Below are 72,089 nucleotides of genomic sequence, written 5' to 3'. Positions count from 1 at the left end.
TGTCTTCTGACTTCTATACACTCCCCCATGCCTTTGCCCAACACATGCTGACATTAAATTTCATGTACACAGAAATAAGCCGTCCAAAATGAGCTAACAATGATCCGATACTACACAGGGGTTTTCTAGACATCAGTGGTTCTCAAAGCATGGATGCTGCGTTAGCATCACCTGGGAACCTTTTGGAAATGTCCATCCTCAGGCCCATCCCAGACTTCAGAAAGTCAGGAGGTGGCTACCAGACTTCACAAGCCTTCCAGATGCTTCTGATGCATGCTCAAGTTTGAGAACCCACTGCTTTAGGCTACAGAAAGATGACAGAGAATGCTGAGCTGTGAGCACGACAAAAAGACCGGCCAGGTCATGCGCAGGGTGATTTGCTGCCATGTACTGAGCTTGCTTCTGGATGTGGCACTGATCCATTCTGAGAGTTTCTTTCTCCGGTCTGTAAAAGAGTGGTTCACAATAATACACACCTCTCATGGGTTAGCGAGAATGAGATGCCATCGTGTATATGGAATATACATAATTGTTAAAACGCCATGGAAACGCTAGGCAAGCAGGCAGGCAGCTTTTAAAAAGCCAGCAGCAGGAGCAGGAGAACAGCTTGACTGGAGGTTCAGGCGGATCCTGAACAGCCCTCTAAGGGCCTGAACAGCTGCTGGGATCAGCCCCACATCTCAACAAATGCACCTGCCATTTGTCTGCCCCGCACACGCGAGAGCCCCTCTTCTCCCCTGCCTGCAGCCTCCTGGGACCGGGCTCTGAGAGCAGGCGGCCACTTCCGTCTGATGTCCTCCCTGCGTCGCGACTACAGATGGTGATGGTTTACAAAGTGCATCTTTTAAAGATGCCTGGCTCCCGCATTTTCTCCCTGCACTGCCTTTCCAAATGCATGGGTGGAAGAGAAGAGACGGAGGAGGGGGAGAGGGGCGAGGGTAGGGCTGGATCAACTCTCCAGGACCCACAGGCTGCGCCTGCCTGTCTCAGCCTGGCTTCCTCCATGGCTGGCCGCTGTGGGTCAGAAATGAAGGGGTAATTGGGTCACTGGCGGAGCAGGGTCTAGGACCTGAGGAGGAGGCTTGATTCAGATCTGGGCAAGCAGTTTGCTCATGCTTCCCCTGTTTACAGAACAAAGACAGGTAGCATCCAGACAACCCTGAGCCCTGCTGGGAATGGCTGTCAGTGAGTCCTGTCGGGGAGAAGGGCCACAGCACATGAATATCAAAGAGTCCGCCCTCCTCTGTAGGTGGACTGTCATGGTTCAGTCTCACCTCCTGGAATCCCTGTTGGCCTCTGAGGCTGAGCGCTGCAGAAAAACTTATGAGCAAAAAAGAAAACAGAATCCAATGGGGCCATGAAGGAGCCAGCAGATTTTCCCTGGCATCTTTCTGCATCCTGGAGAGAAGGCAGATTTCCTCCACCATACGCTTCTATCACAGTACTAAGGTTTTCTGGAAAAGGAAGAGAGCCAATCAGGAAGTCTTGCCTTACTGTGGATCTTGGTTTTTTTCACGTTTAGCACCCAAGAAGGGATGCCAGTCTGCAAACGGAGGGAAAGTTCCACAACGGATGTATTTTCTTCTACAAATCACTACCAATTCTGAGAGCCAAGCATCCCAGCAACTCTCTTTGCTAGCAAATCTGGAAAACTATAGTCCTCGAGCACACAGATTTACAACTCTAAGCGTAAAATTCTGGAAACTATTTTTCACCTAATGTCTAAGATTATTCTCAGGTGTTTAAGCCTTTCAGCTAAACAGCCGAGCCTGGTCCAAGTTCCAGAAGCACAAATGGAAACGGTATCACACTTTCAGCTCCCGGGTTCTGACAAGACGCCAAGGGGAAGAGAGAGCAGACCCCACTGTCACCCAGAGGAGAAAGGATGAATGATTTCCTTTCTCACGACTCTAGACAAATTTTACAGATTGATTTAGAGCGTGTAACAATAGCGAGAAAGGAGAGCAGGAGAGGGTGTGCTCCTGGCCTCCGGGCTCTCAGACATCACTGGCCCTGGCGGTCCAGCCAAGAAAGACCAAGAAACAAACGGAAGAACAATCCTAAAAGGGAAGAATCACTCAGCCCTGTGGTTTTAGAAACACAATTTCTCTGTCTTTCTTCCTGGCATTCTCCTAAGCCTGCAGCGACGGTTTTTCACATTTTTCATTTGTATGGATGCCAATTTAGCTCAGGGAACAGAATAAAGCACAGCTCTCCATTAAATACACTCTGAAAACTGGACGTTCCTGTTTGGCCAGAGTCTTAGCCACATGAAGCCGAGGTCTGCAACCAGGAAATCCTATTTAGCTTTTCTTTGTGTTTCACTTCCAGCGTAAGAGGATCAGGGCTGACACATTCTCTCCAATTGGAAGGATTTTTGAAACCTATGTGCACAACAGCACAACGGGAAACTGTAGAAATTCAGTCCCCACCATCTGACGGCAATGGGACTGCAAATGAAGAGACTACCTTAGGCTTCCTGAAGATCTCAAAACAGATCACTGATGGGTATTAAAACAGTCATTAATCTCTGATGAGTCCTCTCCTTGGGCAGCCCTGCGTTAGATCCTCTTATAAGAGAGGCAGGAATTGCCCATAAAGTGCCTGGTTTAGGTTCAGCAAGGCCCACCCCACCTCCACATCCAGAATTCAGGGTTTGCTGTGAAGACAGGAGGTAAATATGTCCGGGAAGCACGAAGCCTCCTAGGAGCAAGAAAGGCCAGGGACTAGAATCTATTCCTTTTTGAGGTTGAATGTTTTTATTATAAACCTATTATCATGCCCTTAACGTCCATCAAGAGGATGGGAGAGGAGAGGCTGTATCCAGAAAATGTTTAGCATCACCAGGGGTCGTAACTGCTGGATCCAGGATAGGAAGGAGGCAGGGTAACTACAGAGCATGCACTCTTTTTCTTTTTAAATTGAAGTATAGTTACAATGTGTCAATTTCTGGTGTACAGCACAGTGTCCCAGTCACGCGTATACATATATTCATCTTCATATTTTTTTCATTAAAGATTATTACAAGATATTGAATATAGTTCCCTGTGCTACATTGATCGCCGCGTTGACCACGGTATTACGCTAAAAGGACACTTTGAGAAGAGGCACCACGTTGATCCTCACGACTGTGTCCCCCCACACACCAGCACCTGCTCCCAGGTCAGTGTCGACCCTGAGGAGGAGCCTCCCCGACCTGCCTACCTTCCTACTCATGCCCAACCTTCCTTCCCCCTCACCACCCTCCCTCTCAGATACGCCCCGTCGAGCTGTTTCAATTTACGTAATTGCTCTGTGTTTCTCTGCACAGACCCGACTGACACTGTCCAGAAGCTTGCATGAAAGAATGGATTCTTCGTGGATGCTTGGAACCTTTTCCTTTCTGCTGCCAGTTCTACGCTGTTAAACTGCCCACCCATCTGCTGATAAAACACAATAATGTGATTTATCGCCAGGCACGCAGAAACCTCAACAAATTGGATTTACTTTATCTTTTAAAAAATGTTGTTTTGGCTTTTCCAAAATGTCCTTTACACAGGCTTGTCCTCCTGATAAGTTGAGATGACTTTGAGGGAAAAAAAGAAAAAGAAAAAGAAAAAGAAGAACTTCATTTATACTCACTCTCCCATCTGATTCTAAGAAAGATTTGTCTACCCTGTGTTGTCACTGGAACTTTTGCTAAGAGGCTCCAGAGAACAACTCTCTTTCTCCCCTTCCCTATCTGTCCTAACCATGGTTCTGCTTCCTGGGAGAGGGACTCAGGAAGTGAGGAAGCCTTCTCTTCCCTCTTTGCATCCACAATCCTTAGGGCTATAAACACAATAATAACCTAGGGTCTTCTGTCATTTATTCCCAGCCTCTCTCACTCCAACCTCACTCACTCCCTGCAGCTCCGAATCTCACCACTTGCCCAGATCCTTTCTTGAGAGCCCTTTGGAGTTTTTGTCATTTTAGCCAATGGCGACTTTACCTTCATTCTTTCTCCTGAATGGTCCCCAAACCACCTTCATCTGGCTATTCCTGACCAACACAGCTTTCTCAGGGGTCCTGGCCCCAGGGACGGATGCTCTCCTGGTAGCTCTGCTTCTTATTTCAGGGCATATTTTGCAGTTCGTTTGCAGGACTATAGACAGATCATTGTAGATGTAGGTAGAGAGAATTATTGTTCTCTTCACGCTGTTTTGTCTACTCTCAGACTGTTCCTCTCCCATTTCAATCAAATCCTCCTCCTCCTGGGCCCCCGGATCCAATCAGTCCTGCCCTTTATCCAACCTGCTGCTGTTGGAGCCTGATTATCCTGCACACCCAGAATCATCTGCCTATCCTCCCAGACAACTTCACCATCCATATGGATGGTTCAAACTCTTCAACCCACACCACCCACATGGAGAACTCAACCCAGATCAAGATTTCTTGACCTCCTCTAAGAAAATATTTCACTTTTTTTCCACTTTGGGGATCCCCTCCCATGGCCACATCTTGAATTTTCTTTAGCTAGACTTGTGATTGCCCTAACTTCTAAATTATAAGATCATATCCTTCTTGCTAGCTTAGTCCTTCTCTCTCACTAAACAAGACCTCTTCCAGGTCTTCCTCCTTGTCACAACTTTGCTTCTCTGTGGACAATGACCTTTCCTACCTTCACTTTCTATGTCTATGGCCCTGGATCATGGGGTCAATAATTTCTGTGAAATTCTTCCCCATCTCCTCATTTTTACTCTCTCCTGTCCTTCCATTGTACCCTCCAAGCTAACATGCATGGTCCCACAGATGACAGATACAGGATATTTGGCGAGGGGAGGATAAATTGAGCTTTACTAACCGTAACTGTAATCAAAAGGGCTACTGAATTCTTGGCCCTTCTAAAGGAAATTGCCCCACTCATAGCTTCTACAAATGAAGCCACTGGCCCTCTTCCTGAACCCCCAGGCATTGTCTATGACACTAAGCTGGGCTCCAGACCCAATATCCATACCCAGCAGATGACCTATGAGGTAACCTAGTACCAACCACACTGCTAAAACCAGGACAAACTAAGCTAATCAGATTTGTGTTCTCAGGAATTTGAGTTGTGAAATACAGAGAAATCGAGCAGCTCATATGGGAAATAAAATAGGCATTAATAAAGAGAATAAAATAAATTCTGAGAAGTCCTAATGTAGATCAAGGGCTATGAGGAGCCACGAGGGGCCAAGAGCAAGCCGAAACTGCATGAAACAGAAGTTATGACAAAGCACAAACTCTAATTAAATGTACTGTTAATTCTTTACACCAGAAAATTCAAACTCATTTTTAACTGTTCTCTCTTCTTTATGCCTCTTATCCAATGGATCGCCATATCCAGTCATCTCTGCCTGTGAATGCAACCCCTCCTTCTCTTCCATCTGCCATTGTTCAACCAAGGCTGCTTTTCTTTCAGATGAACTTCAGTTAAGTCTTCCAGCTGGTCTCCCAGTCATTAATCTCTCTTCCATACCCTCCGCACTACCACTAGAGTTGCTTTTTAGAAAATAAATCTAAACATTTCCTTCCATCCTTAAACCCCTCAGTTGGTTCTCCATTGCCTTCCTGACAATGTCCAACCTCCTTAATATAAAATTCATGTTGAAAGTCAGGGGAGGGGTATAGCTCAGTGGTAGAGCGTCTGCCTAGCAAGCACGAGATCCTGGGTTCAATCCCCAGTACCTCCATCAAAAATAAGCAAATAAATAAAACCCCAATTACCTCCCCCCAAAATGAAAATAATAAAATAATAATAAATAACAAAATTCATGTTGAAAGTCTGAGACATAGCAAATGCACAAGGTCTAGGCAATTCTATTTACATCATCATCACCTTCACCATATCACCGCTACATCAACGCCAGAGTCGTCATCATCTCCCTCCCCTTCCCATGCTCCTTCCACTCTAATACACCTCATTTCTTATTCCCAAACATGGCAGACTCTTCGCAGCACTATGGCTTACTGCTTCACCCTCTTAAATGTCTGACAAACTCTTACCTCCTTCCTGAATTGACAATCACTCTCAGTAGAGTTGTCTGTACCTTATCTGGACTTCCACAGCACCCTGTCCATATTTGTTTCTATGTTTATTTTACACTTTTCCTGATCATTCTGCGGCAAATTAGAGATGACCACAAGATCTTTGACATTTCTCCCATTCTGAGGTAGAGTCTATGGTAGCTCTCCTTGAGTCAAGATGAGCTTGTGACTGCTTTGGTTGATAGAAAATGACAGAAGTAATTCCAGGCCTTAAGAAACTGGTAGCTTCTGTTTTCTTTCCTCTTAGAACACTCTGTGGAAGTCCTGAGAAGCCACATTAGAAGTCTTGACTACTCTAAGGTGGCCACGCTGGAGAAACCACGTGCAGGTGTTCTAGCTGACAACCCAGCTGAGCCCAGCCTTCCAGGCATCCCCAGCAAGGCACCAGCTGTGTGTATCCAGCCAGGTCAGCGATCCGCCAGCCAGTGACCACTGAGTGACCTCTGTGGGCACCACATGCAGCAGAACAATTGTCCTGAAAGCCCTGTGTAAATTCCTGACACACAAAATCAGGATATATGATCAAATGACTGTTGTTTTAAGTTGCTAAATTTAGAAGGACTACTGCATAGCAATGGACACCTGGAACAATCTCACACACTAGAGTGGAAGCTTCTAGACTAATTGCCTGAACTAACACAGCATTGTAAACAGACTATACTTCAATAAAAAAAAAAAAGAACTAATTATCTGAATCTGCAGAATTGTGTAAACCACCTATGAACAATTCATGTATATTCAATGCAAAGATGATCAAAACCACTCTATCTAATACTCTGTGATCTGCTTTTTGTAGCCAACAAGGCTTTAAGACACGTGCTTGGATACTGCAGACCCTACTTCTGATTCACGTGGTCAACAGCATGAATCAAATGAGTCAAAAGGAACACTACATTTATGGACCCCTACTTTCATATATATAGGTCCACACATGTTTAGATGGCTCTTAATAAGAATATCTAAGGCATGGTACCTACAGTCAGAAGACTTGGTTTCAAGTCCTGACTTGCATGGATCATTTCACCAAATCTCTGTATTCCAGATGCTCAGACCTCAACAAACTTTTCCATAAAAAGATAAATAATAAATACTCTAGGTTTTGCAGGTCATAGCAAATACACAACTCTGCTATTATAGCCCCAAAGAAGCTATAGGCAATAGGCAATATATAAATGAGTGTGTGTGTGCTGTGGACTGAATGCTTGTGTCCCCCCCAAATTCTTATGCTGGAGCTCTAATCTCGAATATGATGGTATTTAGAGGTGGGGCCTTTAGGAGGTAATGAGGTTTAAATGAGGTCATGAGGGTAGAGCCCTCTGGGATTAATGTCCTTGTTTATAAGATGAGGAAGAGATTAAAGTGATACCTCTCTCTCTCTGTGTCTCTCTCTCTCTCTCTTTTTCTCTCTCCCCCTCTCTCTCTGCCATGTGAGGAGCAAATAAGATAACCATGTGCAATCCAGGATGAGAGCTTTCTCACCAGACACCAAAACTGCTGGTGCCTTGATCTTGGACGTCCCAGTTTCCAGAATTTCCAGTGAGAAATAAATGTTTGTCACTTCACAAATGAACTTAGCTACAAAACAGAAACAGACTCACAGACATAGAGAACAAACTTATGGTGACCAGCGGGTAGAGGGGGTGGGAGGGGATAAATTGGGAACTTGAAAATTACACCTCTTGGGGAGTGACGGAAATGTTAGCTGTCTTGATCGTGGTAGCGGTTTCATAGGTGTGTACATCTCTCGAAGTTCATCACATTGTACATTTGAAATATGTATAGTTTGCTGTACAGGAACCATACCACAATAAAATTGTAAAAATAAATATATAAATAAACAAACAAATAAATAAATAAATGTCATTTAAGTTACCCAGTCTAGGGTATTTTGTTCTAGCAGCCCAAATTCACTAAGACAATGTGGCAGCATCCCAAATAAAACTTCATTTACAAACACAGGCCGAAACTGATTTTGGCCCCGAGGCTGTAAATGGCCAACCTCTGGCCTTGACTTTCACATGGAGACAATAAAACCACACAGGGTGGCTGTGGTCATTAAATAGATAAAGGTGTGAACGTCCTTGGAGGACAATAAAGTATGATACAGTAGAGAAAAAGAGAGGAGGGCTGAGCGGGGAGGCAAAGTACAGTAAAGATAACTTCTTTTTACTCCATCATTTGCTAAAGGACCCACTTTGCATATGATGGCATGTGATACATGAAGTGGCACTGAGTATGAGCACTCTGGAAGAATCTCCAGTCTTCCTTCTAGAGACCAAATTTGAAATAGTATGTAAAGTCCTATTGCCTGAAGCTTGACTTATTTAAGATTTAGTTTATTGCGTTTAGTTTATTGCGTTTATTGCACATGCCAGGCACTGTGCCAGAGGGTTGTGGATACAGAAATAAGTAAGACATCATCTTAACTCGAGTTCACAGTCGATCTAGCAAGGGGAGCACACATGTATAAAGATGATGATAGTGAAATGCAAGAATTGTTTATAAAAGAGAGAGGTAGAGACTCAGTGGAACTCTGTCTTTCATGCTGCCCCATATCCCTTAAATATTTTTACAACATTTTTCTAGCTCTCCACATTTTGAATTCTGCCTTCTCAGTGTAGAATCAAAACTGAAAACCTTCCGAGTCTCCTTTGCTGCTAGAATGTAGTCATGTGGCTCCATTTCTACCAGTCAGACACATCTACACAAGACCTGGGTTAGTAAGTGAGTTATATAAGGAAATAGGAAGGGTGCTGGACACCCATTCAGTGGGTATGGGTGGCAGTGTGGTCTGGAACCAGAGGCAGAAGCATCTTCTTTACCAGGGCCACAGTGTGTTTCTGGGAACCACTTCTAGAAAGTGAGTCTGGAGCGTGTATCTCCAGCCCTTCCAACAACTCAGGAAGCTTTCTAATGTCCTCGATTAATCCACTCCTGCTTAAGAGTGGATTCTGTTGTCTGCCTCTAAGAACCTGACTGATACATGAGAATGTTCAGGGTTACCTAGGATTAAATGATGCAAGAAGGCATTTCAGAGGCAGTGATGCTAGAGACGAGTCATTCTAGTCTAGCCATTTAGATCAAATGAACTCCATCTGCAAGGACCCTGAAACACAGCAGTGCATTGTTCAGTCATGATGGCCAGTACGGTTGAAATATTTGAAGCATGAGGAAAAAGTGACTAGTGACGGTGCTGAAAATGTAGGCAGGGATCATGAAAGTTTTTCTATGCCTTGATAGGGCTTTTACATACTGAATAAATGGAGCACCATTGAATGAATTTGAGCAAGAGACTGTCAATATCATATTTGCATTTTACGAAGGTCCCTTGGTGGCAATGAGGAGAATTGAATGCAGAGAGAGAGAGAGAGAGAGAGAGAGACCAGGGCAGGGAGAAATATTAGGGGGCTGTTGCAAGTCATCCAGGTGAGAGGTAATAAGATCGAAGTTGAAGCAGTGGTGGTTTAAATGGGGGAGGAAAGCAGATTGATTTGTTCTGCTGAAATTTTGATTTAATCAGGAGTGAAGGCACACAACAGATTCACCAATATGTGGCCTCTCTGCCAGAGAAGATAATATTCCTTTAAAAACAACGAAATTGCAACCTTGGATCTCTATTTCCCCAGGGCAACACTGCACAGAGCCCGCGCGTGCAAATCCCTGTGGCTCCTGTCGTGAATGTTTATGTGTCTCTAGAAGTGGACTGGAAGCAGTGAGATCAAAAGCTTTATTTTATGACCATTGCCCAGAGCATTTCTTTCAAGAGGAGAGATACCTCAGGGACAAGCTGTGAGATAAATCTTAGAAAGGTGACATGGTTATTCATTTCCACCGAGTCTCATTTTTCATGGGGTTTCTACATCCACCTTCTATCTCCTATCTCCTCATCAAGAAATGGCCCTACCTAAGGAAGTTGGAGTTACTAACTATATACACCTTTTTGCATAAGGGCTCCAGATTTCTGAACAACTCTCTTATCCAAAGTAGAGGAGGAAAGAACAGGGGCCTAGGATTCCAGGTGACAGAGAAAGGAAGCAGGCAAAAGAATCAACAAAGACACCCTTCAGTGGTCCTCCCTCCCGCACATTCATGTGATGCCTTTTTTCCCTCTCTCTCCCTGCATTTCTTTCCTTATTTTCACTTGTAAACATAATTGAATATTCCTCCACTTACCAAGTTCTTAACCTTGGGCAAGGAACGTGTCTTAGCCTGAGTTCCTTTAACTTTAAGATGAGGAAAAAACTAACGTCTGACACCGCAGTTTGGGAAAGATTAAATAACACATGGAGGGTATATAGCACATAGTAAGTTTAACTAAATCAACCTCATTATGGTTATTAGCATTCAGTCTATCTTTTGTCTGTTGACACATTATGCCCAGCTATCATCTTTAATGGCTGCATAATATTCCATTACATACATAGTTGCATTATTTTACTTAACCATCTTCTCCAACATAAGTTGTTGCCAGTTAGTCACTATTAAACATGTTAAAATGAGCATCTTTTCTCACATAACTTTTTTTGATAGAGTTGTTTCCTTAATTTCCTTTAAAAAATCCAAGAAATTGTATTCTTATGGCAAGGGATTTTGACATCTTCATGGCTCCTGTACAACTCTAATTTCCCAAGTCGTTCCTCTGCAAGACTATTATGAGCCTCTTCTCTCAATGCAGTGCTATCAACCAAAACTTCTAACAGAATTTCAGCTGCTTTTTACATCTCAGGCAAAATGACTGCAGAATCTTTCACTTATAATATAAATTTATGAAATAGCAAACAAGCTGAAGTTGTGTTTTGTCTTGGGCCAATTGTGCACACACACGCAGGCTCAGAAGTCTGATTCAGTCAATTCAGAATTTTGATTCACAATTAGCTTTGTTTCACAGTTTTCCCCGTTGTACAAAAAACAATTTATGGTTCTATTCTCCATGTCTTAAAAATAAGCATAAATTTTAATAATATTAAATGGAAAAGGAAAATGTTTTAAACACATTAACACCAAAGAAAACCTAATATATAACCAAAAATAATTGTATTAATAGCAATTAATTCTTAATGATAGGATAATAGGGGAGTACATCTTCTTCATACTTTTCAGTGTTTTGTGTATTTTCACACAACAAGCATTCTTTAAAATACATGTTCACATCCATCCTGGAGAGAGTGCAGGGGAATGGAAAAAAATTTGACATGGATACAAGACCTGGTTGGCCACCTACTGGCTAAATGACCCCTCTGAATCTGACTTATAACCTCACAGGATTTCTGTGAAGACTAAAAGATATGAAAGCACATATAACTGTAGCAGGAACTCAGGGAATAGTCCCCTCCCCATCCAAGACGGAAGTGGGGAGAGGGCCACCCAGGGGCGTCTCCAGCTGTCAGCCTGGCCGGGTTATGCTCCACTCCACTGGGGCCACTTCTTTTAAGGCTGTGCCTCAGAAGGATGAAGAATAAAGAGCAATTAGAGAACAGATCCTGGGCGATCAGTTAATTAGCATTTCAGAGATCAGGAAACAGAAAACGCAAATCCCACTGTATAATTGAACAGCAGGCTGTGTTAAAAGCATGTGGCTCCTAAAAGTCTCCACTCAGAGCCTGAGGAAGCTGCCCCACCCCTGCCTGTCTGTTCTGCTTTCTTCTCTGTCTTGCTAAAACCATTAACATCCTCCCCCTCCCCTTCACCTTCTCTACACTGTCTCTTTTCTCTCTTGCCCAAATTCCCACTTCCCAATTTTTTTCCCCATGTTCCCCCATTTTTCTCTCCCCTTGATTAACTGAGCAGTTCAAGAGTGATATTCTTTGTTTTACTATCAAGGGAACGGAGTCTTTGATTTTTATACTCAAAAGTATTTCACTGAGGCTTTTATTTTAACGGTTGTATGTAACAAGAAAGAAGCATTTTATTCGAGTCAGTGGAAAGTCACAGGAAGGAGAGACTCCCCAGTGCAGCTGTGTTAATCCTGGATATTTTGAGCCTGCCAATTTGCTCTGCGAGCCCATTTCCAAGATAGGTGAGCAAGAAAGTCCAGACAGGCCTAATCTGAGACTAATCTTAGGATTCCCCCAAAGGATTCACCCAGAAGACGCAGAAAGGATTGCAGCCCTCCACTTCTGGAAGATGCTGTCACGACTATTGTCACAGGTTAAGAGGCTTCAGTCAGAGTAACTGATATCTCCTGAGACCCAGCCTGCCCGGCTGGAGGCCAGCGGGGTGGGAGTGATAGAAGTCAAGGAAGGTGGGTCACAACAGCCCCAGCAACCAAATGCACCGCCCTCTCTGGGTTGAGCCCCCAGTGGGCAGTGAAGGGAGTGGCACAGCTAATAGTCATTTCTGTTCTCAAGTGGGCTGTGGTCTTCTGATTGGGTCTAAATCAAAACCATGTAATTAGTGGTGGAGTCCCTGTATACCTGGACGTTAGACACCATGGGTTGGTGGCCACCATCTTCAGTAGAAGATACAGTCATGGGTAAAGAGTTAAGATCGTCACATAAAATACATTTTTAGGAGGACAAGAACTCTCTTGACCTTTATCTTCTGCTGAGACATCTGTCCAAATTCTCTTTGGACTGAGTTTTGCTTCTTGACTACAAAGGTCAACAGACAGGCCATCCTGGAATTTAGAATAAGGGATGCAAACTTTTGTACGTGTGTATGTGAATATTTGTACACCAGGCATTCAGAACAGCCTATCAGAACCCCTGGTCTTTCAAAGGAAACCAGCTGCAAAGAGCTGCCCTTCACGAGAACAGCTCTGCCTTGCTGAGCAGCTCCAACTTCTGCTGCCTGGTCTTGACCTTGCTCCTTCCAGCTCTGATGACAGACTTGCTCCCCTCAGATCTAGTACCACTAATGACAATCCCCCAGAATGCACACTGGACTGACCTTGACCCTACTCAAGCCACACCACCAAGCTCTGGTACACTATACCCACTCACTACCTTCCGATGACCAAGGGACCACGGTCTGGCTGGGTCCTCCTTCACCAGCACTGACTATTAACATGGGTCTTGTCTTGACACAAGATTGAGAAAGAACAGTATGAGACGCACCGTCCCTTCTCCAGAAGAAAGAGGTCATTGACAGTCAGCCCACACAGCCCAGCCAACTGACTGCAGATGCTAATGGTCCTTCAGCCTGGAAATCAGAGTAAAAGGAAAGGGGAAAGACGCTGAGTGGACAGTAGATTAGGGCTATGGTATGGTGCACCAGCCAGAAAGACAGGGAGAAGAGGCCATGTGTCTAACGTGGCAGACACAGCACAGAGACGGACATGGAGCAGAGCAGGCAGAAGGCAGGGGAGGTGTCTGTGAAGCTGTACCTACCTGCACTAGAGTGCAGTTACTGAAAGCAGCTGTTCAGTGTGGGACAGAGCCTGGGAGCCTTGTAACTCAGTTAACCCTGGGGGGACCAGAAACATATCATTTCAATTATCTGCATTAAAAAAAAAAAACACTACCCCAAACTTAGTGAATTAAAGAAAAAGGCTTTCTTTTTCCTTTGATTTCATATAATCTGTGGTTGTCCGGGGCTCAGCTGGGTGGTTCTCTCACTGTTTCCACCTGGGATGTCTCACGAGGCTGCAGTCAGATGGTGTCTGGGGCTGGGCCTTCCAAGATGCTTTTCCTAAACATCCAGCTGGAAGACTGGGATGTCTCTCTCTCCATGTGGTCCTTCCATGTGGGCTTCTTTACATGGCAGCTGGATCCTAAAAGTGACTGTCCCAGGAGGACAAGTCCCAGTGTCTACTTACATCACCCGTGTTACTGCTCCACCGGCCAAAGCAAATGGAATGGCCACGCCCAGAAAGCAGGAACCATGACTCCTGGGAGGCAGGGTTCACACTGGGAGCCACAAAATTAATAGTCTGGTCATCTGCACTCAGGAACTGTTTTTGTGCTCCCAGGAGGATCTTATTCATTTGGTTCTATTTTATTCTCTGTTAGTATTTCAGATAGTTTTTGTGAAATCCCTTGCTCCCTTCTGCTGAACCAAATGACTTTTAGGGCTATAGTCCCCATTTCTGTTGAAGATTTTAAAGTGAAAGCAGTGCTCATGGCCCTGATCTCCCACCCCAAACACACATGAATACACCCATACACTCACATCCCGATGATGGCGTTGGGAACTCGTTAGACAAACACCCAGTGAGTCCCTGGGAGAGAAGTGAAGACCATGTGTTCACTGTTGATACCTGGGTCTGCCTTCAAAACAGTCTCAGCAAAGACATTGCAGTGCCTTGAGGCTGTTTCTCCTTTTGAGAGAATCCGTTTCCTCGAATGATGGGCGCTATGTCACTGGTTACAACAAAACTAACGCGGCTCAAAAACGTTCAAGACAGTAGTCCAGTTACCATCTGATGCTGTTTCCACCTTAATGTCATCAGGCCGCTAAAGAAATATTCACAGGAGAATTGAACAAAGCCTCTCTCTCGGCATGGCACCAGCTCTTCCGGGTACCCACAGCACAGTAAGGGACCTACTGCAGCTTCTGAGAACTTGGCCACTTAGGTCAGTCTCTGCGTTAATGGAAAACTCAGTTGAAATGGAAATTCTCTGGACCTCTCCGCTTACCTAATCGTCCAGCAATGCTAGGGGAGTTCTGCAGGAACCTCTGCTGCCTTTTCCACCTTTACTTCCCTTGTGTGTAGAGAAAATTCACACACACACACACACACGCACACTTAAATGAAAATCAGTACTGAGGTAGGCAAACCGAAAGGCAAGCAGGACATTTACAATCCAAATAGCAAAGGATTCCAGGACCTTCATCTGGCAGCAGTCTCAACAGCTCCCCTTTCAAATATGTAAGAAATATGGACCCTTTTGCATGCTCTTAATTTTGAGTTTGGTACGTTACTAAGACTTTCATTCCTGCTTCTCGCTGGGGTAAGGATAACAGGAGTGACACTAACCCAAGCTGTCGGTCAGCACATGCGAAAGATCTTTTATAATCAAAGTCGCTCTTACTAATTCCCTAGACAGGCACTGTGTTGGAGACCTACAGACCACCCCTCGGTAATTCTGACCTGGTCGGTTTTTCCTCCAGCTATGGAAGAGGTGGCCGTTTCTGCCATTGGACTTGAGTTGAAGCACTTGGCTTGCAGGTAAGGGCATGTTGTGCAAAGATGTGTGTTTAGACACTGGACTCACGCTCCGCGCAGTGAGAGGCCTCCTCCGAAAGGAGCAAGCAGAAACTGAGCCCTGCGGAAGGAACGGCTTATTTCTATGATCCATCTGCTTCTTACTTCTTACTCTTACTTCGTTGAATCGAGTGTCGGGCTGAACTGCCTGCTCCAGTCCTGTGACTCTCTGTCTCACCTTCTCCCTCCTCCTGACCTCTCACTGCCAAGGTTGTCAAATTCCTACAATGTAAGGAATGCTGCAGCTCCACTCTATTTGACCTCTGTCTCTCTGGATGGCCGACAGCTTTGTCCCAAGTTTTAGGAGACAGTATGTTAACTAGTTAAGAGCAGGGCTCTGATAGAAAACTAATTTATGTTTACCAAAGGGGTAAAGGTGGGGTTAAATATAAATTAGGAGTTTGAGATTAGCAGATACAAACTACTATATGTAAAATAGATAAGCAACAAGGTCCTACTGCATAGCACAGGGACCTACATTCAATGTCCTGTAATAAACCATAATGGAAAAGAATACGAAAAAGAATGTATATTCTGGAAATTGACACAACATTTTAAACTGACTATAACTCAATAAAAAAAAAGAATATATATAAATATGTACGTATAACTGAATCACTATGCTGTACACCAGAAACTAACACAACATTGTAAATTAACTCTACTTCAATTTTTAAAAATTAAAAACAAAATAAATAAAGCAGGGGTCTGACCATTCTAGGTTCAAACCTGGCCCCTCCACTTGTTAATCTGCAGTCTTTATAAAACACTGAATGTCTCTGAGTTTAGTGCTCTTATTTGAAGAATGGGGATAATAAGGTTCCCTCATAAGGTCCTTGGGAATGAAGCACCTGCTGGAGTCCCCGGCTCACAGTACACAGTCAACAAATGCAGTCAAGAGTAACAGTAGTAGCACTGCTGCCCTTGTTAATGTTATCACCACAAATCAGATTTACAGCCCAGTCTCAGCTCCACCAGGCCAGTGTCCCCTCCTTGGCTCAACACTAAGTCCACATCGCTGCGTATGCCCCCAACCTTAGCACCTTCAGACGCTGAACCACACGGTACAGACACTGTCTTGTTACCCACAACGGAACCGGTGCTCAGTCCCCAATGCCAGGCTTTCTGCCCAGGACCCCAGCTGTCCTTCCTTAGTGGACTTTGGCCTTGACTCCCTCTTCTTAGGCTCCCAAGAGCCTCCTTTCAATCCTGCTCCCTCCCTCTACTAAACTTCTAAAATCACCAACTGAGCTCATCACTGCTCAGGATCACCCAGGATCACCCACACTGGCCCTGCACGGACCTGGCACCCAAATTCCCAGCCCCACAAAATGATAACATAAATAAACAGCACTTACTGAGTATATATCAGGCATTGTTCTAAAGACTCTACATGAAATAACTCATTTCATCCTCATGCCAACCCTGTGAAGTGTTGGGTACCATCATTATTTCATTTTTACTGATAAAGGGACTGCAACCCAGAGATGTCATTTTCCTAAAAAAAACACAGCGACTAAATAGCCGTGCCAGGACCCACCCTGTAGAATTCTGGCTCCAGAATCTACACTACAATATACAGGAAAGCCCTCCTCAAAATAAGTGTGTGTCTATAGTTTATATATGATATATATATACATATATATACACGTATATATATCATAAATGTAGTGTATATGTGATATGCTGTATCATACACATGAATGTGTGATATACATGTATGCTGTGTCACATATATATCATACTATATGTATGATGCAACATAAAATACATATGATACAGCATAAAGAAAAACACTTTGGAAGGTGCTAGTGAAAAATAAACTTTCTCTTTTATCTAAGCATTTAACCCAGAGCCTCGCACACAGGAAGTAAACAAAAAATATTTACGGATTGCACAACCCCAGTAACTGAAAAATCTCTTGCCAGAAGTCAAGGTCCCTGCCTTGGCCTCTTGGCTCCTTCAGGGACTGGATTTTTCTGGTCCTGAACATCATGTCCTCCGGATGCAGACCTAGAAGGCCTGCCGATGGACCTCACAACAGTGACATCACCTCCTACTGGCCTTCCCACCAATCTTTCGCCTCACCTCCCCAGGGAGGGATGTCTGGGACCTGTGGCTTGCTTTCCCCCACCCCCAGCTCTAGTGAGATGTTACTAACATAAGACATGTGTAAGTTTAAGGTACATAGCATGTTGATTTCACAAATGTCTGTATTGCAAAGTGACTACCACACTAAGGTTAGTTAGCATCTCTGTCTCCTCACAGAATTACCACTTAAAATCTACTCTCTTAACAATGTTCTAACATGTAATATAGTATTGTTGACTGTTATCACCATAAAGCCTAACGAATAGCCCTCGTACTGTGTCTCCCTCTCTGCAGACCTTACACAGAATTCATGTGCACATCTTTCCATCTCTCAAATCCTGGCTTTAGGCTTGCTCCATGGTTGAACCCCAAGATTGGTCCAGGGGGGACGTGTCTGCCACATTGCTGTCCAGCTGTCCCTATGACTTTGAAAGAGGTGTATGCACAATCTGCCATGTCTTCTGAGCTCCCTAGAAGATACCAGGTCACTGACAGCCAGAACTTCCTATTGCTGAGCTTCTTTAGAAATCAGTGATGTCCTTTCCACATAGATACACAGACACCATCAAAAATTATCAATTCTTATTAAACACTTGGCCTATGTACAGAGGTTCCAACAGGAGACATATCTCATTCGATCTTTACTTCATCAGGCAGTCTGGAAAGCATTTTCTTATGAATACTGAAAAGGCACATTTAAAGGGTATGTTAACATGTCATGTGATTAGAACTCAGTTTAAATTCTAACTAAAATATGCAAATAGCCAAAGCACGCCTTTAAGATGAGATATAATATTACAGTCATTTTCTCAGTACTGTACTTGTCACTCCTTGCTGGGTAGAATCTAATCCAAAATCGATTCTCATCATCTAGAAATCATCAAGCAAACTGACATAAAAACTGCCATCAGGAGGATAAATAATTTGGAGTACAAATGAAAAACACACTGAAATTATACAGCTTCTCTGGGAGAAAGATGAAAGCATGTTTCCAGTTGACTAGGTCTGCCTGGAACCACCCAGAGTTTGGGCAAAGATGCCAAGCACCATCTCAGCTCAATGAACATTTATAATAACAGTAATAAGACATTACAATTAGAAAACTCTTCACAGAGAGTGCATAATCTCATTTAATCCTACAACAAGGCTGTGACATGAGTATCATTATCCTCATTTTATAGTTCAGAGAAACAGAGGTTAGAAGTCATGAGACTTGCCCAATATTACACAGCAAATTAGCTCATTAATTTAATAAGCATTTATTGAGAAATCACCATGTGCCAGGCATCGAAACACAGGCTGGGGAATCAGAGACAAGTAAGATATTTTCCCTGTCTGAGTATGAGATTTCTTCCTGCGATATTTTCTTCCTTCCTGGCCTCCCCATTGTCCTGCCTGTCATGCCTTGGTTAGTTCTGAGCTCATAGCCTCAGGTGAAACATTTGGTAGGGTGGAAACAGAAGTAGCTCATATGTCTTTCTGGCTCTGAAGTTCCAAAAGCTTAAATTCTTGGAAAAAGCTCGGACATTACAGGGAAAAAATGATGTGTCTTGAAAAAAACTTGAAGGAAGAGTTTGTCCTAGACTAGACCAAGATTCCTCTTGTGCTCAGAAAAAAACCTAGAGAAAAAGAGAGGTCTGGGGGTCCTGGGAGAAGAGGGGCTCCCATCTTCTTTCCAACAGAGCCACCAGGGAACTGGATGACCACAGAGGGGAAATGGTGGCTTATTTGTCCAAGTATCCAGGAACGGAGGTAGCCTCACCTGCCTGATTAGGAACAGCAGAGAGCAAAGGGAGTTGATGGGGCCGCATACACAGGGGCAAAAGACAGCTACACAGTGACCTGTTTGGACCAATGACTTCATTGTATCACATGACCCTGGAACTGGGAATACATCAGGAAGAAGAAAAGGAAAGCCCTGAAAAGTCTGAAATTGGGGGCTCTAAATAGAAATAAAGTTAAATTAGGGGGTGGGGTATAGTTCAGTGGTAGAGAGTGTGCTTAACACATACGAGATCCTGGGTTCAACCCCCAGTACCTCCACTAAAAAAAAAAAAAAGTTAAATTATAGAATTCCAGGTATTCTGTACCCAGGTTGGTGAATTGAGATCCATACCTACTAACCAGGTAACGAAGAGCAGTGGGTAAGGGAGCCCTCCATCTGCTAAGCTGAGGGAATTTCCCAGCAGACTGACCATCTTGAAAACAGCTAATATAAATTCTGAACACACTGAATCCTCCCCAGAGTGAACAAAAGCTGGTAGAATTTACAGGGGAGCTGAAATTTGGAAGAAGGGATTGGCACCACAAGAGTTCCAATCTTTATGGCTTTGCTTCCAAGGGTGAGCTGTGGGCACAACAAGGCATGGAGCTGCTTCTGAGAAAAACCTGTTCTCTCTCTGCCCAGAGGGAAAAGGAGCTGCCGCAGCCACTAGGGGGCGGGCGGGGGCACTGCAGAAAGAAGAGAACCAAAGAAGGGGAGCCCAGTGTTGTGTGTGAGCCCTGCCCCAGTCTCTGGCTGGCTCCTGAATCACAAATGGCAGGGAATGCTGCAGATATTCCAGCTTAAAAAAAAAAAAAAAAAAAAAAAAAAGGGCAAGGGGAAGGAGGGGCGGGAAATTGGACTGAAATTTGAGCTGTAGCCCAGCTATTATAACTACGATCAATGAGGTAAAATACCCTCATAATGGAAGCAAGCGGAATAGAAAACCTAAAAAGAATCAAATGGAAAGTTTAGAAGCAAAGAATGTAACATCTGAAAATTACAAATCTAGTGGATAGGCTTAATATCAGAATGGATGTGACAAAGGAGTAAGTGACCTTGAAGACAAAAAGAAAAGAAAAGAGAAGAAAGGAAAGAAAAAAAAAAAGAAAAGAAAAGAGACGGAGGGAGGGAGGGAGGAAGAAAGAAAGAAAAAAATATCCCAATTGAAGACTAGAAAGATAAATGAGAAAAATAAATGAAAGGAGCCTCGGGATCTTTGGGGGAAATCTCAAACAGTAGACTGTACCTTTGGAAAGAAAGGACAGAAGGAGTGCCGCAGAAAAAGAAATTTAAGAAATTATGGCTGGTGCCACTTCCTACTGCCATCCCCACGATTCTTTGGCTGCATCTCCACATGGAGAGAGGCCTGGCACCCAGGCTTACTTTGCAGCTTGGTTACTGCCCTTGCACATTTGGAGAAAGAAGTCAGTTTACAGACTCAAAAGAAGTTCAGCAACTCCTAATGGCACAAAATTTGGCAAAAGAAGTCAGTTTACAGACTCAAAAGGAGTTCAGCAACTCCTAATGGCACAAATACAAGGAAAACTATGCTTAGCACATTTAATCTTTGAAAACCAAAGATTAAAAATAGAAATCTTGAAAGCAGCTGGAGAAAACCAATATGTCATCTTCAGAGAAATAAATGATTCAAATACCACAAACTCATCAGAAACCACGCAAGACAGAAGACCATGTCAATCCAGAGTTCTATATCCAACAAAAATCTCTCTCAAGAATGACAGCAACATGAAGACATGGAAAGATTACACAAAACTAAGAGAATCTGACACAAACATACCTACACTGTAGGAAGTGCTAAAGAAAGTTATTCAGGCTTATGAGAAATGATACCAGGGGGATATTCAGATCTTTGGGGAAGAATAAAGAGAATGTAAACAGTAAATATCTATTTTATCTATCTGTTAGTAAATGTAAAAGGCTATCATTTTCCTCCCAATTTCTGTTAAGTAGATGTGACATTGCCTTGTTGGGTTTATAAAGTAGGCAGAGGCAATGCATGCGACAATGCTTCTTCCTTTACAGTATATAGGAAGGATGCTGATAAATGGACTTCTGTGGTTGCAGACTTTCTACATTCTATAGTAAATGCTACAACATTAACTCTAAGTAGCTAAGGATGTTGTATCAATCAGGACCCAGTCCGGAGACTGAAACCATACCAGTGATTTGAACAGAGCAAATTCAATAGAAGTTGTTAATTAGTAAAAAAGTGGTCAACGACTGAAAGGTGTAAAAATGGACTTTAAAAAATAGCAAACACAGGAAACAGCTACTACCTTTAGAGCTGAGAAAGACGGTACAAGGAAGGAACTAAGGGTTTGGAAGGGCCCTGCGTTCTCTCAAGACTGAGGTTACAAACTCACTGGAGAAGCTGTGGTCACCACAGGAACATGCAGCCTTCCAGAGGCCAGGAAATTTGCCAGCATATGGAAGACAGGGTTAGTCTTTGGAATAGCCTGTTAAACAGCCCGGTAACTCACAAAAGGTAAAAGCAGGCTGGATTTGGTCTACAGGACATGGCCTGCTGGGGTGCTGGCGGGCCTGAGCTAGTCAGCAGAAGAGGCCACCTGGTGGCAGAAAGTCTATGGAGAGCGAGTACTTCCTGGACCTTCCCAGTGCTAATATGCTGGCAGCCATGTTACAGGAGGGAAAAAACCCCAAGAACCAGGAAAACAGCCTGCTCCTTGGCCATACACTTGCAGCCCTCCACTGCCCTCTATTGGCAAAGCCTAACATTGCACCAGCTTGCATGTTTCAGCTCCAGTACCATAAAGCAGAGGGAAGAAAAAAAAAAAAAAGTAGGGGAATGGATTTGGTTGGAACTGAGAGGCAACAAATTGGCAACTAGCCCAGAGAGCCTAATCCCTAAAGATGCTACTAAAAATAATGCAAAGAGATAGAGCTTAAAAACTAGTAGATAAATTCAAGTAGAATTCTAAAAAAAGTAGTGTATATATACACACACATACATATACATATATACATATATATATATTTGATTCAAAGACAAGAAAGGAAGAACAAAGGAATGAGAAATAGAAGGAATAGAGAAAAATGGAATAAAATAAAAGTGCAGATTTTAATAATCTCAAAATCATTATTTCAAGTGGAAAAACTCAGACACAGAAAAGTACCCATTTATATGAATTTCTAGAAAATGCCACTTAATACAAAACCACAGAAAACAGATCAGTGGTTGTCTGGGACTAGAACTGGAGGAAGGTGACTAGCTACAAAGCAGTGTGGGGAAACTTTTGGGGTGATGAAAATATTCTGTATGTTGACTGTTGGTGGTGGTTTCAGGGGTGTATACATTTGTCAAAGATCACTGAATTGTACACTTTAAATGGAAGCATTTATTGCACATGATCTTTTTACCTCAATAAAGTTGAGTTTTTAAAAGGCAGTAGATAACACATTCCAATAGGGACTAAGAGTATGGGGAGCTAGAAAGTTGGGGGAAGCGTTGAACGGCCATCTGGTGGACCCAGTGCCTGTTCTGTTGTGCAGCCTCCAGCATCATCAGTGGAGCCCAATGTCTTGTGAAGCCCAGTGCCATCTAGAGTGATGCACAGCCTCAAAGATTCAACTTCCCAGACCTAAGCACAGTAGAGCTAAGGGTGAGAGGTATTTCGCTGTCCATGGTACTTGCTGTATTGACACAACCGCCCATTGTAGAACGAGAGCATCGCCATTTGCAGGCTGAGATAGAGACATCTTCTGGACACGCTTGAGCTCAGGCTTAGCCTCCGGGAATTGACTTCTGCTTTGACAGACAGATAACTCCAGGAGCCCAAAGTCTCCCTCGGAGGAGCGCTGAAATGTGAAGGTAGTCAGCAAAGACAGATGCTAAAGTCAGAAACCACATTTAGAGTCAGGACTGTAATAAATAACAAACATTCACTTCCCTTTCCCCCTTGGATGTCTTTAAAATCAAAGCAAATGAATTTGTCCTTTTGTGATTCACCAGCATGGCAAAGACTTCCCCCATGCCTGCCAGCTTCTGAGAGCTTGAAATTGGATGATTTGGGCAGAGAATGAGAAGGGCTTTCTGCATCTAATAAAATAGAGAATTTCTTTAGAGGAAACAAAGAAGGAAAACATTTTATAAAAATACTAATTCTTAAAATAAACTACATTTTATTTTGCACATGTAAACACTGAACCGATTGCTAAGTGGTAATGGAAGTCTTTTGAAAGGACTGACCTTTCAAAACACAATGATCTGCTTACAGTAACATAAATAGAAGTATGTAAACTAATGCCACAAAAATGTTTTTATTTTAGTAGATAAATGTTTAAAAATCCAAATGAACACTATTTGCTTCAAAGTCACTATGTCGAGAAACTATTTATTCCCAAGTCTGTTCAGGAATTCTATTTTGGAATTGAATTATCCAATTATCATCTTGTCTTTTTCTAATATTCACACATTCTGAACACAGCTACTCTGAGCAAACAGAATATATACATATAATGTCATTGGTTGGTATACTGGAAACTGTATGGGTTTTAAATCACAAGCCTCGCCTCTTGTTATCTTTGTGGCATTCTCAATTTCTCAATTTCTCTCAACCTCAATATCCTCTCCTGTAAAAACAGGAATAATAATATCTATAGAGATGTTGAGAAAGGTTTTTGTTACATTTATGAAGTATTGATAATCAATAAATGCTGGAGTCCTCTATCTTTCCTCAGTAATGATAAATTTTCTTTTTCATTTTCAGAAGATTTCATTTTTGGCAATAGACAGAAATGACCTGGAATCAAAACTATGCACTTGTGAACTCTTCAATAACTCCGCTGTGTTCCAGGCACTGGTCTAGGTCTGGGCAGGACAGAATGGCTTGATGCTTTAGAGCGAGTTCCAGAATCTGCCCTGGTACTGTGACCATGAGCAAGTTACTGAATCATTCTGGGTCTCAAGTTCTTCATCTCCAATAGAAAGTGATAATAGTAATGACCTCAAAATAGTCCCCTTAGGATGTTGCGTATTTATTCCCAAATGAAAAGGTATTGGGGGCTGAAAGATGGTCTCCCAAAATTCATTTGCCATTGCGTACTGAAGTCCTGACCCCCAGTACCTCTGCATGTGACCATATTCAAAGATAGGGCCTTTAAAGAGGTAATTAGAATAAAATGAGGGCAGATGGGTAGGCCCTGATCCAATGTGACCGGTGTCCTTACAAGAGATTAGGACACAGACATGCACAGACCGAGGGAAGACTATGTGAAGACATAGCAAGAAGACGGCCATCCACCAGCCAAGGAGAGAGAAAACTCAGAGGGAAAAAAAAACCCTGCTGATACCTTGATCTCAGACTTCAAGCCTCCAGAACAGTGAGAAAATAAATTTCTCTTGTTTAAAGCTACCCAGGCTGCGAAATTTTCTTACAGCAGCCCTCGTAAACTAATTTTTAAAAAGGGGGAAATATTTATTCCAGTCCTGCATTCTCCAGACAAGGCCGCTGCTCATCTTCCCTACTGCCATGGGCAGGAGAGGAGGAAATCGCAGTGTATCCGGCAGCCCGAGCCAGGTCCCACAGCCTTTCTCTCCCTCCCTCACCCTCCAGCACTCACAGCTTCACCAAACAGTCTGCCTTGATTCCAGCAAAGCTGAATCCTTTGCCATTCTTCCAGTCCTTGCAGGAAGCCCAAGACTGTCAGACCCCTCATCATCCAGAATCTCCCCCTAATTCTGTTTATCCCTAATTTTATCCCAACTCCTGAAACTTTTCCTCTGTGACCTATAAAATCACAACGCATTGTCAGCAAAATCCTCATTTCAGCCATCTTTTTTCTGAATGTTCCCTTCACTTTTCTCCTTTATTGATGCTTGGTTCGAACACTGCTTCCCTGGCAACCCTCTCAAGGCTGGTTATTTTCTCAACCACACGCTACGTACCACTAAGCCGGACGATGGGGTAGGTCTGCTGTGTGTTACAGATTCTAAACCGATTTCCCTTTCTCTTACTAAAAACCTCGGTCTTGAAGCCCACACCATTAAACAACACATCATTCTCATCTTGTCAGTCGTCAATAGACCTCACTCCCCCAGGGGGGAGTTTGATCTCCTCATTACTTGTCGCTCTCTCTAATTCTCACCAAAATTCCTAGTGACTTCAAAGATCTGGGGAGCAATCCTCCCTGACCTCTGGAGTTCTTTACCTTTTCCAGTGATTTGTTCTTTACCACCTACCACCAGCTCTCAGTTCATACCCTAGACGTTGCCATACATTTTCCATAACTGCTTTTCCTTCTAAGCCTTACACTGTGTTCATCATCCCCTATATTTTGTTTATTCATTCAACAGGTTACTATGTATCAGACATGGTTCAAGATGTTGATGAGAATGAGACTAAATGAGAATAAATGTCCCACTTAAGTGTTGCCTGTACTTGCCGTTATATGTTGAATTGTGTCCCCTCAAAACTCATACGCTGACATCCTAACCCTCACTATCTCAGAATGAACTTAATTTGGAAATGGGATCTTTGCAGATGCAATTAGTTAAGATGAAGCCATACTGGAGTAGGGTGGTGCCCTACTCCAATATGACTGGTATCCTTATAAAAAGGGGACATTTGGATAATTACACACACAGGGAGAACGCCGTGAAGATGAAGGCAGAGATCAAGATGATGCAACAAAAGCCAAGGGACACCAAAGACTGTCAGCAAGCCCCAGAAGCCAGGAGAGAGGCAAGAAACAGATTTTTCCTCACAGCCTATGAAAGAAACCAACCTTGCTGACATCTTGATCTCAGACTTCTGGCCTCTAGAACCGTGAAACAATTGTTTAAGTCACTGTTTGTGGTACTTTGTTACGGCAGCCTTGGCAAACTAATACCATATTTATCTCCAATCTTTCTCCTCCTATGTCTTCTCAACCTACTCCAGTCGGGTTTTGCCCCTGCTGCTCTACCAAAGCAGTTCATGGCTAAGTCTCTAATGGCATCCACACTGTTGAATCCAGTCGTACATACTCAGTCTTTGTGTTAAGTGACTTACTGACAGCATGGGACACAGTTGTCCATTCATCTTCCTCGACATATGTTCTGTACGAGCCTTCCAAGACACCATTTCTTTAGGTTTCCTTCCTACCACACCACTCATATCTTCTCAACTCCTACATGGGTTGCTCAGCTGATTCTTCATTGGTTTATTTAATATTTTTATAGTGACATATAATATACATGCAGAAAGGTAAGTAAAAGCTATATGTTCAGTTCAATAAGTAATTGTAAAGACTGTGACTGTGCAATCACTACCTAGACCAAGATATAGAACATTCTGGAACTCCAGAAGCCTTTCACAAGCCACTCGTTAATGAAAACCTCTCCTTCTCCCCCAAACATACCAACACTCTTAAATTAATGACAACAATCTTCTTCCTCAAGAGGGACATGTTTAAATCTCCCACCATGATTGTGTATTTTTCTATTCTCCTTGTAGGTTGATCGAGTTTCGCTTTATATATTGTGAGACTATGTTATTAGGACCATAAGAAATTTAAGTTTTCACATCATGTTGGTAAACCAAACCTTCTATTACTTTGCAGTGATTCTCAACATCTCTAGTAACACTTTTAGCATCGAAGCCCATTTTATCTAATAATAATTTAGTTATACTAACTTTCTTTTGGTTATTATTTCTATTTCTTGACTTCCAAATTTTCTGAATCCTTATATATTAGATATATCTCTTGTAAACATCATATGATATTAGATGGAATTTTGAGATCCAGCCTGATAATCCTTGTATTTTAACTTGAACATTCAGTACATTTACTTTTAACGTAATTACTAATGCTATGGAGTTTGGATCTACCATCATATTTTTCACATTGTACATGTCTCACCAATTTTCTGCTTCTTTTTCTCTTTTCTTCCATTCATATGGATGGACAATATTTTTATTTTATTCCTTAACATCTTCTATGAGTTTAGAGATTGAATCCTTTCCATTTCTTTAGTGATCGTCTTAGTCTGCTCAGGCTGCCATAACAAAATACCTAAGACTAGTTGGCTTAAACAACAGAAATTTATTTCTCGCAGTTATGGAAGCTGGGAAGTACAAGATCAAGGTGCTGGCAGGGTTACTGTCTGGTGAGAGCTCTCTCCTGGGGTTGTAGATGGCTGCCTTCTCCCTGTGTCCTCATATGGCCTTTCCCGAGTGCGTGTGTGTGTGCATGTGGAGAGAGAGATCTCTTCTTCTTAAAGGCCACTGATCCCCTCATGAGGTCCCCACCCTCATGACCTAATCTAACTCTAATTACTTCCTATAGGCCCTTCTTTGAATATCATCACATTGAGGGGGTGGTCAGGGCTTCAACACATGAACTTGGTAGGGGAGGAACACAAACATTCAGTCCATAACAGTGATTAGAAATTACAGCATGCACGCTTAAATTCCACCATTTTCCCCTCCTTCTATGTTACATTATGGGTAATTTCTTCTGATATATATGGTAATTCACTAATTGTCTGAAGAGTTTAATCTGGCCAAAGATCTCCACTGAATTTTTAATGTTAATTATTGAACTTTTTATTTTTGAAAGTTCTGTGTTATTCTTTTGCCAATCTTCTGTGTCATTTTTATAGATTCCTACTCTCTGTTAATATTTTTAATTTCGTCATGTATTTCTTCAAACTAGGAGGCATATTTGTTTTAGAATCTGTGCCTGATAATTATCTGAATTATCTGTGGTCTATTTCTTTTGGGTTTTTTTTTTTTTTTGGCTGTTTATCACTTATGTTGCCGTATTTCTTTGTGAGCTTGCTTTGTGTGCTGAACATTGCCTCTGAGAATTGTTTTATAAACAATGTCTGAGGTCTCAGATGAATGTACTCTTCTCCAGAGATGCACTTAGTTTGCTTCTGCCAGGTCCCTCGGGGAGAGGACCACTCTCAGCCAGCCTCACAGCCTGAGGCGGCCTGGCCCGCGCAGGATATGTGTGTACATAGGATGCACATCTGTGCAAAGGCCAATCCGTTGTCGCAAGTTCTCAGGAATAAGTGAGGTTTTTTCCTTTACTTTTTTGTTTTTGTCTCCTGCTCTCTTTAATAGAAAGACAGACTCCTCCACAGTCCCCTGTCACTGGATGACAGGGAGGCAGTTTGGTTTAGTTATACGTTATCCTTCCCTTAGATTCAATCCTTGAGAGTCTCAGCTTAGTATGAGAAAAACTCCTTTAAGACACATCACCTGAGCTGGACCCAGGACGTCTGTGTCCTTTGCTCTTTAGGCCACTTAACTGAAGCCCAAGTGTGCCGTGGCAGCAAGAGCCCTCCAGATTTTGACATTCCAGTAATTCTTTTATCTTTCTAACTTCAGACTTTTTCACAGAAGTTAGACTATCTTTTCAGGGTTTCACTGCTCTTACATTGGTGAGGGTAATTTTTTTCCATATTTTATCCATCATTTTGTATTATTTTCAGTAGAAGGGTTAGTCAGAATAACCAAGTTCACTTACTGGAAATAAGAATCTGTCTTCTTTACCTCTTAAAGTGCACAGCATTCCCATCTTTGAACCTCTCCTTTTCTCTTCCTACACCCAGTCCCTATGTGATTATATCCAGATTCATAGTTTTAAACACCTGTGTGATGATTGCATGTATACCCCTAGAATTCTCCCTAAACTCCAGGTATACATACGTCCCCATACATACACAGGTGTATATCCATAGACACACATCCGTGTGTATGTATGTGTAAGTTATGTATGTGTAAGTTTGAGTTTACTCTACATCTTCATTCAAACCTAACATAGCCCATTTCTAGCACTCCTCCCGTACCCCATAGCCTCGCCACCTTGAATGCTCACTCTACCTATGCAAATGATTTGCTGGTCCCCAAATTGGCCGTGTTACCTCTTACCTTCAGACCTTCAAACACTTCCTCCCTCGTTTACCACTTATACAGTCCCCCAAGAACTGGTAAGAATCTTGGGAGAGATAGGAAGGACCAACCTACTCATCATGATTTCCCAAGATCTTGCGCTGTACTTAACACTTAACAGGAATTCAATATACTTCTTTTTTAAAGGAATGAACGTATGAATTCTATTAATGAAGATTTGAAAAATGAGTTCAAAAATAAAGCAGCAATTCAATTTGGACATGTGGACAGTCTCTCCAGGAGATTCCTCTGAAGGGGACAAATATACAGTTGTTTGCAGATGTCTGTGAGTACTTTGTTTTCTATAGTGTCCCCTTCTTTCACTACAAACCTCCACTAAGGTTTCGTCTTTAGTGCAGAGAAAAAAATAAAAGTCAAACCTGTAAGACAGCAGGGATCGGAAATAGCTCTTTTCTACCTGCGCAGTGGGAAAGGTATTATTTGTGACTTCCACTCTTCATCCTATCATTTTCCAAAGACAGACAATTGGATTGCCAAAGAGAGTAATTGCCATCCTGCCCCTGGCCCGACGGATACCGTGAGGGGGTAAGACTTAGGCCGTGGGGGCTTATTTCCCCATCATCCCTCCAGTAACTTCAGTATTGGCCTCTGCTGTCATTCCAGTGAAAACCTCAATGGACACCACTGGTCATAGGACTTCCACTGAGTGCTCGAAAGCAAACAAGTATATAAAAACATTAGCAAATGGCTTTCTTTACGGGGAAGAATACATCGTTTAATACACGATGTTTATCCTAGTTCAACGCAGTGCCTCCAAATGCAACCAGCATGACTTAGGGAGAAGGGGTAAGAGAGAGCAGTGAGAGAAGGGGGGGTTGAGACCATGCACTTGAAGGGAAACTGGATCCAGCCAGAAAGTGAGCAAGTCATTTCAGCATTGAGGAGCAGCAGTTCAGTGCTCCCCTCTGTTGTTTCCCAACTCCTTCTTTGTCCAGGAATTACACCCACCGGCTCTTTAGAGCCACTGAATCCTAGAAAAAGATCACCGAAAAAAGAGACGATAGGAGAACCCAAAGCAAATTTAGTTCCTGTCAGCAGAAGCTCTGCAGTCAGCCAAAGCGCCCCAGCCAGCAGCTTCTGTCTGTGCCTCAGAAGATTTGAAGATGTGATTCTATCAAATTACTTTGAGGATGGGTTGAAACGTATTCACCCCAGCAAACCTGTTTTTCAGGGACTGCATCAGTCAGACTAAGCTGCCGTGATAACCCCCGAACTCTGGGCTTAACACAGCAAACATTTACTTCTCACTCACAGGACATAGCGAATGCAGGGCAGGGGCAGGGGAGGCTTGCGTCATTTTAGCTCCAGGCTGATAGCAATTCCTCTCCCCAGGTGCTTCACAACCATCATAGCTGGAGGAAGGGAACGTGGCCACCTGAGCTTCTGCAGGAAGTGACACATGTCACTCCTCTTTACATTTCATCGGCCAAAGCAAGTCACATGGCCACACCTACCTCCAAAGCAGGTGACAAAGCGCTATCCTACCATGTGCCTGGCAGGGGAGGGGAGAACTAGGATATCTGTGAACAGCATTATTTTCAACAACTGTGACCCTCCCCTATTTTCACATGCCCTGCCCTACGCCCTTTTAGTGAATGCTATCTTCCACAGGGCCCCCCTCAAAGCTGAAAACAAGCAGTGAGCCCACCGTGGGAGGGAAGTGAGTGATGCCTTGTCTACAGCAGAAGACTACCAAGTAAGGATGCCTCAGAGAAGACTGAAATGCTAGAGTTAATCCCAGATTCTGTGGTTCCAAGATGTACAGGGATACCAACCAAGGTAATTGGTTAATTCAGGCTAAAGACAAAGCAAGTCAAACCAAAGTGGAGATTTGGGAGTACTTTGAGTTATGTGGATAAATTATCTTAATGTTCATTAATTTACTCAACAATGAATGAATGACTTACTATATGCCAGTGAGGGAGGAAGACATGATGGGTACTATTAGGTTAGGGAAAATAATTCTTAGGTGGTTACTTATAATCCTTAATTTCTAAGGACAGTGGATACCGAGAAGAATCTTTGATTTTGTTGAGCTAGGGTGAAAAGTAAGGATATGAACTATAAAAGAGGAGAAGGTTAAATTGAAACATAAGAAAAGTGATAAGCAGATCTGGAAGGGAGGGTGGAGATACAGGGATGAGACTAGAACACCTGTGGCCAAGAGAGGGCTAGATGTGGAGAGAAGAGAGATTAGCAATGGGAAAGGAACAAGGGAGGAAAAGCAGCAAGCAGGGCAGTTTCCCAGGATTGAGATATTGGAAAGAAGCCAAGGCATTAGCTGGGGATAGAGGAATAACTTTCGCTGTGCAAGGTGCAGTATGAGCCTCCCCTCACAAAGCCCTCCTCTGTGAGCCATCAATGTCTTTCAATATATAATAGTATTTAGAAGGAATTGATGATAGAACCAAATTGGCCCCGTGGGTCACCCAAGGAGACCTAAGCCTTGGCAGGTTACCTTGTAATGGCAGCCTGAGTGAAATAAGACAGAAACCCAGGGGCAGGGAAATCCAACTCTGCTGAAGAGGAGGGAGGGAAAAATTCAGGGAGGAGAGGTAACGGGATGACTTTTAGAGCCTCTGGGATGGAATGAATTTGTATATGGGAGGATGTGAATTTTTGGAGGCTGGAGGGTAGACTGTGACAGACACACCTAAGGTTCCCAATGAGTCACACCCAAGTGACTTCCCCGCCCCTTTAGTGTGTGCAGAATCTGTGACTTGCTTCTGTCTAGTAGAATATGGTGAAGGTGATGAGACAGTTACTCCCCTGACTGTGTTTGTGTTACATAAGGCTCCATCTTAGCAGACTGCAATGAGAAAGACTCCTGCTGGCCTTGAACAGGTGAGCCGCCATGTTGTAAGGGGGCCACATGGCCAGGAACTGGGGGGGGGATCCTCTGGGCTCTCAGAGTGGCCCTCAGCTGACCACTAGCAAGAAAGAAGCAACCTCAGTGCTACCACCACAAAGAACTGAATTCTGGCAATAACCTCATGAACTTGGGAAAAAACACTGGGCTCCGGAAAGGATCAGCGCCCAGCCAACACCTAATGAAACCTTTAAGACTGGGATCAGAGGGCTCAGCTAAGCGTGCCCAGACTCCTGACTGATGGAAGATGTGGAACAATAAATAAATGTGTGTTATTTTAAGCACCTAAGTCTGTGACCACTTGTTACGCAGCAACAGTAAACTAATACAAGAGGTGAGCATCAAGAACTGAAGAAGAGTTCACCAAGTGGGAGGGAAAAAATCTCTCCAGGCAGAGAAAAAACAGCACAGGGGTGTGGAAAACCCTGGCTTCTTTTGGGGACTGTGAGTAGTTAGGTGTCTAGAGGAAGGCCAGCAGAAAGAGTTGGGGGAAGCGGGCTATAGAAAGGGGCTTGGACAAGATAGTGGCGAGTCTGCTCTCTTGCCGGAGAAGGAGGTTAGGTTTTATTATTAAAGTATAGGGTGCTCTTAACAGATTTTTTTAACATTTTCTTATTGAGTTATAGTCATTTTACAATGTGTCAAATTCCAGTGTAGAGCACAATTTTCCAGTTATACATGAACATACATCTATTCATTGTCATATTTTTTTTGCTGTGAGCTACCACAAGATCTTGTATATATTTCCCTGTGCTGTACAGTATAATTTTGTTTATCTATTCTGTATATGCCTGTCAGTATCTACAAATGTTGAAATCTCAGTCTGTCCCTTCTCACCCTCCGCCCCCTTGGCAACCACAAGTTTGTATTCTATGTCTGTGAGTCTGTTTCTGTATTGTATTTATGTTCTTTATTTTTTTTTTTCAGATTTCACATATGAGCCACCTCATATGGTATTTTTCTTTCTCTTTCTGGCTTACTTCACTTAGAATGACATTCTCCAGGGACATCCATGTTGCTGCAAATGGTGTTATCTTGTCTGTTTTTATGGCTGAATAGTATTCTATTGTATAAATATACCACCTCTTCTTTATCCAGTCATCTGTGGATGGACATTTAGGCTGTTTCCATGTCTTGGCTATTGTAAATAGTGCTGCTATGAACATTGGCGTGCAGGTGTCTTTTTGAAGTAGGGTTCCTTCTGGATAGATGCCCAGGAGCGGGATTCCTGGGTCATACAGTAAGTTTATTCCTAGTCTTTTGAGGAATCTCCATACTGTTTTCCACAGTGGCTGCACCAAACTGCATTCCTACCAGCAGTGTAGGAGGGTTCCCTCTTCTCCACAGCCTCTCCAGCATTTGTCATTTGTGGACTTTTGAATGATGGCCATTCTGGCTGGTGTGAAGTGATACCTCATCATAGTTTTGATTTGCATTTCTCTGATAATTAGTGATATTGAGCATTTTTTCATGTGCCTGTTGATCATTTGTATCTCTTCCTTGGAGAATTGCTTGTGTAGGTCTTTCTTAAAAGATATTTTTGACTCAGTTTTCAGATTTCTAGGACTAATCTGAAGGAGAAGATAAGATATGGATTCCATCATGGCTGACTCTCAGCCTGCTGCCACTTTCCACGGAACCCCTGTTCAACCGAGCAACAGCACAGGATGAAAAATTGTTCCCAGTTCCTCCAGAGTAGACGGTATTTTCTTATGTCTGAGCCCAACACCCACAAGTGATTTACTATCGATTTATCCATTTATTTAATATGCATATTTATTGAGTAACATTATGTAGATCTAGCACTTTTACAGATTCTACAGACACAAGTCTTAATTCTATTAAGTGATGTTAGCAATCAGTGCCTTGGCTTTCAAGGAGCAATTCTTTACTCTGATATAAGTTTTGGCAGTTCTTTTTTGGCAGTTCTTTTTCAGTGCTTTTGCATAAGAATTCAAGCTTATTACCACACCCATATTCACTTTTAAGCGAAACTGCCTACTCTGTTCTATCTCGTGACCCCTCCACATGATATAATCCCACCATGGCTGACTGGTCCAAGTGTGAGCCAATTCATTGGTAAGCAATGACAAGCAATCTGGTATTACCACAAGCTGGACCAGATTGTCTCAGGAATTTTAGCTGAGAGAGAGAAAGAGAGAGAGAGAGAGAGAGAATGAATGAGCCTATGGACAGAGAGCTAGGACTGAAATGTAAAAAGGACTCACCACATAATTCATCATCCAAACTGAGACACTTTCTTAGAACGAAAGAGAACACTAAAAATTATTTAAATTATGCAATTACAATGACTGCCAATTATAAAAGTGTTACCAAAAACAGAGTTACAGGTGTACACCACACAATAAGTTACAAAACCACCACAGTGAGAACATTCAGAATGTCCCTGAGAGACTCCTCGCCAGGACTACTCAGCCTCTATTTTCTACACTTTGTTCACATATCTCGCCTATAATTTCCTAAATACCTCAATGACCTTGTGATAACTTGGTGCATCTCACAGGCTCGAGCCACAGCACAACCGGCTGATAGAACAAATGTCTGACAGAGGCAGCACTGGAATATTTCTCCTATAGCCAGCCCGGCCAGAGAGTTAGCTCTACCCGGCCCTCGCTAAAGCACATAATTAATTTATTTCATCAGTAAGCACCCTACACACTATCCTTGAAGGAGGAGTGTTAGTTATACTCCATCTAATATAAAAGGTCTGGAAAAGAGAAACAGATTATCGAGGACTTCTTTCAGATTTAACCAGTGTTTAAAATAATCTTCAGTTCACTGCACTGGAATCTCATATTTTATAAGACAAGACCATGGTAAAAGCTGAACATACAGCATAAAGGTCTGCCACATCTAGCCAGGCTTACTTTACTGTTACTTATTAATAATTTTTCATTAAAAATGAAATATTCAGGGAAAATGCTCAACCAGAAAGGATGTCAGGACAAGAGATACAAAAGAGACCTGTCCCATGCACAGTGGACAACTGGTCACCCCAATATAATGGCAGAGTGCAAATCAAAGTTATGAATTACAGAGCAGGTGCCCACACTGAAGCAGAGATAAACGAATATGTGAGACCATGGAAACACTGAGAGGGTAGAGAGAGCAACTGCTTCCTAGAGTTTGTTCCTTGCCAGATTCTACCCCATGCACATCTTTATAATTCATCTCCATTTTCCTGAGGTGGCTTGAATAGGTCTTAATTTAAAAACAAAAGAACCCAGTTGCAGTGGAACACCACATGGAGTAGTTAGAGTTATTCTGGTTACAAGCAACAGACTGGCTGAGGTTAAAAAGGAATGTATTAGGTCACATAACTACACAACCTGGCTTCAAACAGGCTGGCTGCAGACCTCACATGACATCAGCAGGTCTGGCTCTGTATCCTCTGAACAGGCCCCCCATTCAGGCTCCCGACCAGGTCTTTTAACAGTCCAGGCTCCTTCCTTATGGGCATGGCAGTTCTAAAGCTCCCATCAATACCCCAGTGGACAGAGTCTGTGTTCTAGCATTCTCTGCCAAAGTCCTGAGGTTCACTCCAACGGATCAGCTTAGATCACTTCCTCAACTCTGAATTGTGATGTCCAAAGAGATGAGAGAAGCCGGTTGATCTAAACCATAAAGGGCCCCCCTCCGGCACCCCTGGTGGGGTTTAATTCGATCTAAACCTCAGGAGACAGATCCAGGTTCATCTTCCACCAAAGGATTTCCCTTTTCCTCAGGGGCACAATTTTCCTTGTGAAAACACGACTGGGTTCTAGCCAATGGATTGGGAGCAAAAGTGAAGGATGTGCCCGTCAAGCCCAGCCCATAAACCCTCCCACACATTCCTCAAAGTTGTTCTAAACACACTTAAACGTTTTTCAATAACTGAATTAAATATCATTCTTAAATTTTTAATTAAAATAAATAAAAAATTACAGTTAATTAAATTAGAAACTTAGTTCCTTGATTGCACTAGCCTTGTATCAAATGCTCAAAAGCCACATGTGGCTAGTGTTACTCTATTGGACAGTAGAGGTTTCTACTTTACAAATTCACTAGATATTCTCCCCCCAAATCCTTCACTTTGCTTTGACTGTGATGTTGAAAAAAAAAATGGGGCTAGCTTTCTTAATTGTTTCATTCTCCTAGTATTTCTTCGGCAGTGCAGAATTGAACCCAAGTGTCTGGTGCCAAATTTTGATGACTGCCCTAAGTATTCAGATCAGTGAGTGTAATAAAATTTAGAATAAGTTCTAGACTCCTTTTTGTTCATCAATATCCATACCAAGACTCTACCATAACTGCTGTCTCTTGGTGTGCAATTAAATAAGGGAGAAAAAGAAGGATCACTAAGTGTATGTCACATAATGTAGTAAAAGTGTGAGCTCACTAGAAGCTAAGAGAACTAAGTCCCAGTGTCCCCTGTGCTGCCTATTATTCACTGCCTCTCAACTCTAAACCCACCCTTCATCGCCTTATCAGGGATGCTGGAGTATTTCTCCCCCGCCTGCAGAACGATGTTAACCTTTGCCAGTAGAGGGCGCTGTAGGAACACTGGGATAAGAGCTGGTTCCTTCTTGCTCTTGCAGTGCTGGCTTGGTGCGCAGGTCACCAAATGAAGCTCGCCCCTAGCAAATGGAAATGGCCCTTCTGCAGATGGAATCCCAGTGAGTTCCACGGGTGCCCCATCTGGTTTCCTAGTGGTAAGTCCCGCAGCATTGTGCATAGTTTCCCAGGAAATATCGTCAGCATCCCAGCAGGGAGTTTCCTGTCAGCCTAGGACCTCTGGCTCCCCCTAGGGGTTATTTCCAGCTTACTAGCCTCAGCCCATTGCTCCAGAGCCAATTACAGACCAGCTCTGGCCCGGGAAACCTGGTGAACTTCTCTCCCACTCAGTGCACTATAACCACATCTTCTCTGAGGTCTGAGTCCCAGGCACATGGAAGATCTCCCTTCCAAGTCAGTCCTCCCCTGGGTACTCTCTCAGAGCCCTAGAGTATATTTTAGAGTTCTTTTCTAAACACACCCCTTTAATCAATTCCTGTAAATAGTAATCTTTATCAAACTTCCTTGTTCAAATTAACATTTGGTTTCTATCTCCTAACTGGACCCTAACCAAAATACCACGATTTCTTGCCCAGGTGTTACTGGGTGAGATGCCTGACATCTCCAGACTTTGTGAGTCTTTTCTGGAAAACAGGAATAGCAGATTAGCTCAAAGCTAGAAAGACACAGCTACAGTCCTTTGGGAATCCCTGAAATGCCAGTTGATACCTATTAAAGCAACTTTACCATTTTTCATGCAATTATGAAAACCACTGACTTCTCAGAAAGAGAGAGAAAACACAAAAGCTATCACAATTTAGGTTTTGCTGTAACCTGTGGAGTCTGAAAAATGTCTTGCTGAGACAGTGAATGAAAGTCTGATATGGTCCCACTCGCTATCCAACTGGCAGCTTTTTTTCCCCATAATTAACTTTGTCGAATGGCATTTTCTGCCAACCTGGGTCTCCAGGGGCCATGGGTAGAGCATGTAAGAGAGCTCCATGCAAGAATACAGCTGATTTGAGTTTCCTTGTGCTACTGGAGGCTCGGCAAGGCAAGTGTCTTCAATTATTCATGCTGGCTTCCCTGCAAGACGATCTTAATTCAGACTCTTAGCCTGCCCATCTGGAAGCCCAGTGTTGTGGAAACCCTTTGCAAAGGCAACTTGGTATTCTCTGTGGTGTGTGTCCTGCCTGACCCTCACGCCTCAGGCTTGGGGGACTCTGCTCTATGGGAATTTCAAATGGAAATTTTACTGGGATAAAAACACCATGAAGCTTTCAAGAGTGACTCCTTCAACAGGAGTCGTTAGATGAGGAAATCACACTGCTATGAAGCAGAAATCACCAGTCCTGATCCTTAGTGTACAGACTGGGCAGAAGAATAAAAAGTGGGAGGAAATGATGGGAAGGGGTTGGGTTGTGGGAGGGGAGCACTAGCACCACCAGATCTGGCTGGTTTGAGCTCTTAAAAGAAACCAGTAATCTTAAGAATCTCTACTATTCAAATGAGAGAGAGAGGGAGAGAGATTCAAATCAGAAAACAGGAGAGCACTAGGACATCAAACCTAACCCAAATTAATTTTCAGTACAGTGGACCCTTGAACAATGCAAGGTTAGGGGCGCTGACACTCCATATCAAAAATCCTCATGTAACTTTGACTCCCCCCAAAACTTAACTATTAATAGGTCAATTAACACAGATTTTATAAATTTTCTGTATTATATACTGTATTCTTATAATAAAGTAAGCTTGAGAAAAGAATATGTTATTAAGAAAATCATAAGGAAGAGAAAATACACTTACAGTCCTGCACTGTATTCATGGATACCCTAAGTCTACATCATCTGTTTACAGGATGAATCGTCTGTCAATACCGACATCCATATTGCCTTATATGACACAGAACACTGCAGATGTTATACAAATTCCTCACACTAGACATCAAAAATGGAAGATAATGTGAAAAGGCAATTCCTATTTATTTGCAGCTATAAGGATTCATGCACTGATAATAGGAATTAGGGGCAGTGATAAGAAGTAGCAATGTGACTGCTTGGTGGTAGCCTAGGGTAACTGACACAGTGGCTTCATGGTAGCCTAGCCTATGCACTAATAAATGAATTGTTATGAAGTTTTTATGGCATACAGCATTACAGTCATATTCATAACACAGTATTGTTACGTTTTTAAAACACTTACCTGTGAGGATAGGCTGATCACAAAGTTTCTCCAATTATGAGAGAGAGTAGGGAGGGAAAGGGAGAGGAAGAAAGGAAAGAAAATGCATTTGTGGCATCTCAGAGAAATCTTGGCTTATATTCTGTTTGGGGAGTTATTTGTTCCACTCAACCTGATCAGGGAAACGCCAGTGATTCAGAGAGTTTTCAAGCCATGTGTCACTTAGTTTTCCATTTCAGTGGTGACCTTGCCCTCTCCTCTGTTTCTGTTTTTCATGCACAATTTATTATTCCAGTCAGAAAGCTTTCTCAGAGATGTGGCTTCAAAAAGCACTGAGAAGCACTTTTCATGACTCAGTGTCAAAGTGATTTTTCCCCCTTTTTCTCTTTTACTTTATTAGATCTTAAATTACAAAAGCTACGCATGTAACAAGTTGTACAATGCAAATATGGGTGTTCTAAGTTAATTATCTCCCCACCAGTACCCTGATCTCCAGTGGAGATGGCTTTAAGACACATTTTTAAAGTAGAAAAGACAGAATTTGCAAATAGATGAGATTAAAAAGTGAGGGACCAAGAGGGCTCTGGTCAAAGTGGTGCCATTTACTGAGATGAAAAATAGCAGGGAAGGAGCAGCTTACAGGAGAAATGGGGAGAAATTCGTAACAGGCATTTAAGTGAAGATTCTGAGGGCAGTGAGATTATCAATCTCTTCTAAAGAGAGAAGCCCAAACTGAAAGTACATTTGTGGGTCATCGGCGTGTAATGTGCATCTAAAGCAATGTGCCTGGACAGCAATGTCAGTAGGCAAGTTATGTCCTGGGAGTGATTCTAAGGACAATGGCTTAAGTCTATCACTATATATAATTATTATTCTTATAGTCTGTATCCTATACTAGGTTTTTGTGGTTTATTTGATCTGGGGTTTTTTTTTTAAGAATTGACTGTTCAAAATCTTATTAAATGGCGTTCTATCAACTAAGAACATAATCACAATTTGTTGGTGTGATAAATTATGTTAATAGATTTCTTAATATCAAACCATCCTTGCATTGGTAGGAGAAATCTGACTTATTTTTGATATATTATTATTTTAATATGTTGCTAGAAATGATCTATAATTCAGTGGAATTTTTGCATTATTATATTCATAAGTGAATTGGCTTACAGTGTTCTCCTTTACCTTTTTAAGCTTTTGCCATTAGATTGTACTAGCTTTATAAAATAAACTGAAATGAAAATGCTTATTCTATGATCCAAAAGAGTTCTGTTAATATAGAAATTATTTATTATTTAAAGCAGATGTATATTTCTGAGGTAAAACGATCTGAGCCTGGTGCCTTTTTAAATGGTGATCTTTACTAAAGTTTCCAATTTATCCTATGTTATTGGTTTCTTCAAGTTTTCTGTCTCTTCTTGAAGCTAACTTTGTAATGCATGTTTTCATAGAAAATTGTCCATTTTCTATATATTATAAATGTATTTCTATAAAGCTGCATATATTCCCTTACATTTTTAAAAAAATATTTTTCTATACTTCAGTTGTTGCCTCTTCCTAATATTCTTTCTCTCTCTCTCTCTCTCTCTCTCTCTCTCACAGACACATACACATACACACACACACACACACACACACACACACACACACACACACACACACGGAGCTTTCTATTTTATTTGGGTTTGTTTTAAATTAACTTTAGTTTTATTAACTCCTGTTATTTTTCTTTTCCATTAGGTCCCTCTTACTTTCTTGTAGCTTATTTTGTTATCCTTTTCTAGTTTCCTGCATTGAAAACTTAGTTCATTTATTTTTAATCTTTAAGTTATGAAAGTATCTAAGAACAATGTATTTTCCTCTCAATATATCTCGCTGCATCCCATATATTCTGTTCTCCTTTGTGTCCATTTTTAAAAACTTTGTCATATCAATTTTATTTTCTCTTTGAATCAAGGGTTATTTAGAAGAATGTTTCCTAGTTTCGATAGGTTAGTTCTTTCTACCACACAGATAGCATGGTTTTCTCACAAAAAAATAAGTGTCAGAGCTATGGACACCCACAGTGACAATTATACATGAGCGCTTCCAGGGACTGAGGAAGCGTTGCACTGGGTCCTTTGGGATCAGATATAGCTCTGTTCGGTCTCACTCCACTCTTTACCAACTATGGCTTTCCAGACAAATACCTCACTGGCACAAGTTCCTCATTTATAAAAGGGGGGAAAGATGATAATAACACCCAACAGAGTGATCATGGGACTCAGATGAGGAAATGGATGTGGTCATACTCTGGCAATAGGAGTTTTTCCTCACTATGCCATTGTGAATGTTTAAATTTAAAATGAGGCCATTAGGATATGCAATGGGAAGTGAGTGTTTTTAATTTCCACTGTCCCAGCAAGAGAGTAACAACTAGAGCTAATCTGTGGACACAAGAAAGCACCTTGGGGGGTGGGAGGATGGTTTCCTGAAAAAAAATCAAAGAAGTTGATGCTGAAAAAGACAGGACTTGAAGCAGTCAAGAGGCAGGGGTAAGAGCCAAGGAAAGGTGAATGTCAGTGTTAATATATACTCCTTGTCCAATGACACCTGAGTATTTGGAGCATGCTCTTTTAAAAAAAAAAACAACTTTGAAGTATAGTTGATTTATAATGTTGTGTTAGTTTCAGGTGTACAACAAAGTGATGCAGTCTTCCCTTCCCCTCAGCTCTGGCCCCAGACTCTCCAGACTCAGCCAATTGTGGGCTGGCAGGAATATATGATTTATTTTAATCACTGAATAAGACTCTGATGTGTCACCATCAGTGATGGGCAGAAGGAGCTGTCAGCTTTGAAGTCAGGCAATAGTCCAAGTGGCTGGCAGACCCTAATCACTTCGCTTTGAATCAGAGTTCCATGTGCTCTCTTTCTTCGCCCAGTTTTGGGTTTACTCCCCCTCCCATGCTCTGCCTCCACACTCATACACACACTTGCCTTCACACACACTGTCACACCCACGTACACATCCACACAGTCACAGAGGCTCACGCACTCATTTTTACATACTTAATCACATGCCCATACACACTCATAGGCACGCCCATACAATCATTCACACACACACTTGCATGCGTGTACACACACACACACACACACACACACACACAAACACACAAATGACCTCACAGCAGCAGCTTCCAGGATGCTCTGGTCCTGTGACAAGCATGGTGGGTTCTAATACCAAGGAAGTCCCATGTTCATCTAGGGGCTAAGGGTGGGGAGAGAGGTCTGTATTGTTGTGTGTAAGAAAGGAAAGTACATAAAATGTTTATCTTTGCAGTGCATTATCTATAAATCCCTTCCTCTGGCTTCTTTTCATCACAGCCTTAATAAACATTATGTTAACATATTCCATTCAAAATGTCTGTAAAGGTGCCACTTTTGGAAAAGGTCTCAGGAGAGACAATTTGCTCCCCCACCTCCCTCCCAGAACCCCAGACATATTTCTGGGCCTGTTTAATAGCACCTGTTTTTCTGGCAGGTGGCAGCCATTATACCTTCCTAACTCAGGATTTGCCAACATTCACTGCTGGTGGTCAAGACAGAGCTGGGAAAAGTAAGTAATTTCGTATCATGATTGTCATGGCTACAGGATGACTACAAACTCTTGCTTCTCTTCCCATCAAGACATGGAGTCTATGTCCTTTGTTCTTGAACCTGGGCTAGCTGGAGCCTTTTCCTGACCCAGCAGAATGCAGTACAAGTCCTGCCTCACCAGTTTCAGCCCTGGAACCTAAAGAGCCTGGCAGCTTCCTCTTTTGCTCTCCTGGAGCTCTCAGCCACCAGCTAAGGTGGGCTACCCTGCTGGAGAGACAACTTTGAAAGACAAAGGTACCTGGCCAGCCTCCAGGTGTCCTAGTCATTGCAACAGAGGCACCAGATATGTAAGTAAAGCCATTTTGTTTCTGCCCAGCCAAGCTCCTACTGCGTGCAGCCACGTGAGTGACCCCAGTCCCCTGCCACCTGCAGCAGCAATGAGCTATCCCTACTGAGCCCTGCCAAGGTTGTAGAATCCTGTGTTTTAAGACACTAAGTTTGGGGGTGGTTTGTTACCAGGCAATAGATAGCTGATATAAAATGCCTACTGGGACTAATGGGGGTCTCCAACTAAAGGATCACTGTGCACATGGGACACACTTGTGACACTTATAATCTTAAGCCACTTGTAAATATTCTAGGAGATATACATATATTTATAAGAGGTCAATAGAGTTTCTAAAATCATTTCTACAAATCAGGCATATTTACTCCTATTTTACAGCAGGAGAAACTTAAGATAAAGACCAAACTAGAGTCACACGTCAGGAAAATTTTAGAACCAGCTACTGAACCCAGATCTACCTGATTCCAAAGCCTATGTTCCTCGCAATACAGCCTGCAATCCCTTAATCATGTGATCTTTTGGTACCCTGCTGCCCAATAACATGCCTAATATATGAATTAAGCACCCAGTCCTGGACAAAAGAAATTGTCAAGTAACAAATGCTTCCCCAAATCCAAAGCAAAACCCTCCACAGTGTCTCCTGCTTTTCTGCTGCAGAGCACAGAGCAAGCAGTGCCCTGGTACCGCTTCCAGCAAGAACCAACCGTAGCATTTATCTATGTGTAAGCCGGATTTTTTTTTTTACCAGCTATTACAACGTCAGTGTGTTTTGGATTTTCTGGTTTCTTTGTTTCATTTTCATGGAGCACACCCTGGGTTTTAAGCAGTCTGAAGTTCTGCAAAACTGATTAAGACTTTCCCCCATCATTTCCCAGTGAAAATAAAAGAAAAGATAGCAGTCTTGCCACAAATTTATCCAGGAATACAAAGCTGAGAGAGAGAGAGAGAATCTGAGATCTAGAATCTGGAAGGTGACCCAACCAACTGTACCTCTTTCGAGATGAAAGCCGAAGGGTCCTTTAATCAACACTTGGAAAGAAAAAAAACACTTCTTCTAGGATGTTTTTTTCACCTTTCAGCATCCCAGGAGAACCTTCTCGGGCAAAAGCCCCTGAGACTGGCCCATTAGACCAACATGCGCCTGACCCACCACTAGACTAGCAGAGGGTTTGCTAGGCAAAGAAGCCATCATTCTTTATTTCTGTTCTTTACTTATTGCCTGGTGCACACATGTGGATGTTTGGATGGCCTCAGAGCCATGACAGGTGAGCCTTCCCAACTGCTCCTAGCTGGGGGAGGGAGGGAGGAGGAGAATGGGGCCTTTACTGTCAGTCCGACTGACCTGGGCTCAAATCCTGTCTCCATCACTTACTTTGTAATCTTGGAGAAGGCACTTACCATCTCCAAATTTCAGATTTCTGATCCATAAAATAAAAACAATATCCTCTAAATATTCTTGTGAAAGAGGGGAATCCCATACATTGTCTTTTTATGAAAGATGGACAGAAACACACCTCAGATACAGTGGTCCAATGCAACTAACCAGATCTGCTACAGAACAAAGGGAAGGGATATGTAACAGAGATTATTAATTGTCCCCCAGTATCCATTCCCCCTTCTTCCTAGTAAATGAATCCCTTATATTTAGCTGAGCTCATGGCCACCTGAAATAAAGACTACATTTTCCAGCCACTGCTGCCGCTAGGTATGGCTACGTGACAAAGCTGTGGACAATGGAATTTAAGTGAAAGTATCATGTGTGACTCCCAGAAAGACTCCTTAAAGGGAGAAGGCCTATCCTTCTTAGTCCTTTCCTCACTTCTGCTGGCCGGAATGTGGACATGAAGGCCGGAGCCTAAGCAGCAATCTTGAACCATGAGGCAGCCTCCTAAGGATGACAGGGTAATAACAAAGAAGGCTGAGTTGCTGATGATAACAGGAGTGCCAAACCTGCCAGTTTCCCTTAGTAAAGGAGAAACAAACTTTTTATACCACTATTATTTTAAGTTCTTCTGTTACCCACAACTGAACTGAACCTTTACTGTTATGAAAGTTAACATGCTTTGTGGGAAGTTTGCTCTCAAGATATGCCCAAGAATATGTTTTTCAAGAATGTTTATTTCTGATTCCTTAAAAATTGGATCTGTTTGACATGCTGCCTGAAATGTTCTTCATCTTCTTCAGGCAAGGACACTACTGGTCCCTAACCCAGTGGACTTTTTAGCACAGAGTCCATGGTACTCAACGTTTTCAAAATATTCTAGGAATCCCAGTGGCTTCTGGACTGAAAAGTTAAATTTAAAAGAAAAGATACAGCTTCGGAGAACTTTCAAACCACATGATGTGCATTCATTAATAATGAAAATAATAATCATATCTAGCATGTTTTAATGCTTACTATGTGCTATATACTTGATATAGGCTATCTCACTTAATCATTCCAACAAAATTGTGATTTTGGTACCGCTGTCATTCCCGTACTATGAATGAGAAAACCAAGACTGCCAGCCACCTCACCAGCTGCCTTCCCCAAACATCACACTGAGAGATTCAGCCCCTCAGCCAGGCCCTGAGAGCACCTCGTCCCTATCTTTGCATATGTTCTGTATCTAAAATGTGACGGTGAAGTGAAAACCGCTTTCAGTGTGGCAGCGTGGACAGGGAGACACTTTTCTGCAAACTTGATTCCTGAGTACCTGAGTCCTAAACTGAGGCACAAGCACGCCCTCACTGAAAAATAGTCTTTTCTACCTGTGACAATCTCCCACCTCACACGTAACCTTCCAAGCTGGAGGCAGGATTTGGATTAACATCTGCTCACACTTGATGTATAATATTTCATCTCAAACCCCATCGATCTAGCTAGCGCTGAGAAAGCTTCTGAACTTTGCGTTGGTTTCTGAGATTAGTTTTGAATCATGTATTCACACCTTCAATCATTTTAAAAGCCCTGACTGCAGGCTCAGGGATAAATTCCATGCTGTTCTGTAAATTTATCACCAACTTAATCTGGAATGTGTAACTTGTCTCCACTTGAGTTACTTGGACCTCTAGTTAAATGCCAAAGTCCAGACCCAGGCTCAGGTTCTGCCGCCTGAATCCCATAAAAAAAAAAAAAAAAAAAAAAAAAAAAAAAAAAATTCTGGATGTATAAAAATATCAGGTAAGATAAATATGGGGTCCTTTATATTACAGCTCAAGATGATTTGATGTTAGACAAAATTGATAAATATAGAGACTTTCATCCTAAAGTAAAATAAATTATCCTGAAATACAGAGCCTCTCTCGAAACAGTAAATAAAACATTTGGAGTGGAAATGTTCCTCTGATGCTGAAACCAGAGTACAGACTGAATATGTTGATGGTGCCTTATGTAGTTAATGGGTAAAGATTCCTGAACATTCACAGCTGAGTTAAGAACATTTCATTGAGAGGAGCTGTGCTTAATTCCCTTGAGGAAGGCTGTTTCCATTCAGTTTGCCTCCCCTTGTCAATTGCAGTTGCCGGCATCTCTCATTTGCAGTGAAATATGCCCAGTGAGCTTGGGCCAGTGCAGTTGCTGTGGTTTGCAATTACCCCTGAAAGATGAGTAATCTCAAGCCCTGCGTTGGCTGTCCAGGGGTATTAGCAACTGTGTTCTGCCTGACCCTTTTAAAGCTGGCGTGCACACAGTCATTTGGATCAGGACTGTGTGGGCTGCTCTGGATGTGTCCATATTACCAGCTCAAGAAGAGGGAAGGAGACCTCTGGAGCCCATGAACTAACACTCCAGGCACACCAAGGCCACTGATGCCCACATCCTCTCCCTAAGATTCACGGGAAATCCATTCATTAATTCGCCCAAAAATGAGTCGAGCCTATACTCTGTGCCCTGCGTAGTTCCGGCTGCAGTCCATAAACCAGACAAAACTCCTGCCCTCAGAAAGCCTACATTCTAGAATGCGGACACAGACAACACAGAAAACGGGTTAGGAAATATATACTGTGTGCATGAGCACGTGCTGCAGGTGCTTTGGGTGCTGCACCCATATCCCCAGGGCACCCACCATTCAGCAGGAACTGAGCGCTCCTCATCACAGGCCACTGAATTGAGGGCTTTCTCGAGCCACAAGAATAGGATTGGCTTTTATGGGACACAGCCCAAAATGCTGGTGAATTAATGTGCCAGAAGTGATCTTCCACCAGAGAAGACCAGGAATTGGTGTATTTGCCTCTCAGTTCCAAACCCACCCTTGGTTGGCCTCCTGGGACGCTGGAACACTTCTTCCTTAGCAACTGGCACAATGTCAGACTTTATTGGTGGAAGATGCTCAGTGGAGTCTGGAGGAGGAAGGGGCTTCTCTTCTTGGTTCTGGTGAAATCCTCTCCATTTGCTCCCCTGGGGCAGCAGCTGGCACTGCAGGGACATTAGTGGCACTCAGAGGGTACCCATACCTGCCCCCAGGAGTTTCAGCTTCACCAGTCTCACAAGGAGCTCCCCAAAGAGTTCCACGCAAAGCACATCCCTGGGGACAACTTGCCCTGGTACCCTAGAGGACAGATTCCCAGTGAGTCCCACACGCACACTTCAGCAAACTTCACCACCCTGCAGGCCACGGCCATGCCCTCTCTAATAAGATCTAGATTTCTGCCCTAATGGGGGAACTGCTCCAAGATTCATTCCTTCCTTGGTTCTCTGCCACATTCCTAGAGATAGTGACTGTTCCTTTTAACTGTTATTCCTGTATTCTTTATAGCTCTTTCTTACTCCTTTGTAGGTAATACACTGATATAGTTAATTCTTTGCACTAAATTTTCCCTGTTTAAATTACTATGTGGCTACTGCCTCCGGTTTGGATCCTGACTGGTAGACAATGTTGTTGTTGTTGTTTTTAATGAGTTTCCTTCTTTAATTCCTAGCTCAAAATATTAGGGACATGCCTCCCACCAAGAATCTTAAACTTCTCTAAGTTATCTCCACCTAAAAAACCTTAAAAATATGCTCCAGAAGCTGGAAAATGATCACCTTTTTCCCAACAACTCCACTTATTTTTAAAGTATAGTTGATTTACAATGTGTTGGTTTTTGGTGTACAGCATAGTAATTCAGTTATACATATATATATATGTATATTCTTTTTCATTATAGGCTATTACAAGATATTGAATATAGTTCCCTGTGCTATTCAGGAGGACCTTGTTGTTTATCTATTTTATATATGAGTTATTATCTGCTAATCGCAAACTCCTAATTTATCCCCTCTCTTCCCTCTTTGGTAACCATAGGTTTATTTTTTATGTCTGTGAGTATTTCTGTTTTGTAGATAAATTCATTTGTATCATTTTTTAGATTCCACATATAAGTGATATATGATATTTGTCTTTCTCTGTCTGAGTTACTTCACTTCGTATGACAATTTCCAGGTCCTTCCATGTTGCTGCAAATGGCATTATTTCATTCTTTTTTATGGCTGGGTAGTATTCCTGTGTGTGTGTGTGTGTGTGTGTGTGTGTGTGTGTGTGTGTGTGTGTGTGTGTCCTGTCTTCTTTATCCATTCATCTGTCGATAGACATTTAGGTTGCTTCCATGTCTCAGCTATTGTAAATAGTTCTGCTATTGGAGTGTAGGTATCTTTTGAATTATAGTTTTCTCTAGATATATGCCCAGGAATGAGATTGCTGCATCATATGGTAAGTCTATTTTTAGTCTTCTAAGGGCTCTCCATACTGTTTTCCACAGTGGCTGCACCAAATTGCACTCAACAGTGTAGGAGGGTACCCTTTTCTCCACACCCTCTCCAGCAATCATTATTTGTGGACTTTTTAATATAGCCACTCTGGCCTGTGTGAGGTGATACCTCATTATAGTTTTGACTTGCACTTCTCTGATAATTCGTGATACTGAGCATCTTTTCATGTACCTATTGGCCATCTGTACTGACAACTCCACTTTTAAGAACCCATAATAACCAGAAGCTAATACAACATTATAAATCAACTATACTTCAATAAAAAGTAAAATTAAATTTTAAAAAATCAAGGATGTGCTAGGTTTCCTGATGTAACAAGAACAAATAAAATTTTTTAAAAATAAAAAGAACCTATAATAATCTGAAGAATGAGCAAAATTTTAAGCAAGAGATAGTCCCTGCAGCATTATTTATAGTATCTCAACCTCCTTCCCTTCTTTGACAAAAAATTTATCATAATTTGTATTATTTTCTATTATACTTTATATTATATCATCAGTGCTCCTGCCTTTTGAATTTCTAACCCCTGTGGAACGTAAGCACAAGGAGTGCAGGTACCATTTCTGTCCTGTTCATCTTCGATCTCCATGAGACTAGATGAGGTCACCTAGAGAGCCAGGGAAGAAGGGCAAAGAGCTCTAAAGCAAGGAGGAAAGGGATGGCGAGGAAATGTGTGGAGAGTGTGAGTGGAGCCGCTGTGCCTCCACCCACACCCATTACACAGCTAGAGGTAGTCTGGCTCAGTGGCACCCCCCGCAGGTGCATCTGATACCCACAAGGCATGAGAACAGGAGATGAGAGATAGCAGAAAGATGCAGCTGGGCAGGAGGGGCAAAGACAACCCCAGACCCACCCAGGGTCCAGCAGAGTGAACTGGGTTAGACGCTGCCTGTGTGTCTGCATGTGAACACTCACTGGAGGTGAGGTTGCGTTTGTGTGTGTGTGTGTGTGTTCACTCGTGGAGGTGGGAGGGGAAACTGTGGCACATCTAGGAAGTGCAGTGGGTAGCACAGACTGCCTGCATCACAGGCTGGACGGAGCGATGCCACCTACAGTGGACAGGGCTGCATAAGCAGGGTAGAGACAGCCCCAGCAGAGAAACATGGGAGGCCAAGAGGAAGCCTGCTCTCCCCTCCTCCAACCTCTAATCCATCACCAAAAGGGTCTCTGCAGGGGGAGCCAGCAGGAGAAGGGCCACAGCTGGGTACCACTTTGGGTTTGAGAAAATAATCTTAAATCCACTTAGGAAAACCACTGGCTCATAGCTACTATTTGTGAAAGAGCCAAGATTAAGTTCTCCCCACCTTCGTGGGAATAAAAAAACTTACTTACGGTTATAAATTAACTGTGGGTTCCACTGTTGTGCACTCCAGTTCTGTGGACTGTTACAACTGATCAATTTATACACATTACATGTGGCCTCAATAAACGTTTCCCAAACTGTAGTTATGTGTATGTAACATCAGGGATCCAATTTTTGCCAAACTTGGGTGCCACTTTTACTATTACACAACATTTTTCTTTAAATCAGCTTCCTTTTATATTTAGCTCCATTCTAAGCAATATTTAGCTCCATTCTAAGCAATAAAACGTTACAGGTTTATTGTACTAATTATATTTTTATTATATATTTTATTGCATACATTAAAATAAATACCTATTTATAGCTACTACTAAAATAAAAGGTCTGATCTTTATACTACTTAAAATGATCTTGCATGCTTCTGATGAGCGTAACACATTTTGGGACACATGGTACTACAAAACGCATAAGGTCCTTCATTATCTCCAAATCACGGTGAATAATTTGCAAAGTTCTCTGGGAAATGTCAGAAAGGCTAAGAAAGAGTCTATGAGCTGTTGGCATTTTCCTGATGGAAAGGAAGATATTCTGCCCTATTTTAAGCTTTTCTCTTCAAACAAACGCTCATCACTGGAGACATTTGGAAATACCAAGAACTTAAAACAGAGCTGAAGGATACTTCCATGTCCCTTCTAGAATATCAATGTCCCAAGTGATGTCAGCTGGTATGGAATGAGACCCACAGTCTTTGGCGCCTATCTAAACAGATAAAGGGAAGAGAATATTAAGGCAATTAAAATATATAAACAACTTAGAGAATCAGAGCACGTGGCTATGGTTAGTGTAGTAGAAATGATACTAAAATCAAAACCCAGGAAGGCCTGGGTCCCTGTCTCACCTCTGCCATTTACCAGATGAGCAGGGAACCTGTGAGTAAACTGCTCCCTGCCTCTGGAACTCAATTATTTTCTTCTATAATGAGAGGGTTGGATTAAATGAAAGTTTCTTAGGCTAAGATCATTGGACAGATATCATTACTGGATACCACCCTAACTTCTAAGAAGGCAAAATATGCATTAGCCCTCATCAGTTTTTCTAAATTTTGTTATTCTCCTGGGGAAAAAAAGTTGCGGCCATGAGACAATGTGGGCTCTAAGACATATTCAGAAGCTGACATTCCCACAATGGTTTTGAGTCAACTCTGGATAAAGAACACTTCAGAGAAGGGGCATCTTCTCAGTGAAAAGTTCTTGGGCAAGAGATGGGGCGGGCAGGAGCCCTGTGGTCCACCCAGGACAGAACCAATGGGGACCTTTCTCCTGCCCTTGAACATGTGATCAGCAAAGGCTGACCTCGAACGCCTTTCCCATGCCTTCGCTCCCTTCTTAGTCCTTCCGCTGAACCCTGGACTGGCTTCCTCTGGGGACGCTCAGACTCAGCCCAGAGGTGCTACAGAAGCTGATTCATCGTGGGCTAATTCATCCCGGCCAAGCTTGTTCTGGCCAGTGAGCTGCAGTGCAATTGGCAGCCCTGCGGGTTTCAGGGCACTGATTTTTCTCCGAGGCAATCTTACTTTCACGTTTTCTGCTCTGCAAAACCTATTCAGAACAGCAGTTTAAGGCTTTTTTATTGACTAGGGCAATGCCGTCAAGATGCACAAAATGGCTCAAAGATTTACAGTTGCCTGCATTTTCACTTCTCACTCCTTTAACCATGGTCTTGGTCTTTAAGCTTAACAAGCATATCTCCCCGTACACACGTTTGTATCCTGTAATCCCTTGTTGCTGTTGTGTGAACTGCCTGAGAATGGAAGCTTCCCGGTACAGGGTCGGGTCCTTAGGGATCACCTTTATATGCTCCCTTCTCCCCCCGCCACGACTCCTCTGATTCAATCGCATGTCATTTCACGGGGCGACAAGGGGCCCACACCAAAGCCCTCCTTCAGTAATTTTAGTAACCGAGGAAGAGGGACCCAGTTCCCCTGCAGCACCTAGAAAGGGATTAACTTCACTCCCAATCTCCTCGAAATAATCTCAAGCTCAGAAATAAAGACCCTCATCCAGGCCAAGCCCAGGTGTGGCGCCAAGCCGGGCTCTTGCCTCAGACTCCTGGCCTGGTTCTCAGGACCATCTACCTGTCAGCCAGTGGCCCCTTCCCCACCCGGGACTCCTCCACACCCACTGTCACACCAGTGAGATCTAACACTCAGTAGGCACTGTTCCAACGCTCTATACTAATTAACTCAACTTAACACACAGGAGAACCCTGTGAGAAAACAGTATGACCCCCACCATTTCACAGTTGAGGCAACATGGAGAGGGGGAGAGAATAAGCAACGTGCCTGCAATCACACAGATTCTAAGCGCTGGAGTCGATCGTCAAAGCCAGGCCCACTCATCCCCCAGTGTGGAAAGGTATTCACGCGCTGAGCCCTTGACTTTGACTCGGCTGATTTTCGCACAGAACCACAAGCAAGAGCCAAGGGCAAAATGCTCTGACTCAGCTCCGGACTGATGCTTACCCCAACTGAGACAGGAGGGAAGGGGGCAGGGCACAGCCATTCAAGGAATGACACAGCAATTAACAGCAAGATGGTGGCAGATCCAACCCCCAGTAGACCCTGAGGCCCAAGATGGAGGGAGATTTGACTTCCAGCAGACCTTCAGCTTCATTATATGCTCATTGTAATACATTAACATGGTAAATGGCACTCCCACAGGGGCCATGACGTCCTGAGGTTAACCATAAAAGGTCAAAATGTGGGCACTGGTCCAATTCCTGGAATCCCAGCCCCTTCCCCAAAAGCAATTGGAATAACCCTCCCACTTGTTAGCTTACAAAGTTACTGAGCCCATAAAAACTGACAGCCCCCTCACCTCATAGATGCTCTCCCCTCTGCGTAAGACGGCCCGCACTCTGTCTATGGAGTGTTTAACCACTTTTACTTTAAACTAAACACCCACCCCCATGCCTCGTGGCCTTCTCATTCCCTCGCCTTCCGAGATGGCTTGCACTTTGTCTATGGCGTGTGTATCCACTTTTACTTTAAACTAAGCACTCAACCCTGCACCTTGTGGCCTTTCTCTTGCCTTCTGAAACAGTCTGCACTCAGTCTATGCAGTATGTTTCTCTCTGAATAAATCTACCCTTACTCAACTGTGGCTCACTCTTGAATTCTTTCCTGCATGAAGTCAAGGACCCACACTTGGTGGGGCACATCCCCGGGACTCAACTGAGACCTGGGACATGGCCATCCTCTGGCGCCACATTTTTTCCTGTATCACTACCAGTGAAAGGCAGATCAGGAAGTCACTGTGAGGAGGGGACACATGTAAGACCTCAAGAAATGTGGATAAGGCCTGCTGGGGTAGCCTGGGAGTGCTGGTCCCCAGGGCACCTCCACACATACGCTGCGGCCCCCGTGGCTGCCTGCCCCGCGGAGCTGCGGCCAGGTGGAGGTATGTACCTCCACTAGGGCACTGCCAACTAGGAAGAGCTTACGTGACAATGACTGTTTCTCTGTCTAGATTTTATTACTAAATTTAAATCATTTTTCTCTTACAGACTTTGCTAATAAACTCTGAAATGTCTTGTTTTCAGCCAGCATCCAACTGAGGGAACATTGTTCTCTTTCTCTACACACACATACACACACTCAGCAGTTAAGCTGAGCAGTTCCTAGAGCCTCACTGTACTTTCCTGTAAGTGCCTCCTCCACATTCAGTGCCCTTAAGCTAGCATTTAAAGTCCAGCTCAACTGCTGCAGCCTCCTGAAAGCCGGAAAACCCTCCTTGATCTCTCCAGGCAAAAGTAATTATAATCTCCCCCTCCACTAAACTCTAAGAGCTTTTCACTGTAGCTTCTTTATGATACCTTTATCTGATGTGTTTGCATCTCATCTCCCCATCCCCTTGAGGATGCAGAACTTTGCTGTGCCCTCCATCTCCATAATGGATAGATCAATACCAATTAATAGATATTTGCCAAATTCATTTATTGCGATAATTGTAGTCCCCAGTGATGGCTGATGCTAGAAATTAGGTTGTGATTATCACTCATAATCCTTAGTGATGATGAAGATTAAAAACAATGAAAGCCAATAGGAAGTGCAAGTGATGGTGAATATTTGATTCAAAACAAGAAGATAAAGAAAAAGTATGCACCCCACTTCTCAGACAAGACAATGTTATAAATCTGCATTAAGTAAGGATCTTACCAGATAGAGCCAGCAGCCTGCAATTGTCCCCATCTTACTGCTGGAAACGCCATAGTCCACAACCTTCATTTTTCTCCTGGGATAATATAAACATATTCATTGATCAAATTTTTAAAACATCTAAACAGGAAAAATTATTTTTTTTAACATTTTTTTCCTCAACCCTGCCACCCTCATGTGGTATCGGTGGATGCTCTAAAATATGTAAAAATATTCCATGCCTCGATTATCCTCTGAGAATTTTAACTGTTGTTTCCATGTACATTAATCATTTCTTGGTGTAATTTTTCCCAAGAGAACGTATCAAAAGAAAGTGTGCATAGATTTACATATGTAATTGCTAATAAACCTCCCAGGAAGAAAATAGCCTTCCAACCAGGTGGAAACCATATCACTTTAAATCAAAGCTTAATGGCTATCAAAGTGTATTTATGAAATTGCAGAAGAATGCTAGCCTATAAGTCAAAGGCAATTAGGAAACATAAATGGCAATTTTGATAAGTGGCTACTTGTCTGATGGTTGTCTGAGCAAGTTCCAATCTCTTTTATGCCTTGTCTACTATTTTGTCTTCCCAGGATGTGAACCCCCTTCTTATTTGGAAGTAATTCCAAGATAGGTGGGTGGCCCCATCTTCCACATGGGTGACAAAGGGACAGCCCAGCTCCTGGGCTACAAGAGCGTAGGTATGTAATGATGAACCTTGAAGAAGTAATAAAAAGGACTGATTAATGACTAAGTCCTACAAAAATATAGTTTGTAGGAAAGATGGCATCTCTAATTAGGGTATTATTGTGGGTAAGTCTTTTTTAAGTTTTCTGATAATGAAAAATATAAAATGTTTACAAGTGACTTATTATGATCTCTAGAGTTGCTTCAAAATATTCCAGAAAAAAATATTTTTTAATTTAAATGGGGGATAGATTACATAAGATTGACAGAATCGTAATAATCAGGGAATCGGGGGATGAATGCATGGAGCTTCATTATACTCTGCTGTTGTTGTGTATGCTTAAAATTTTTCAGAAAAAGTTCTAAAAAACTTTTTTAAAAGTCCAAGAGTGTTGCAGGGAAGGTCCCAAAGCAGTGGTAGTGTTGGAGGCAGTGGTGACATCCAGTGACACCACGGTTGCCTTCCTATGGCCATGCCCACATTCTCTTGGTTGCTGCCAATTTTATGAGCTAGATTCACTGGTCTTCCTGGAGATGCAGTGAACTATGCAATACCCTACAATACATTTTTGTTTTCTGCTTGACTTCCTGTAGTTTGCAACCCTGGACCTGAATGGTAAAACTTAGTAAAGTAAAACTCCGAAAAGCATTCAAGTTGCTTTATCTAGTGAGGGTAACTTGTTAACGTGAAACTGGACCAAGGATGGCAAATACATTTTAAAAGTGCAGCTTTTATTTGCAACAACATGGATGGACCTGGAGACTGTCATTCTAAGTGAAGTAAGCCAGAAAGAGAAAGAAAAATACCATATGATATCACTTAGATGTGAAACCAAAAAAAAAAAAAAAAAGACAAATGAACTTATTTACAAAACAGAAACAGACTCACAGACATAGAAAACAAACTTATGGTTACCAGTGGGGAAAGAGGGTGGGAAGGTATAAATGGGGAGTGCAAGATTTGCAGATACTAACTACTATATATAAAATAGATAAACAACGTCTACTGTACAGCACAGGGAACTGTATTCAGTACCTTGTAGTAACCTATAAAAAAGGAATATGAAAAGGAATGTATGTATGTATGTGTATTTATATATATATATATCAAAGAAACAGATATTATGCTATACACCAGAAATTGACACATTGTAAACTGACCGTACTTCAATAAAATTACAAATAAAAATTTTTAATGTGGCTTTCTCCCCTCCTACACCCATGACTGTCTCTGATAATTAATTTTATGCTAATTAATTTTGTTACACCTGCTTATGACCTCAGAATCCTTCTCAACACAGCTCCACAGGCGGTCACTGCCTAACATAGCTGACTGGAGAAATAAAAGATATTTGCCATTCCCAATCTAAGCAAAATAGAATAAACAAGAAAATCTGCCACTCCACCCTAAAAAGATCATGTCATGTTAAGTTGATTATAAATGAGTCAAAGATGATTGTGTCTCTCCTCTCCATCTCCCCTTTCCCAGCTGCAAGTTATAAATGACATTATCATTCTATTTGGCGTGACCTATTGTCAGAAACTTCTCAAAAGAAAATTTCGCTGCAGCGGACTATCCCAGGACCTGAAGGCTTTAGAATCCCTTTTGTTTAAACTTATCTCTAGATCTGTTGGTTCCTAACCCTGGAGTTCCTCCAGCGAAATCTGAAACTGGCCACGTACACGGAAGGCAAGGAGAGACCAAAGAAAGAGGCTTTATCATAAGCTCCCGAAACTTAAATCTGCAGCAGCTTGTGCCCTGCTGGCTTTGCAAAGCAGCACGCCAAGGGCTCCAGCGGTATTATCCTGTGCTCCCGCTTTGTCTGCCAGCCCCAAAGCTCAGAGAATAGTGAATATTTGCATGTCCTTCTCTAACCTCAGCTCTCCTTCCAGTTTCCTGATTTAAGTTCAGCTTCTCGTTGGCCATCAGGGTCCAGCAACCTGCCCAGAGCAGAGCCCAGCCCACTGCACTGCCACGTGGTTCCCTCCGGAGCAGTTGCGCGCTCCGCGCCATTTCTCAAACACGCACATCCGACCAGCCGGCGTTTTCCCGGCGTCCCTGTGCTCACGGGGTCCCCAAGCACCTAAAATACTGGTCACCCCTCTCCACACAGAGGCCCATGGCCAACTCAGGATTTCCCCCGGAAGGACACCTCTTTCCCGAGACCCGTTTCTTCGGTCTCCTGGCTGCTTCACCAGTTACTGGTTCCCAATCTTGGGAGCACCTCCAGGTGACATGCGACAGTGGACCCTGTCACGGAGGGCAGGGACGGGCCGAAGAAAGAGGCAGACCACTCCAAACTGGTAGGTGGCAGATTTAGTAAGCAAGGAAACGTACTCACGAGGCTTGTCTTGGGCGGCCGCAAGACAGTAGTTCTCCGTTTCTGCCCGCCAGCATCTTAGAAGTTTCTGTAGAGGCTTTAACTGGGTTCAGTCAAAAATATACCGTCCAGAGGGTCTCCTCAATGCCTTACTTGCCCAAGACTGTGTCTTTGAGGCAGTTTCCAGCTCAGGGGAGGCAAGCAGAACTCACATTTCAAGGGCAGGGGAGGGGGTCAGAGCCTCTGATTGCCCCGGGCAGCTCCTGGGTCAACCGGCAGTCACGCCCTCTCCGTGACCCTCTCCAACAATTTTATCCTAGTTGTTTGCCAAGACCACAAACCCCTCCCTACACACACACCTTACACACGTCTCCAAGTGGACTTTTTTAAGCCCTCTCAAGAACAGGAAAAAGGGCCTATGAATGGGCATTTCCCAGCACTAGGGGAGGTGCTAAATAGCATACTACAAATTCTGGCTTCTGGAACTTCCCTACTGTAAGGGCAGAAATGAGAAAATGGGATCAAGGCGAACCCACACAGACCCTGAAATTCAAAGGACCACCACAAGCAGAAATTTTCTTGTGATTTCTTTTTCAAATCGATCTAAATTTCGCATCCTAGTTCATAAAAGTCATATTTGCTTAAACATAAACATACAAACAAAGGTGCTGTTTAAAGAAGGAATACCAGCTTCTCCTCTCACTCATTTACCACCTGGACTTCCACACCCAGTGTGAGTGGCAAAGGGCGAGAGAAGCTGGGCTCAGGTTTTGGGTCTGCTACTTAAAGGGTGACCTTGACAGTAACCTCCACCTGGACCTGTCCATTCCTTTCTCTGTGCCTCATATGATGTAACGGGATGGAATGAGGGGCTGTGTGAGAGGGTCTTCTTTTCCTGGAATTGGCGTTTAAAGTCCATGGCTGAGATCAAAAGTACCCTGCAAGTTCAGACCTCACCAGTAGTAACCATTTCAGGGTTTGCTGAGACAGGCTGTTACTGAGTCCAGACTCGTTCTGCTCGCCCCACGACAGGCCAATAAATCAGGAGACAAAGTGCTGGGGCAAGAAATAGCAACTTTATTCAGAAAGCCAACAGACCAAGAAGATGGCAGGCTAATGTCCTGGAGAACCATCTTCCCCAAGTCAGAATTCAGGCTCCTTTTATACTAAAAAGGGGAGAGGGTATGCTTAGCTGTTGCAAACTTCTTGGTATAGGAATTCTTTGTTCTTAAAATCCTTTGTTCTTGCAGCTGTCCGTGTGGATCAGATCATGGTGTCCCTGTAAACCTTCACCAAAACAAATGTTACTTTCTATTCTGCAGCTTATCTTTATATGAATAGAAAAGTATTAAAATCCTTAAAGTTTAGAGCCTTGAGAATGGGCTCTCCTGTCTATTTCAGGCTCTAGACAACATTCTTTTACAAAAGGTGCAGAACCAGCAAGACTAGGGCTAAGAAACAGAGCACAGGGTTAAAGTCAAAGGAACAGATCTAATATGGAGTCAGATTTGTTTTTTTCTATTGCAGGGCATCTTCCACCCCACGGAGGGAAAGAATGCTTATAGAGAAAATAGCTCTTCCCTTAACTGACCCATAGGGGAGGGAGGCACTACTGGCTCCACCCCTGGAGCAAAGGCAGGGAGACCCCAAGAGAATCCCCCATCAAGCTTACAGGATGGGGGGTTGCGGGCAGGAGAGATTTCCATCACATGCCTTGGTGTCCTGCCTGACCACTGGGAATGCTGGTGGGACAGCCAGGCAGAGATCAGGTGACAATGGCCCCCACAGTGTCTGAGCCCCGAGGGGTACAGAGAAGAGACTTAACTGTGTCCACAGACCAGACAAGGTTAGAACCCCCAGGCTTATTGGAGAAACTGGAGGCTGCAGGCCAGAGTCCAGCCAAAGGTGCAGCAAAATCTCATAAGCTTCCTCCCTGGGGAGCCATTGGACATCCAGAGGGCCTGTTGGAAGCTGTCTGTCCTCTCTGAGCAGGACAGGAGTTTTTAGAAAAATTAAACTCGTGTTAATATCATCCCCAAAGAGCTAAAAATCCTCAGTCACATTGGTTATATATGAAATGGGGGTAAAAGTAACATCTAACTCACAGGGTTGTTGTGAAGTTTAAAAGAGGTATAAGGAAGGTTCATGAGGGCAGATGTTCTGTTTGCTTTGTTCAGTACCAAAAATCCTTGCCTAGCACCCAAGGAGCCTCTCAAAGGTATTCGTGGAATGAACAGTCACGGGCAGGTACTAATCAAATCTAAGCTTATGTTCAAGATCAGCCTATATAACCCTCCAGATTAATCAGCTCTTCTTAGTTTGAGTTCTGCAAAAGCAGGGATTGAGACAAAAGCAGGGTAGTTCATTTGGGGGTGTCCCAGGAAGCCAGAGAGAGAGACAGGGAAGGAAGGAGACCCCGTGAAGGGGCTTGATGGAGCAGCTTACTGCTCCATCCTGCCAGGGAAGCCACACAGACGTGAAACTTAAGAGTCATCAGTCTGAGATCGCGGTTGGGGTATTTATCCAAGCCCCTAGAGGATGTTGGTTACTGTGGGGGCACCAACTCCCTCACACCTCCAGGCCCAAGCCTGTAGGATGAGCAAGCTCCTTGCACTTGGAGAAAGACCTAAGACAGAAAGCCGAGACCCATGAGTGCGGGAGGTGGGAGGGGGTCCACATGAGAACCCCCACCACGCTGCAGCCAGAAGCCGAGGTGGGCTGAGGGCATGCAGCTTGGGACACCAGCAGTGACTGCTCCATACCTCCTAAAAAAACCAAGTGTTAACAGTTGTTAACTATTTATGAAGTTCCATGGATGCCTCAGGAGGCGGCCATGATATCTAATCACAGAACAATTTCATAATTTAAAAGGGATTTGATTCTCTCCTCTGTCTAGACAGAAAATAAGCCAGGAGAATGACTCAGACCCCGTATATTTAAACAGAACACTTCGTGTGCACCTTAAGTTAAGATATGTGAGTCTCTAGTGTAGAAAGTCAGATTAATACACACTGCTTTGCAGGGAAACTAATTAAATTTTTCAATCTTCCTCCTTGGCCTCTATCAATTAACTGTAGTTTAAACTTTACCTGGGTCTTTCCAGAGAGGGAATAAAGCACACAACCAAAGTCCTGAAAAGCAAATACACTGTTCTTAGGGGAAACTCGTAAAATATGAGATAAAAGCTGAGAACCTGGGTAGTTTGGAGTTCAACTCATTTCAAACTCTATTATTCAAGGAGGCTAAAACCTAGAAGGTAGGGAGAATCTAACCAATGCACTGGCCCACATTACCCATTTCAAGGAGATAATAATGAAATTCATATTTTCTAAAATAAAATCAAGCAGAGAAACAGATCCCATCACAGGGCCAAGAAAACCATCCCACGTAATATTGCTCCCTAAGTGTGTCCTTACGTGAGTCCTGGATGTTTCTACAACCAAAGGGCTAGTTGAAAGAAGGGTCAGAATAAGAGAGGGCACAAAACTATTCTTGAAGGTAATGAGACTTTGCCCAGCCCTTCACAGCCCGTGTGAGCTAATGGTGTGACATTAGCGGAAATAACTCATTTTTCACTGGATCATTCCGCTACAGGGCACTTGAAGTGTTCAGGTATGTCTCAGGTGTATTTATGAACACATCTGCTTCACCTGCGTCCTGCTGTGGTTCTTCTGTATCTTCCCAGATGTCCCCTCTCCCACTGCAGCTGAACTCCTAGAACCCCCAAGATAATAACAATGCACAGTGGTCCCCCAACTTTGTCTGAGGCTCTGTTGCAGGAGTGTCAGATCTGTGTGGCTCATGCCCCAGTGTCCTGGAGAAACAGCCCTGTCAGATTTTATGTACAGCACACCTGTTCTCCAAGGGACTCCAACATCTTCTGTGAAATCCAAGGAGTAAGGACTTGGACACAAACTGGAATAACAACCACTTCTAAATCCTCCCAACCACAAGCCCTTGGCTCTGGATGGTTCAGTACTTCCCCGTGGTTTCTTCTCCCCTTAGGTGGTCTCCTCTCCCAGAAAGTACTGTACTCTGTCCAGATGTGTCCAGGGGGTCCTGAACCCCAGCCTAGGACCCACTTGATTTTTTAAAAAAAACTGTTTTTATTTTCTTTATTAATGTTCAGTGCTTGTTCTTTTTAATGAGCTACTCAAGATGTCAGGGTGGTGATTTTCCCTGCATCCTCATTTCCAAAATACAGCCAAGAAAAATCACTGGTTTTCAGGTTGTCCAGCCTTTTCTTATAAGGATAGGAGTGACAGATTCCAAGCCCTTCACATGTAGAAGCTGAACTGAAAATATTTTCAGTGTTAATCTAAACGCCATAGTTTCATAAAGGGAAGTTCTTGATAGAAAGAAAAATAAATTCATATGTCATTTCAAAACCAAGTAACATTCATTCCACGGAAGCATCTTTCTCAGAACTTTTGGTGGAAAACAGGACTAAGAAGATGAAGACTTGGTGCTTGGATGTGGTGTTTCTGCTCAAGACAGCCACAGCCTTCTTGTGGAAGAGCTTGATTTCATCCTCAGTTCACCCTCATCCAAAGACAACGTTTTCTTATCTATAATGGTTCTGTTTGAAGAGATCTGATTCCATGTACAATGTGGCCAGCCCACTGGAATAATAAGCCTTAACTGTGTTCCCTTTCATTTCTAAAGATGGAATATTTACAATAAATCATAGCCAGAATCTAGGAAGCTTCGGTGTTAGGCAAACATTCTTGAATTTAAAAGTTGAATGCCTTCGCTTAGTTTTGTGCTGACGATACCAATTTAGAATATGCTCACCTCCTTGTCTGTGGCTACTTTTTTCAGGTGTGTAAATGACCGTATTGTCCACTTCCCAATTCTTATATTGAAAGTGTCTTATCCAAATATTAAGCATGACTAGAAACTAGAGAAATATGAAAAATGAAGATTGAGGTATAGATGTACCCACGCTACACTCACAAAATTTGAGATTCCCGCTGAGTGGAGAGCATGGTGGGGCAAAGGGGAAGACATCAAGTCACCCAACATGGCTGATCACTGTGCCATCTCAGGACAGTCACTTGTCTGTCACCGCTAAGCCTTGGCATTCTCACCTGAAAATGGAATCAGTAACAGCACCTGTTAGCGTCATAATAAAGATGAAATGAGGGGGCCCCTGAAAAACTTATGACAGTATCCACCAGACAGTGAAAACTAAGTGAGTTTTAATTACTGCCAAGTCCAGTGTCGTTGTGCATGTCTGAAACACTCCATGGCAGTTCCGCATGCGCACAGCCATGACCAGTACAGGGTTCAAACCTATGGTCTCAAATTGCCCTGCACTTTACCTGCACCCCCCCACCACCCGACCTTGGCTTCTTCTGCCCTGCTGCTTCTATCAGACTATTGACCTTTTTTTTTTTAACTTCCTATTTCCTTTTGTTCCTCTCACTTAGAATTCTACCTCTGGCTTGAAGTTCATGGCAGAATTTCAGCTTCACTAAGTTTTCTTGTCAGCAAATCCCTAGACAGAACTTTCAGTGCCCTTCCCCCTCTTTCCCCCGGGGAGCCCCAGCCCACCTGAGCCTGCTCTGACCTTTTGGGTCCCCGACTCCCTTAGCAAACCTCATCATCAGTAAACCCTTTTAAAAGACAAAACATGCTAGTGAGTATGAAGATTTTCAATGTTCAGCCCCTATAACTCAGTAAAAGTGTAACCTGAGATAAAACCATGGCATATAATATTTTTCAGCACAGCCTTGTTTATGATAGTGATAAATTAGAAACAGACTAAATGTCCTACAGTAGAGGAATGCTTAATTAACTCATGGCACATACCCTCCATGGAATATTATGCAGTCATCGAAAAAGAATAATTAGAAAGACTACTTAGTGACTCAGAACAATGCTTATGAGTCAACTGAAAAAGCCAGCAATAAAACTATATAATCTGTGTGATTGCAATTATGCAAAAATATGGGTGCCTAGTCTATATATGAATAAAGAAATACTCAAAAAGGTTAATAACTATGCTAATGAAATTAGCAGTGGTTCTCCTTTCTGGTTTTTAACTTTCTGTAATATTATTACATTGTTTTTACAATAAAAAGAAGTTCCTTATAAATGCAAATAAATAGCTACAAGGCCAAACTCAGCTTCCAGAATATCTTGCACTTTTAGCTGAAATGATTCACAATCCAGGCGTAATTTCTCACGCTCAAAGGATGTTCTAGAGGCAAATATTTTTCTTTCCAGATAGAATAGAGGAAGTAATTGAGTTTACTGAGGAAAATTTGACCTCTACGTTGAAGTAATGTTATACAAAGTTAATGCTTTTGCTCCTCTGTGAGCAGGGCATATGTTTTGAATTGTTTTTCCCCTCCCGGGGATGGATTTAAGCTGAACTATCCTTTCTCCTCTCACCTTGCTCTCACGTTCAGCTGATGATGAAGCATTTGTAAGCCTGGGGGCTGGGGGGGCACTCAGGAGCCTGGCCAAGCAAAGCAAATTGACCCATCCACTGAGCACACTGAGACCTTGGCCAGGCACTCAATCCAAACACGCTGAGTTGAGATACAATAATGAAGTGCTGGTGGGTGATTCTGTGCTAGCCAGGTGAAGCACAGTCATTGACAGCGGAATGATGAATTATCTAGAATGCCACCAGATGACACTGTGTGGGTGTGTGTGTTTTAATATAAATTTCTGTTTTTAAGTTAAACAGAAGTAAGGGGAAGTACTCATGCTAATGTATAAAGAATAAATAATACACTTATGACCATAACCTGTGAGTAAGAAAAGGGGAGGCAACCTCCCAAATTGGTCCCTTTCCCCTCCTGCCACCCTTCTCGCTTCCCCCAGCTCCTTCAAACCCACTGAAAGGGTTGTTTAGAAACAGTCTCTCCGTCTTCACTTCCCAGAGGACTCTGTAGGGCCTGCCCTCACGCTGTGCTGAAGTTGCTCCAATGACGGTCACAAGTGAACCTGTAGCTGCCAGCCTGTTTCAGTCCTGTTCTTACTTCTCTATAACCCGGATGCTGGGGAACATTGCTTCCTCCGTGAGCCTTTTCCTCTCCCTGCCTGCATGTTCCCACCGTGTTGGTTTTCCTCCTACTTTTCTGGGTGCCCGTTTTCACTCCAGTTGTGTGATTTCCTTTTCTTCTTCTTCCTGCCTTTACGTTGACGCTCCTTAGCTTGCTATGACTCCTCTATCTCTACGTACTTTTCCTGGACAACATCACGCATTTCCATGATTCTCCCACCAACCTACTGATGATTCACAGATCTGTATTTCTGTGCCAGACCTCTCTTCCAAGCACCACCCTTTTGTAAGACCTACTTGTTAAACAGTCCTCTGTGAATGTCCCGTGAGGGTTCCTCCTCTGCATGTGCATACCTGAGCTCATCTTAGCTCTCTTCTACCAAAAATCACTTGTTCCTCCAATATTCCTTATCTCCAAGACAGAAACCTTGAGGCCTGACTTCCTTGCTCACATCTAGTAAGTCACTGTTCTTTTGATTCTACCTCTTAATTAGTCCTTTTTGAAATTTATTTAATTATTTTATTTTGGTAGGGGCAGGAGGGAGGTAATTAGATTTACTTATTTTTAGAGGAGGTACTAGGGATTGAACCCAGGACCTAGTGCATGCTAAGCATGTGCTCTACCACTTGAGCTATACCCTGCCCTCCTCAACAGTCTTTTAACTTGTAGTCTCTCTGCCTCTGGTCTTGCTTCCTTTTTTTTTTTTTTTTTTTTTTTGTATTTAAAAAAAGTTTATTTTTGCATTCTTTTTGTATTGAAGTATAGTCAGTTTACAATGCTGTGTCAATTTTTGATATTTTCTGTATTAATGGAACTGATTTGCAACAGTGATTAAATATATTTCCTCATCCTAGGCTAAAAAAAAAACGTTTAAAATTTCAGTGGTTTAAATATGGATTCTTAGTCTTTCTTCCTTCAACTCTCTCATCCACATATTTGCATCACAGTAATCATTCCTCAAAATAACTCCAAGACTCTTCTTTACGGGAAAGTTCCTATTAATAAGTGCAGAAGGAATAGGGGAAATGAAAAACTACCACTCAAACACAACAGGAGTAATGGTTCCCAGTAAGATCCATGGATAAATGCTAAAGTTAGTGAGCCAAAAATTAAGGAGAACCAGGGCATTTGTATCATGTCAAAGAATGTCCTCTCAAAATATTTAATAATCACAAAGGAAAAAAAAAGAACTTCACAGTGGATAAACCTGGTATACACCACGTTATGAGGTTAAAGTCACCAATAGTAAGTGTATCAACATCAAGTACCACCTGCTATGAGGTACCCAGAAGGGCAACTCACTTCTGCAGTATTCTTGCCAAAAAATCACAACCTCCATCTAATCGCGAGGAAACTTCAGACAAACTCAAATTGAGGGACGTCAACAAAACACCTGACCAGTACGTTTCAAGCATGTGAAGGTCAGGAAAGACAAAGCAAGTCTGCAGAACTGTCACAGATAAGAGGATACTGAAGAGACTTGACAATTCAGTGCAGTGTGGTATCCTGGATTCAAGCTTGGAACAGAAGAAAAAAAACATTAGTGGGAAAACTGATAAAAATATAAACGAAGTCTGTAATTTAGTTATTAGCATTCTACTAATAAAAATTTCTCAGTTTTGATAAATATATAAGTTGTTGACTTTGGAGGAAGCTGCATAAATAGCATATGGGAATTTGTACTATTTTTGCAGCCCTTATGTTAAGTCTAAAATTATTTCAAATTAAAACGTTATTTTAAAAATGAGTGTGTCCCTAGTACCAACAAAATAAAATCTACTTTCTTTAGTATGACATTTAATGTCCCTTAGGATCTGACCCACTTGTGCACTTCTGTCTTCTGTCACTACTTAAAACACACCCAATGTTTCAGCTATGCTAAACGTCTTACCTTGTACCATTTTTTATAAACGTACACACACACTCATATACACTCACATACCCAAAACGCATGAGGCCCACAGATAATTGCCTAATTTTATTATAAATGGACATAGGACTAAAATCCAGGTTCCCCGATTCCTAAACCACTGGTCTTTACTGCATCAATATAATTCCAGTCCATTCACTAGGACACCCAAATTATGACATATCATATGTCATAGCTAAGTCAAGTCAAGGTAATCAACTTCATTGTACCACCAGTTTAACTGAACCTTTTGATGGGGAGTATAACCCTGTAATGGTGTATGTCACACATGGAATTGAGGACTCTGAACTCATTCATCTCAAATGCAAACACTGCAAATCAATTGTCATGAAGCTAAAAATGGGCACATTTATGCACATGTCAAAGTGTAAATTTCTGCTTTTATCAGTCCCATTACAATCCTGTCTAAATTCTGAAGCGAAAATGAATGTCACAGTGAAAAAATTATTGGTGCATACTAAACAGCCTGGTCTAACTTTTTAATATATTCACAAACAGGGATTTGATTCTTTTATTAGTAGTTAGAAAAGGTTGCATTAATATTCAGTAGTTAAAATGTGCCATTCTAAATTTTTTATAATTTCCCATGGGGGAATAATTTTTTTGAAATATTCCCGGTAGGTGAATGACTTTAATAACATAGTGTCTGTGAAGATGGCAAATAAAATGGCTCACAGATCTATGCTTTGGCAAACAGTTGAAATAGCTTTTCTTTATAGACAAGTGTTAGCCCTGCTTATTTAGGGTTGATTGAGATTGGTTAGCTTCTGTATATAAGTATGTTGACAACTCTTTGAGTTCTATTGACTTTTTGGGTCCCCAAATCCTTCCCTGAAACCTTTAAAAGCTAATGCCTTAGCAGAGAGTGCAGACAGATGGGTCTGGAGGTAACTGAAGGGTTCAGAAATAAAAGAAATGAAGACAGAAAATAAAATTCTCTATTTCCCAGTCTCTCTCTCTCTCTTTCTCTCTCTCCTTTCTCCCTTGGTTGCAGAGGTACAGAGTGATCAAACTCTATTTTTGTTTTTAAAAGAACAGCACCTTGGAGTAGCAGAAGGGGAAACCTTACTCAAGTGAGGAAAAGAGCTACTAGAAGCCAGAGAAACAGACAAGCAATCAGAGTGGGCCAGGAAGGACTGCAATCCCATCAAAAGCTTTTCTTCCTGGGGTGCTGGAGAGCGCTGTGGAACACGCAGCAATCCCAGCCGAGCCAGACGCGAAATTTCCTGGACAGAAAGAATCACAGCAGCTACGCCCAAGGCTCGTGGTGGACTGCTCTACACACTGTTCACAATCAGGTAAAACACCACTTTTCCTTGAGAATGCGTGCCATGGCTGAGGATGCCAACCTTTTGAAGTAGGAGCTACTTTTCTGGCGCCGAAAGTCCTGAGGTGGATTTGTGGATGCGGTTGTGAGGGGCCGGCAGTTCCCAGGCAGGCTCACGTTCAAGGGCAGACGCCTCCGATATAGTGAGGAAGGAAGAAGGGAAGATTTGGGCACCCTCCCCTAACTCCATTCTCTGAGGGAGAGGACAGCAGAGTAAATGACAACAGCAGTTGTCCTAAAAGCAGTAAAATGACTTTATGGATATGTGTATAACTGGGGGGGACAGGAAGATAGATCAATGAAAGAGATAAATAGATAGACCAACAGTGATTACTCCACATTCAGAGAAAAGTTTCTATCTTGTAATAAACTATAATTGAAAAGAACATGAAAAAGAATACATAGATATGTATGACTGAATCACTATGCTGTACACCAGAAGCTAACACAACATGGAAAATCAACTCTACTTCAATTAAAAAAAAAATCTTACACTAGAAAAAAAAAAAGAAAATGTTTTAGAAGTACTATTGCATTGACAGTGTTTATCTCTGACCACTGGGATTATGGGTTGCTTTGTTTTTCTTATTTTTGATTCTATAGAGCATTTACTTTTTCTTTTTTTTTTTTTTTGAGGTATAATGGACACAAAAAATTGCATCTATTTTGAGGTATAATTGACACAAAAATTACACTTTAAATATGTACACTTTGGACATTTTTGACATATGTACACACACATGAAATCATCACTATAATCAAGAAAGAGAAGATATCTGTTACTCAGAAAGATTTTTATGCCTCTTTGTTGTAATCCCTTCCTCTTGCCTCTCCCTGCCTCCACTCTCTCCAGGCAACCAACCTCTGATTGACTTTCTGTCACCTCAGAGTGGTTTGCATTTTCCAGAGTTTTATAAAAGTGGGATCATATTCTTCTTTTCGGAGGGGTCTGGTTCATTCACGAAGCACCATTATTTTAAGATTTATCCATGTTGGTGTCATGTCTATGAATCATTTATTGGATTTTTTTTAATTGCTGAATGTTTACTTTTTACAAGTCTCTGGGATAACCTTGGTCAGTCACTGGAAGACCCAGCTCTAGGCAGCATCCTGTCTAAGAAAAAGATTAAACCAAATGACAAAATATTCCTCCTGGACCTAGGCTTTTGTCACAGAGAACTAAAGAGGGGACAAAGAAAAATCAAAGGGAACTGGGCATTTTGCTAAGACCTTTTATTGAAAAGAAGAGTAAACTCTTAGCATATATTTCTATAGAAATACCAATTGTATTTGACAGTTACCTCCCAAATATTTCCCTATTTCCTTCCTTTATTATTTTAATCATTTTTTAAATGAGACTATAAAAATTACAAATGAATTGCTTTACTATCAGAACAGCCTTATACCTTATCTTAATGAAACCCTAAATCAGGAATAAAATATTAACCTTAGTTTTTATTTGAGATGTTTGTTAACTTACAACTGAAATTGAACAGTTTTTTCACATTGCCTCTACTGACCACAAACTCTAAAAACTGCATAATTAAATGCTGAGATTTCTTGCAGAAATGGGAAGATAAAGAATTGCTTTGTGGTAAAATCATTCAGAGTCCTGATTCCTCACAATGTGTGGGTCATTAGGACTTCTGAACAAAAAGCTCAGCTCTACCACTCAGAAGCACTAGCTCTGGGAGCAAATGTTATATATATCCCCACTATCTTAATAATTCAAATCTTATGGCAAATGTGCAAACCGTTTGGCTCCTACCTGCTGTAGGGAACTTGATAGCTCTGAAATAAATGACAACTTCCTTCCTTGAAAGTAGCCCAAGGAGGCTGCATATTTCAAGTGGATACTAATAACCTACAACTTTGAACAAACTCCTTCCTTTCTCTGGAAGGGCTATGCTAGAGAATGTTAAGATGTCTCTAGTTCCAACTGTCAGTGGCCTCAACATGAGAGTCTTTGTCCAGTATAAACCTGCAAGCTTCAAATTTATATTCATTTCTCGGGGGAAGGTATAGCTCAAGTGGTAGAGCACATGCTTAGCATGCACAAGGTCCTGGGTGTTCAATCCCCAGTACCTCCTCTAAAAACAAAGAAACAAATAAACCTAATTAGCTCCTCCCCACAAAAAAAAAAAAACAAAAAAAAAAACAAAAAAAAAAAAACTAAATCAATCACTCTTCAAAAAACATATTTAAAAAAATTTTTTAATTTATATTCATTTCTAAATCAAGAACCAAGAATAAATGGTAAATGGAGAATGAATGAAGGAATGATGAACATAAATGCTTCTCCAAATAAAAAGATTTGGCTCTAAATATGATTCTAGTTTCTTTTGAGGACAACGCTCAGGAACACCAACATTCTAAGTATTTAGAAGTGTCCTCAGAAACTCTGTTCCCAAGTCATGGTACGGCTGCTCCCTCCATGTGTTCCTGCTAAAATATGTATTATAGAGGCTAGAACAGAGAAGATTCACTTATTAAACAGATATGATAATATAAATATAAATAGCTGCAATGGGGGAACAGTATAGCTCAAGTGGTAGAGAGCATGCTTAGCATGCTTAGCATGCACGAGGTCCAGGGTTCAATCCCCTGTGCCTCCTCTAAAAATAAATCAATAAACCTAATTACCCCCCACCCAAAAAAATAAAAAATAAATAGTTGCAATAGATGAGCCCTGAAACTCCTATGCAACATACAGGAAGAGGCATCTAGAATGAAGAGCAGGCAAAGCCATAGCATGCTTAGATTTTTTTGCCCCAGATCTAATTTTTAAAACTTCAGTGCAAGCTCACTCCAAGGAGAAATTGTATTAAGCACAGACTCATTTATTTTCTGCTGATGAACACAACCATGTGAACAGGTGATAAAGTCATCTCTCTCTGCAAAAGGATACCAGCAATCTAGTTATGAGTTTCAATTTCAAAGTTCAAAACCACCCTATTTGCTAACGCAATTATGGGTCTCTTGCCATTTGCACCAGGCTAAATAATATATAGATGACTTAGTTCTGTCTTTTTTTATTGTCTTACTCAGCAGGAATGGCCAGGAAACATGCTCTTCCTACCAGAAAAAAAAAAAAAAGGTTTCAGACAGACATCCATTCAGGAAATGAATGCTATGAGAGGTGATAGGAGTCCTTCTGGAAAAGTGTCAGAAATCCTTAACAGAAAAAGTTCTCAGCTTGAGCATGCTGAGTGTGTGTTTTAAAACCTAGGTGAGGAGGGCTAGGAGCAGAGATTTCAACCGCCATCCAGCAAGGCTGTACAGAGAAGGCTCCTCCACAGCCCGTTGGCAATGACCCTGTGCTGGGGCTATTTGCAGGGAATTTCTTGTTTGAGTCTCCATTTCACTCCATCTCAAAGCCCCGAAGATAGTCACATAGGGTACCACACCTATTACCAATTATCCACCCTAGCCCTGCAATGTTCTTAAAGCTAGGAAGCGCATAGGCAGGACCACATATGTGATTTGCGAGGTGCAGGGCTAGACGAAATTCTTAATAATTTTTGAACGTTCTCAAAAGCATTAAACCAAGCACTGGATTCTTTTAAGCAAAGGCCCTGTGTGACTCCATGAATCGCAGGTCCATGAAGACATCCCTGCCTATAGAAATGTTAATTCATCTTTTCCTGTAATCCATGCCATACATATTGACTACACTTCTCTCCATGAATCCATTGTGATTTCCCTGATTTTGCCCCCCGTTTATTAAGCTGACATAATCAACTTCTTCCATATGGACAATGTGTGTTCATGCACATGTATGTGTACATATATGTTTCCAGAACACTAGGGAATGCTTTTTGCAAAAAGAAGCAAATAATATTGACCCTCTTTGACTCAATCTCAGTGAGCTCAGTGCTAGATTTCTTTAGATCTTGGATTCATGGGCCAAAGCAGAAGAATCTCACCTTTAAATTCTCACTATAAATCATTTTTCAAATACAAAATATTGCCTTAAGCATTATTATATCAAATGCTCACATTCATGATACAAGAAGAATATTGAAAGAAGAAATGTCAGCATTTTTACTTAGAGGTATAATAAAAAAGGTAGCAAGGAGGTTAGGCATGAAATATTATCAAATAGGAAATTCTAGGAGTACTTCCATTAATGTTAATAATTAACATTCTGTATTTAGCCAGATATGACTAGTACATGATTTGTTTAAATTTATGCTACAGCATAATAGATTCATAATTACTATAAATAATTTAAGATTTTTATTATTAATATTTTCCTTAAAACCTGAATTACCCAAAGATGTTGAAGACAATCCCATGTTAATGGACCCGGTTTTAACGATCTATCTTAGAGCCTCATCTCCAGACCATTGCTTAGAGAAATTCTCTAAGAGTAAATAAATACAAAGAAGCGAAAAAGCTTAAGAGGAAGGAATGAAAAGCAAATGGACGTTCCATTATTTCTAAGCAAGGTTCATTTTCAGGCAATTTGTGACTTTATCATGCACAGCTAGCGCCACCTATAGAAACAACACTGAAAAATTGTGCTGACAGCAAACAGGCTGTTTCTGAAAAATGGGACCAGATCAAACATCAGAAAGGAATGAGTCAGCATTTTAGTGGAAAACTGTGGTCTTTGTTCAGTAAACAAAGAGACCTTACTCTAATGAGCTTCAGCACTGAGCTACTAAAGATTTATTGGAAAAAGAAGATGTGGTTTATTATCAAGGCTGCTTCTAAGTCTTAACCCAGCGTATTAGAAGAGAAAAAACAAAAGTGAAAAAAGCACAATAATTCTACCCAAGAGGAAAGCATTATTGAGCCTTTTATTCTAACGAAGACACCACACTGCTTGTCCTTCTCTACTCTGACTCGTTAATGTACATTCAAGAAACAATTTGGAGACATCTACTTTCTGCCAGGCACTTGGAAATAAAATACTCACTCCTTCCTCCAGGATCATCCAACCTAACTGGAAAAATATATACATGTGTACATAAATAATAGAATACAGCACAGGAAGTATTAAATGCCATAAGACTCCTAGCAGCACAGATAACAGCTGTGGTGTGTAGTGGAGGCA

Source organism: Camelus dromedarius, chromosome 8, assembly GCF_036321535.1.
Source record: "Camelus dromedarius isolate mCamDro1 chromosome 8, mCamDro1.pat, whole genome shotgun sequence".
NCBI lineage: Eukaryota > Metazoa > Chordata > Mammalia > Artiodactyla > Camelidae > Camelus > Camelus dromedarius.
The sequence above is the reverse complement of the archived record's forward strand: the minus strand, read 5'-3'. Positions refer to the sequence as shown.